This window comes from Triticum aestivum, chromosome 4D, assembly GCF_018294505.1.
Source record: "Triticum aestivum cultivar Chinese Spring chromosome 4D, IWGSC CS RefSeq v2.1, whole genome shotgun sequence".
Taxonomy (NCBI): domain Eukaryota; kingdom Viridiplantae; phylum Streptophyta; class Magnoliopsida; order Poales; family Poaceae; genus Triticum; species Triticum aestivum.
The window spans coordinates 94,055,414-94,127,502 of NC_057805.1; the positions used below are offsets into that span (position 1 = coordinate 94,055,414).

The 72,089-nt window shown below is 44.5% G+C and overlaps 1 protein-coding gene across 1 annotated transcript; it reads right to left on the minus strand.

Moving 5' to 3' along the window:
• Window positions 1-40,907: 40,907 nt before the first annotated feature.
• Window positions 40,908-43,269, minus strand: LOC123099712 (F-box/FBD/LRR-repeat protein At1g13570). Its single transcript, XM_044521819.1, has 3 exons — window positions 41,984-43,269; window positions 41,757-41,900; window positions 40,908-41,639 (listed from the first exon to the last, which is right to left on the minus strand). The coding sequence occupies exons 1-3, from the start codon at window positions 43,112-43,114 to the stop codon at window positions 41,232-41,234; spliced, it is 1,683 nt and encodes a 560-aa protein (XP_044377754.1). The 5' UTR covers window positions 43,115-43,269; the 3' UTR covers window positions 40,908-41,231.
• Window positions 43,270-72,089: the final 28,820 nt, after the last annotated feature.

The window sequence follows — 72,089 nt, forward strand, 5'->3', positions numbered from 1 at the left end:
CTTAAGAGGAAAGCATAAGGAATATTCTCTTACAAAGGAAGCAAGACTAGGACTCCAATTGTAATAGACTAGTCTTAATCCTAATAGGACTCCACATGTAACCCGCCCCTTCAACTTATATAAGGAGGGGCAGGGCACCCCAAAGAGGGACAAGCAAGAAGCAATAATCTCTAGGGCTAGACACAATTAGAGGAGAGCCGGCTTAGCGATGACTCCCTCATGAGCATAATGAGACCTAGCCACAAACAGCATGTAAGGCTATTACCGGATGATGTTTCCCGGGGCCCGAAGCTGTCTAAATCCTTGTCTTGTGTGTCGCGTCTCTCGTCCCAATCAACCCCTCTCAAGCTACTACGTAGATGCGTTGGCCTCACGACTAAGTCCTTATATTAGAACATCTGCCGTGACAATTCCACGACAGTTGGCGCCCACCGTGGGGCCCGCGCACGATGGTGTTGAGTTCTTGGAGGGAGCTCTTTAGGGATCAAGGGACGCATGATTGGTTAGATGGAGAAGCCGACGCGAAACAATCGTGCAGCATAACACGGCATGGGACAGCCTCTGACAAAGCCGACAAACTCATTGTTTTGCGATCAAAATTAAAATCAAGAGAATTTGAGGTTTCGCGTGTGCACCACCGCACGTGTCTATGGGGATCCATCAGTCAGAGGACGGATCAGTGTCTGCTATAGTCGAGACTGTCAGGTTAATCTCGACGGTCGCTGGAATTTTTCCCTTCACTGTGCCTGGTGTTTCAAGTCCCAAAAAGATTCCGCCTGTACCTACGCATCGATCTACTGCCACAAGCTGTTGCTGCTGATTTTCTATGGTCATGGTCGACTGCTACTCCCAGGCTACAATAACACACCCAGGCGGAGACGTGCTCGAGATTTGTGCCAGCTAGCCCCGTTCGGTGCATGTACGGGCAGGAGCAATTTTTCCTAAACCAAAAACTGAAAAAGAAAAGAGAACAAGGAAAGTACTAGTGGTGTACATCTCACGGGAGGAACTACAGAGTGCAACGCATCGAAGCTGTGAGATCGATTGAGTAAGCATGGTTCTCAACTCCTCGAGCCGTCACCCTGCTGAGTAACCGTAGCCTATCCTTGCCCCTAGGCGGGTCCGTCCCGTCGCCACCAAGTCTGAGGTGTAAACCACCACGCGTCCGTTGCAAGCCGCCGCGCGCTTAAACCGCTGCTTTCGCTGTGGCCGCTATGATATTACGCCGAGCCACCCCTGATTGGCGTTTGTTCATGATCACCACGCGTCCATAGCAAGCCGCCGCCGCTGCCCGGTGGAGTTTTCTGCTACAATCAGGTTATATCTATCTAAAGTTTATTTTATTAGCGCATATATTGTTTTTTCCAAGAACAATTATTATGGTCCGCAATATATTTTGTGCAGGACAATGATCCATTATCAAGGTGGTGCCATGCTGTGCCTATGGAGTGTACATCATGCATTGGCGTCCGCGCCCGTTTGCTGTTAAACGGGTGTGCGCAAGCCGCCTCCGTGCAACTCGATCTACATCAACTCGCTGGAACCACGCCCACGATTGACTCGGCATCCGCGCAGTTTACCTGCTCCTGCGATTGATTCGCCCGTCCGTACCACCTTATGACGCCACGGACGACTCGCCCGTCCGCCCTCGCGGCCGGTTCATGCGTCCGCGCCGGCTTACAATGCCGCTGCCAACTCCCCCCGTCCACGCCGGTTTACATACATTTGCCGGGACCGCGCCCGCGATTGACTCGCCGTCCGCGCGGTTTACCGCGCCCACAATTAACTCGCCCGACCATATGGAGCATTACTATCATCTATCGTTCACAAACATCAGCTTCACGGACGAGTGTGTTGCGGTCCGGTCTACATCAACGTGCCAGCCGACTCGCCCATCCGCGCCGCCTTACAATGCCACGGACGACTTGCCGTCCACCCTTGCGGCCGGCTCACACGTTTGCGCCGGCTTACAATGTGACAGACAACTTACCCGTCCGCCCCCGCGGCCGACTCGGCCTCCGCGTGGCTTACTGCTCCTGCGATTGACTTGCTCGTCCACACCGGCTCATCTGTCTGCTCCCGTGGCCGACTCGGCCGTGATTGGTTTAAGCTTTACCATGATGATCATCAACTCCGCGGTGGATAATTTCTGGCCTGACATATCAGGTGAAATCAATCCAGTAAATTTTGATATATTATATATTTTTTTCTTTAAAAAAGAGCAATTACTCTGGCTTGCGATGTTTTTGATGTAGGACAATTGTTCACTACATCAACATGACGTGGTTGATTCACCCATCCGCGCGGCTTACCGCGCCGGCGATTGACTCGCCCGATCACACCGGTTTACAACATCGTGACCAACTCATCTGTCTGTACTACCTCTGATGCTACGGTTGTTTTTACCATCCGTCTCTCGCGGCCTGGTCTACATCAACATACCGGGCCGCACCTGTCTGCATGAGCTGTTTATTGAGTATGAGCAAGTCACAGCTTGGGTAGCCCGGTTTTCTTTCAACAAATTGGAGTCAAGTTATCATGTCTTATCAGCCGCCGTCTGCACTGGATGGCTCAATGGGTAGGTGCACAAGTCACCGCCACTACGGTTTGGTTAACTTCAAACAACCAGTTGGAAGGAACCATTGGCCGAGTTGCTGACACGGCTCATACGGGATCATTTATAACCCGCCGCAGTCACCTCAACCTTCTGTGGATTCACATCGCGCTATCAACGCCAATGATACACCTTCTGCTATGGTCAAATATGGAGAATCTCGAGCCAACTCCTCGAGTCGTCCCGAGACTCGGGGGCTACAATGGTATGACTCGGCAAAGTTAGCCGATTTCAATGAATTCAAGAAGTCCGGGTCATTGAAGGGAAAAATAACCCGACCCCGGGGATTACTGCTTGATCGATGAAGTCAGAAGATTTCCGGCTCAAAATAAGGATTCTGGTTCAAAATCCAGTTCAAGGACAATCTCTCTCCCACAAAGCACTGAAGCTCTTAATATCCGGTTTAAAAGCCGGTTCAAGGAAAATTTATTTACCACAAAGCTTTGAAGCTCTCAAATCCGGTTCAAAATCCGGCTCAAGGTAAATTTACCTCTCTTTCAAATCCGGTTTAAGGTTCCGGTTTAAAAATAATTAATCTCTCGCAAGTTCGAGTTCTCAGAAAGATTAAAGGGTGCCAAAAAGGGCTTGCTGCCATGATGCACGGTTCAAACATGCGTATCCCGCTTTACGGCTTATCTTATTATGGTCACTTGGGGGCTTCCTGTTCAAACATAGGTCGTATTCGAACCAAAGAGAACATAGCTGTCGGTACCCTCTTGATTGGCACACTGCCGAGCTCACTAGGGGCCTTCTTGATCGTATTCGAATCATAGCTCAACCCCTTTTGGGAACCGACGTGGATCGTATTCGAATCAGCGTCGTTAAACAATTCTCAAGGTCATTTGGGGGCTTCCTGTTCAAACATAGGTCGTATTCGAACCAAAGAGAACATAGCTGTCGGTACCCTCTTGATCGGCAACGCCAAAGCCACTGGGGGCTATATGATCGTATTCGAATCTTAGCTTAACCCCTTTGGGACGGTTTTCTGATCGTATTCGAATCAGAAGCCTCAAATTTTTTAAGTCTCTTTTTGCAAACAATTTTTGGATTTTATTTGAAGCTCTTTTGATCATATCTAAAGTGTATATGAGTGGTTGTTATTTAACCCGATTTGACTTTGGATGATAAGTCGCCATCATATGACAATCATAAACATTTGGAAGTCTTGATTTCTAAAGATTGGGTCATCACCCTTACTGCACAGGTCACATAAACCGGCAGTGAAAATTCAATATCATAGGTATAATATTATTATTATAGTTATGTTTCAAAGTTATGATTCATAACAGGCTTATCTGTGACTCCTTGTTACACATCAATGGTTATATGTGAGATATTATGACCCGCCCTGCGGTAAACCGCCAAGGGATCTTGTGATCTAATTATGTGCAGGATAAGACTACATTTGGGTGGTTACCCGCCCTGGTTTTGATGTTAAGTCGCCAGGGCATATGTTGTTTAAACTCTGCAGGATTTACAGAGCTATGACTTACATAAATGATTAAATTCAAGCCCATCATCATCATAGATTGAAATTGGTGTCTCAAAAGGGTTATCAATTCTTGGCTTTCTCAAAGGCTATAAGCCGTCGGGTTGTACAAATTCCGGCTTACAATGGAGGCGTATTAAATCGCCATCGGCCAAGAGCCGCCGGGTATTTAAACTCCGGATTGACTTATCAGCAGATGAGGTATTCAAAGTCGCTCTAGCGCAATGGCTATTATTTTATCAATGGATATGATTTATTCTACAATGGAAAGAATAGTCCCGAGTCGCTGCAGGCTTACGACCCGGCACTTGGGGGCTATATTATTCAAGTTGAGGTTACATCAAATAGACAAGTCCCATGTCACTACCAACATGCACCATGGCACTTGGGGGCTAATGCAAAGTCATTTTTTGCTCAACTTATTTGAAGACCCGACTCATCACATTGTAATGAGCCGGCCCTTGGGGGCTACCAATTGCTCCTATCAAAAATTCAAGGTACACAAGCCTTAATCCATTATGTTGAAAGATCCACTACTCAGTTGGTAGAGAACAAAGCTCTTAACCTTATGGACGTGGGTTCAAGCCCCATGGTGGAGATTACATCATATGATGTTATTATCAATGAATTATATACAAAGTCCCAGCTCAGTATTATATTACTGACCCGGCCCTTGGGGGCTACACTGGTTGTAGTTTTTTATGAGCATAAGGCAATTACAAGTCCCAGGTTGCTGCAAGCATGAGAACCCGACACTTGGGGGCTACAGGTGATATGCATATAAGGGAGAAAAATCTTCAACAATCATGACCCGGTGTCTGCAACAATCATGACCCGGCGTCGGCAACAATTATGACTCGGCATCATTTGTTTATAACCCGGCAATTTTGGTAATCGTAAATTGGCAAGTGTCTACATCTTCAAGCCGGCTAAAAATCAGATGAGTATTTCAAGACCAATATTTTTGTCAAGTTAGAGCATTGAAGGCCGACTCAAATGGATTCTTTATTCACAATATTTCTTCTACAAGCAAATTGATTATAAAATTGGTCTATTGACCCGGACTTTCCAGAAGGAGGAAATGAAGGATGATCAGGTGCCGATTCAGGAAAATATTTAACCCGGAGCACAACCTATCAAGTTTGTTCTTGTGTTTATTTTACAGGATCAGTTTAACATGGATAAATCCAAATTAAACTGGGGGCTAATGTCGGGGATATACCCCGCGGTATGACCCGGCCGGAAGTATGACCCGGCTGAGCTTGGCGTTTCCATTGGTAACCTGCCGGAGTGGCGACTCACGAGCCTGGCGACTCACGGATGGCCCTAATGGCGGGTCAGATAGAAGAATAGGCCCAAGGCCCAGAAGGCCGGCTCGTGTTATGGTGGGCCGGCTTAAGAGGCAAGCATAAGGAATATTCTTGTACAAAGGAAGCAAGACTAGGACTCCAATTGTAATAGACTAGTCTTAATCCTAATAGGACTCCACATGTAACCCGCCCCTTCAACTTATATAAGGAGGGGCAGGGCACCCCAAAGAGGGACAAGCAAGAAGCAATAATCTCTAGGGCTAGACACAATTAGAGGAGAGCCGGCTTACCGGCGACTCCCTCATGAGCATAATGAGACCTAGCCACAAACAGCATGTAAGGCTATTACCAGATGATGTTTCCCGGGGCCCGAAGCTGTCTAAATCCTTGTCTTGTGTGTTGCGTCTCTCGTACCGATCAACCCCTCTCAAGCTACTACGTAGATGCGTTGGCCTCACGACTAAGTCCTCACATTAGGACATCTGCCGTGACAATTCCACGACATTACCAGTCTCATGGTGGTAGTTGGGAGACCGGGTTATAGGATCGGTAGCCGTACTATCAAGGGGGGCTCTCAAGTTAGTAGCTTGATCGTATCGTTCGTCGAGAGCTCAAACCATTGCATCCTTGCATCATGTTTCTTGGTTCTTGTTTGGTTCCCTTTGTGAGTCTTAGAGCTTATGGTCATCTTGTTGACAAGCTTGAGTTCATCGAAAACGGAGTTTGCATGCGTCTTCTATGATGTTTTCGATGTTGGAGGTTTTACCGGTCTTATCCGAGGAAGGGTTCTCACCATTTTCTTTTGGGCCTTTTCTCATTTGCTTCTTATTGGTATTTCTATAAAGATTGTGTTAGCCCTTGTCGCTAGCTTTCCAACAAACTTGGTTTCGTCGAATTCGGAGTCCGTTTGCAGAAGTTGTGTCAGTTTTGGTGTTCTGAAAAGGCTGCAGCGGTACTACCGCGGACAGGAGCGGATGTAATTTTTTACTACCACTCTTGGGAGCGGTACTACCGCTTGGAGCAGTACTACCGCGGCTACTTCCGTGGCTACTTCCGCTCGGGACCAAAAACTCGTCACAAGTCCAGCGGTGGTAGGCACGGATGTAATTTTTTAGTACCGCTCGCAAGCAGTAGTACCGCTACCCTTAGCAGTAGTACCGCTACCCCTAGCGGTAGTACCGTGAGGTCAAGCGGTACTACCGCTCCGACGGTTCTTCTGGCTTGTTTGCCTCCTCGCTGTTGTGTTTCAAAGGGCTACTACCGCCCTAGCGGTAGTACCGCTCCTTGGAGCGGTAGTACCGCTCGGTGCAGGCTGTGACCATAACGGTTGGATTTTTCCCCACCTATAAAAGGGGGTCTTCTTCCCCAATGAACCTTATCCTTTGAGCTCGTGTTCTTCCCCCATTGTTGACCTTCTTCGAGCTTGCTAACTCTCAATCCCTACATGGATTCTTGCTAGTTTTTGAGGGAAAAGAGAGAGGAGATCTAGATCCACATTTCCACCAATCACTTTCTCCTCTATGTGAGGGGAACCCCTTGGATCTAGATCTTGGAGTTCTTGGTGTTCTCCTTCTTGTTCTTCCTCTCATTTTCCTCCCTAGCATTAGTTGCTTCGGTGGGATTTGAGAGAGAATGACTTGGACACTCCGTGTGCCCTTGCCATTGCATTTGGTGCACCGGTTTGAGTTCTCCGCGGTGATACGTGGAAGTTACAAGTTGAGAATCTTATTACTCTTGGGTGCTTGGTACCCTTGAGCTTGTTCCTCTTGGGTGCTTTGGCGCCCTAGACGGTTGGTGGTGTTCGGAGCTCAATCATTGTGGTGTAAAGCTCCGGGCAAGCGTCGGGGTCTCCAATTAGGTTGTGGAGATCGCCCCGAGCAATTTGACGGGTTCCGGTGACCGCCCCCAAGGGTTGCCAAAGTGTACGGGTTCGGTGACCGCCCCCAAGGGTTGCCATTTGTACGGGTTCGGTGACCGTCCTCAAGGGTCCCTTAGTGGAATCACAGCATCTTGCATTGTGCGAGGGCGTGAGGAGATTACGGTGGCCCTAGTGGCTTCTTGGGGAGCATTGTGCCTCCACACCGCTCCAAACGGAGATTAGCATCCGCAAGGGTGTGAACTTCGGGATACATCGTCGTCTCCACGTGCCTCGGTTATCTCTTACCCGAGCCCTTTACTTATGCACTTTACTTTGTGATAGCCATATTGTTTCTTGTCATATATCTTGCTATCACCTAAGTAGTTTTTCTTGCTTAGCATAAGTTGTTGGTGCACATAGGTGAGCCTAGTTGTTGTAGGTTTTGTGCTTGACAAATTAACCGCTAGGTTTATTCCGCATTTGTTCAAGCCTCAACCGTAATTATTTTAAAGCGCCTATTCACCCCCCCCCTCTAGGCGACATCCACGATCTTTCAATTGGTATCAGAGCCTCGTCTCTTTTTATAGGGCTTAACCGCCTAGAGAGTAAGGATGTCGACTAGGGGTTTAGGATTCTCTGACACTCTTAGTTTCGATGGCACAAATTTTGATGTTTGGGTAATTCGCATGCTTAATCTCTTTAGGGTCATGGACCCAAATTTAGAGCGAATTGTAGATATGGGTTTTTCTCCTCCAAAGGATCCACAAAGATTATCTTTAGAGGATGAGAAAAACTCTTATCTCAATGCTCAAGCTTCTAATGTGCTTTTTGATGCTTTGAGCAATGTAGTTATATTTCAACTCATGCTTTCCGGGATGCTCATGAGTTGTGGACAAAGCTTCAAGATAAATATGGCGTGTCCAAGTTTTGTGGGGATGATTGTTCTCCCTCCACCTTCGGTCGTGTTGTGTTCTCAACTTCTTCTACTTCACCTACATGTGGTTTGCCACAAGGTAATGACATGGTGAGTAGTGGTGTTCATTGCAATGATGATAGTGGGCTTAGTTTTGATAATCCTTCATCACTTTCTTGTTGCGATGCTTCATCTTTGGACTCTAGCACTTCGAGCACTCCAAATGTTTCACGTGCTTGTGTTGATAGTCCTTGCATATCATGTACAAATTGCTTGACTAAATCTCATGATGATATGCTTGCTATGTCTTGTTGGCATGATAAAAAATGCATGTATTTCCTCGAGTTGTTGTGCTAACAATGTAGAGGAAACCCAACACTCCATGGAACAAGATGTGGTCTTGAATGGTGCTTCAAGGGATCCCACATCATCATCTATTGCTTTTTGCCTTATGGCCAAGGCTTCAAAGGTATCTCCCACTTTGAATCCCAATATATCTTGTGATAATATTGATGATGGCAAGAGTGATGATGATGTCGATTATGATGAAGAGAATGATGATGTTGCCTCCTTAAAAGTTAAGAGGGAAATAATTTTTAAAGCTCTTCTTAAGAATAAAATTGCTCGTTCCAACTTCATGGAAATCATGTCTATTGCTATTGAGGGCAAGAAATATATTGATGAGTTGGAATCTCGTCTTGAGGAGCATGAGGTCACCATTGATAAAATGGAAGGTCATGAGCGTGATTACGCTAATGAGATTGCAGACCTCTCTCAAGCTCTTGAACTTGAACAAACCACCAAGGAATCTCTTGAGGAGACTTTTGCTCTAGAGTTATCTAGAGTGAAGGAATCTCATGATAGAGCTCTTGAGGTGGCCAATGTTTTTGAAACTAAAAATGCTAAGCTTGAAGTTGCTCATGCTAGACTCCTTGAGGATTTTGAGCACCTCGAAAATGGCTCAAGGGTCATCAAGGGTGAGCTCATCAAACTCACCGAGTCTCATGCTCAACTTGAAGCTTCTTATTTAAAAGAGCTTGCCAAGTTGCCTTCTCCTCTTGTTGTTAATGATGATGCTTGTGCTACTAACTCTATTTCTTGTGAAGCATCCATTTTAAAGGAGAAAGTTGAGCTACGGGCTCAACTTGAATTGCTATCTAGCAATTATGGGAAATTGGAAGAAAGACATGAAAAGCTCTCAAGCTCTCATGATGATCTTCTAGTATCCCATAATGTGCTAAAGATAGCTCATGAGGCCATGATTGCTAAGGTAACATCTAGTGAGCCACATGTGGACACTAGCACTACTTTTAGTCAAAATGCTATATTGCCTTGTGCTAGTCCTCGCGATTCATCCATGCATAACGTTGGTGTATCTTGTGATGAATTGCTTTCCTTGCCTTGTTGCTCTAACGATGAAGCTTATACTTCCTCTAGTGCTTGTGTTGAGACTAACCATGTAGAGGAAATCAAAGAGCTCAAGGCCCAAGTCACTTCTTTGAAGAAAGACTTGGAAAAGAGTCATGAAGGGAAATTTACACTCAACAACATCTTGAGAGTGCAAAAATCCCCCAATGACAAAGGTGGACTTGGATTCAACTCCAACAAGAAGAAGAAGTCCAATATGAACAAAAAGAAGGGCCAAGAACAAGTCAAGAATTCGGCCAAGATTGTTTGCTTCAAGTGCAAAGTAGAAGGGCATCATGTTAGATCTTGCCCATTGAAGAAGAAGGCCATTAGTGACAAGCAACAAGGGAAGCAGCCACAAGTTCGATCTCATGCTCAACCACAAGTTGAATAAAGTCCTCTTCCCAAGAATCCTCAAGCTAATGCTTCTCAAGTTGAGAAATCAAGTGAGAAGAAAGTGAAGAGTAGACGTTGCTACTTATGTCGTGAGAAAGGTCACCTTGCCTCTTCATGCACTAGTGGTAACTTATCCAACCCAATTATTATTGATGATATCTATTCTCTTGGGAAGGATAATGTTGGCCATGTGTTTGCCAAATATGTTGGTGCTCAAAGTGGTGTCAAGAAAAGAACCATTTGGGTAGCCAAGCCTATTGTGACTAACCTCTTAGGACCCAACTTGGTTGGGGACCAACTAGCTCAAACTTGATCAATAGGTATTGTTGGAGGGCATTGGAGACTTGGCTACATTATGAAGATTTAAGGGGACTTCATCATTCTTATTGTCTCAAGCCAAGTCAATTGGGTTATCAAGTTTCTATTCTAGATCCAATGTGCCTCCTTCCGGTAACTTGTACTTAAATTGTTTACATCGAAAGTTACTTGCCCCTTTGCATGTTTTTGTTTTGTTCCTTGCATGTGGTTGTATATGTTGTGCCTCCAATTTGCTTATCTTGAGTAATCAAGTATGTGTGTGTTGGTTTGCACATCATTTACGTGTGTGTAGTGCGTTGAGCCTTTGCGCATCTTGTTTGTATGTTAGTTGGCTCTTGTGAGAGATTAATGGAACATCCCATTTTGGGGGAGTGATGTGCTTTGTGCACCTCACGGTCCCATAAATGTGTTTACATGAGGAATACCACCTAGTATTGATATTGCAAGCTTATCTAGTCACTATGTGGTATGTCTTCTCATGAGAAATTCAAATTCTAAATAGTCCATTAATTATCTCTTGTTGGACCCTCTTTTTGCCCCTTGTTAAGTTTTCTTTAATTGGTATCACATTATGGGGGAGTAATATGCTATGTATATTAGTAGCCTAGAAAATGTGTACATTTGAGATATTGTCACCTAGAATTGATATTGTAAATTATCTTGTTCCTACGTGGCATATTAGCTCTACAAGTTTCAATTTGCTTGTGTTTGGTGTGAAGATGATGTCGGATATCCTTGCTATCTACTACCAGGAATTATTTCCAAATACTTCTTGTCTTTTGACAATTGGTACTCACTTATGTGTGGTAAAAATTATTGATCATCTTCACGTTGGCGTTTGCTTTTTATTTGCCATATCTCTTGCCAAGTTTGTGTCAACTCCCATTGCCTTCCGTGCCACTTGAGGATCTTGTTGTTTTCTTGATCTTGTCTAGTGTTTTCCTTGATATAGTGAACGTGGTGATCCTACCTTGTGCATTTTGTATTCAAATGCAAATTCTCTATAATGCACAACTCGTGGGGGAGCTGTCCTATTTTCTATAAAACACTAAACTTGTGATTCATTTTAAGTGTGTGTTGGTGGACGGCAAGCCGTTTCTTTTTGGTACTTGTGCCATCATGAAACTTTGTAGAGATCTTGGTTTGTTTGGAACCATCCTCTCTTTTGGGAGTTTGATATCATTTTGTGGGTTCCAATGGATATCTCATTCCTTGATGTATCTTTTAATGATATCTTCCAAGTGATGATTTCTCCATTTGGTATTCTTTTCACTTGGTATTTCCTTGTATTTTGGTATCGTTTCTTGAAAGTCTTGAGCATGCATATTAACTTCATGTAGTTTTCGTGGCATGCTTTCTCTCTTTGAGCCAATATATAGGGGAAACTCCACCAAGTCTCAAATTGGATGAGATGTGCATGAATTTCATTTCCATATCTATATGCACATATTTATGTGGAGTTTGTCCTATGTATTATTGGTGTTTCTAACTCTTTGGTCTCAATGAGTTTGGGTACCATTTTGTTTGTGTTGTTGTTCTAGGAACAATTGGAGATGCATTGGATGCTCGGCTCACTCACAAGGAAGGTGTTGTCACCATGTGCTTTTTGGAGTCAAGCTAGGATGATCAATGAACTACTTTGTACCTTCAATTGGTATCTACTACATCCTTCCAATGTTAACTCGGTAACAAGTATCTTCATATACTTCATGCACACATTTCTTGCATCAACCTTGTGTAGGTTGTATCATGGCATGTTATTCATTCTCTCTTGTGATACTTGTTTCCTTTCTCAAAGCATCCCAACAATGATCTCTTGTTGCTAGTTGTGATGTCTTTGATGGTTGTGTGGTAGGAATTCATTTATGTACAATAAGACCATATTTAGCCATGTGATATGCTTCCAAGCAAATATCTTATTGGTATATCTATGACTTCCTTTTGGATATCTTATTCCTTCGTGTTGTAACTATTTCGGGTGTACATCCTTCTTTGTAGATATATATCATCATGATCTCGTCTACCTAGAACCTTATACACTTGAGAGAAATTACATCTCTAGATGATATCCTTTCTTTCACGTCCACCTTGTCTTTCTTGTTATTTCTTTGGTGGCTCCGTGAAAGCTTTTGCCTTGAGTGCATGTCTTATCTTGTTGCATCTTGATGCACTCCTGTGTGGTGAAGATTATTTTCCTCATGCTTATCTCTACGAGGCTTTTGCCATCTTAATTGGCATCCCTCGTCTTGATGAGGCTTTCATCTTCTATCTTCACCATGGGTTGTCACAAGTGTTGGTTATTCATTTTGCATTTTTAGTGTGCTTGTGAACCCTTTTGCTTGGTGTGTGTGGGGAGGACATGTCATGCACCTTGTATCTCCACTATCCAAGACTATGTTGATGCTTAATGCTCATTCGTACATTAGTCTTCTCAAGTGCTTTGCCATGACTCACACACATCATTTTGGTTGAGCCTACTCTTAAGTTGCCTCTTTTATATGTTGCTCAACCATTTCTTTGTTGCAAGTGCTAGGCTTTGTTTCCTATATGCTCACTTGCACTTGTTGTGAGTTTCTATTGATTTTCGGGGAGTGATGATCCTATTTTGTGCACTCGGTATCCTAATGCAAATATTGTAAGAAGTGCACAAATCATGGAGAGCTTCACTAGTGTCTTTAGAACACTCTGTTGCTCTCTTGCACTTGTCGTGAGGTTCTATTGATCTTGGGGGAGTGACGATCCTATTTTGTGCTCGTTGTATCCAGTTACAAAACTAAATTGTGCACAAATCATGGGGAGCTTCTCTAGTTTCTCTAGAACACTCCTTTGCTCATATCATAATTTATTTCATTCAGGTGGCACGTAGGATCATTGGTCTAGTTGGCTCAATTGATATCCGTTGATTGCTTGTTTGCTTGTTTCTCTCTTTCTTATGTCTTTGTGGCATATCTTTCTTTTGTAAACTTTGGGCCTAAATATAGTTTGTTTTCCTCCTAGTATTTACCGTCAAACTTGTGTATTGCATTCCACTCTCTTGTTGAGAAATACACAAATTATGGAGGAACACAATTTATATTGGCCTTCTAAGCTTTTCTCCCATTTTGGCAATCGATGCCAATGGGGGAGAAGTTTCAGAGAGTTTTGTGGAGAAGTTTAGAGAATTCTCTCCTCTTGCTTTGGTTTTGTTCCTAAGCATTTGCATCTCTTACTCATGCATCATTGGTTGTCGCATTGCATGGTGATGCATAATTCCTTATATAAACTCTCTTGAAAGTGATTGTCATCAATTACCAAAATGGGGGAGATTGAAAGAACATGTGGTGCCCCCATGTTTGGTTTTGGTAATTGACGACAATCTCTATGGACTAATGGTTGCCTTGAGTTATATTTGAAGGTTTTGTCCATAGGCTTTTCTTGGAGTACATGTGTTGGTTTCAAGGAGAGTTTGTGTTGACCAAGGTGCTATTAAGGAATTATCCAAAGATTGGTCATGTGAGAGTTGAGCTTATTGCAAGCATGTCTTGAAGAAGAAGATTGTGTGATCATTCATGTTTACCTTCAAGACATCATCCAAAATGAAGAGAGTTGGAAAGATTCTAGGTTGATCAAGACTAAGTCAAGAGTGAATCAAGTTGATCAACTCACAAAGTGTAGAAGATGTACCGAGAGGGATCAAGTGATCCCATGGTATGGTAAGCATTGTCCATTGTGCTTTGTGTACTAACCTATGGTCTATGTGAGAGTTCTATGTGGGGTTAGGTACGTGTTCATGGGCTTGCGTCAAGAGGAAGATATCACTCAACCCATGGAGAGGATGACATCAAGTGGTGATCGTCATCAAGATTGTCATGTGCAAGTTCAAGTGGAGCATCACGGAGAGATCAAGTGCTTGAAGCTTGCCGTCCATTGTGGTGACAATGGACTTGTGAAGATGTGCCGAAGAGTGACTCACCCATAGTGGACTATGGGGGAGTAATCATCTAGTCTTCGTCGATCCAACGCAATCAAGAAAGGTGGTCCAACTTGAGGGAGTCAAGATCGTCATCATCTAGCTCAAGTGGACCATGTGCAAGGCAAAGGTTTGCCCTTGATAGGTTTTCTATTTTACCGGTCTCATGGTGGTAGTTGGGAGACCGGGTTATAGGATCGATAGTCGTACTATCAAGGGGGGATCTCAAGTTATTAGCTTGATCGTATCGTTCGTCGAGAGCTCAAACCATTGCATCCTTGCATCATGTTTCTTGGTTCTTGTTTGGTTCTCTTTGTGAGTCTTAGAGCTTATGGTCATCCTGATGACAAGCTTGAGTTCATCGAAAACGAAGTTTGCATGCGTCTTCTATGATGTTTTCGATGTTGGAGGTTTTACCGGTCTTATCCGAGGAAGGGTTCTCACCATTTTCTTTTGGGTCTTTTCTCATTTGCTTCTTATTGGTATTTCTATCAATATTGTGTTAGTCCTTGTCGCTAGCTTTCCAACAAACTTGGTTTCGTCGAATTCGGAGTCCGTTTGCAGAAGTTGTGTCAGTTTTGGTGTTCTGAAAAGGCTGCAACGGTACTACCGCGGACATGAGCGGATGTAATTTTTTACTACCGCTCTTGGGAGCGGTACTAATGCTTGGAGCAGTACTACCGCAGCTACTTCCGCTCGGGACCAAAAACTCGTCACAAGTCCAGCGGTGGTAGGCACGGATGTAATTTTTTAGTACCGCTCGCAAGCAGTAGTACCGCTACCCCTAGCGGTAGTACCGTGAGGTCAAGCGGTACTACCGCTCCGACGGTTCTTCTGGCTTTTTTGCCTCCTCGATGTTGTGTTTCAAAGGGCTACTACCGCCCTAGCGGTAGTACCGCTCCTTGGAGCGGTACTACCGCTCGGTGCGGGCTGTGACCATAACGGTTGGATTTTTCCCCACCTATAAAAGGGGGTCTTCTTCCCCAATGAACCTTATCCTTTGAGCTCATGTTCTTCCCCCATTGTTGACCTTCTTCGAGCTTGCTAACTCTCAATCCCTCCATGGATTCTTGCTAGGTTTTGAGGGAAAAGAGAGAGGAGATCTAGATCCACATTTCCACCAATCACTTTCTCCTCTATGTGAGGGGAACCCCTTGGATCTAGATCTTGGAGTTCTTGGTGTTCTCCTTCTTGTTCTTCCTCTCATTTTCCTCCCTAGCATTAGTTGCTTCGGTGGGATTTGAGAGAGAAGGACTTGGGCACTCCGTGTGCCCTTGCCATTGCATTTGGTGCATCAGTTTGAGTTCTCCACGGTGATACGTGGAAGTTACAAGTTGAGAAGCTTATTACTCTTGGGTGCTTGGTACCCTTGAGCTTGTTCCTCTTGGGTGCTTGGGCGCCCTAGACGGTTGGTGGTGTTCGGAGCTCAATCATTGTGGTGTCAAGCTCCGGGCAAGCGTCGGGGTCTCCAATTAGGTTATGGAGATCGCCCCGAGCAATTTGACGGGTTCCGGTGACCGCCCCCAAGGGTTGCCAAAGTGTACGAGTTCGGTGACCGCCCCCAAGGGTTGCCATTTGTACAGGTTCGGTGACCGCCCTCAAGGGTCCCTTAGTGGAATCACGGCATCTTGCATTGTGCGAGGGCGTGAGGAGATTACGGTGGCCCTAGTGGCTTCTTGGGGAGCATTGTGCCTCCACACCGCTCCAAACGGAGATTAGCATCCGCAAGGGTGTGAACTTCGGGATACATCGTCGTCTCCGCGTGCCTCGGTTATCTCTTACCCGAGCCCTTTACTTATGCACTTTACTTTGTGATAGCCATATTGTTTCTTGTCATATATCTTGCTATCACCTAAGTAATTTTTCTTGCTTAGCGTAAGTTGTTGGTGCACATAGGTGAGCCTAGTTGTTGTAGGTTTTGTGCTTGACAAATTAACCGCTAGGTTTATTCCGCGTTTGTTCAAGCCTCAACCGTAATTATTTTAAAGCGCCTATTCACCCCCCTCTAGGCGACATCGATGATCTTTCAGTCCAGAACTCCTCATTCACCAAATCAGAAAATTTCTGAAAGATAAACGGTACTACAGCTAGTGCTTGCATAATTTTCTAGAAAAAAATAATATCACACATTGGTTAGTTGGTTGTTGGTTCGTGCGTAGTATCAAGATGCACTTACTAATACGGGAGACAGTGATGCCTCGTGTCTCATGTGGGTCAGTCCGTGTCCCATGTCCTACTCCTCCATGCTGGTGACCGCACCTTCACTTTGCGGTGTTCACGGCCGTCTGACATGGACTTGGAAGGGAACAACAAGGACATGGAGGATGGGTGCCGACCAAGATTTAGACTAGGCTAGGGTCCTGAGCTTTTGTTTAATGGAGATGCTGAAAATGTAAAGAATGTTGTTCGGTTTAAATGAAAATCAACCGGTTTGCATGAAATTTGTCTGATTTGTTTAAATCCAGTTTGAAATGTATGTGAGCATTGTCAGATGGCCGGCTTCCGCATCACTGTTCGCGGACCAGACTGGAGACAAAATACTGTGTCCATTTTAGGGACCGGCGATGGAGATGCCCTAATGCCGGATTCATCATGCATATGATGCAAATGATGTGCCGTGCACATCTACGAATGGAATCTCTACACATCCATCATTCTCTAAATGTTTTCTTCTACTGAGCTTATCATACATTCTTAAGAAGTTGATTCCCACTACTAGCAATTATCTCTACATGCACACTATCCACATCATCAACATGCCATGTCAGCGTTCACTCAACATATAGCCTCCACCTTAGAAAAAATAATCAACGAATCGTTAGGTTCCGATCTGAGTGTGATGGATCTCTGATAAATGCCGCTCTTTTTGTATACCGTGGAGGCTCACTACGTCCCCTTAGTGATTCTGGAATAAACACCCATCATCGTTACATCCCCTTCCTCTTTTCCACGATCTCTGCGATCCGCCCGTCTTCCTGTAACAATGTCTTCTTCCCTTCCCTCCCCTTTATATTCCCCAGTGGGCAGCAGCCGCCAGATCGCCTGGAACTTCCCTCCATATCATCTTATTATTCCCGTTGTCACCAGCACAGCTAGGTGTGCCTGCTCCAGATTTGTCAATTTCTTGTGCGTGTCCCCCTAATCACGGCAAGATTGCTCGATGTCGCGCAACCACACCGGTCCTGGACGGTGGCGCCGGCACCCGTAGTGGTACCTCAATGCGCCACCCGGCTTCCCCCGGCCGCAATGCCGCGCTTGGACAGCGCCTCTGCATGCCCGCAGCACCTATGTCAACAATGGCTTTGCCCGACCGGCCACTCCGACCGTCCGCATCGGCTTCACCAGGCTCCGGCTGCGTCCACACTCACCCTATGTCACCGCAGCAGTGACAACAATCTTGCTGCTGCTTATTGTGCATCCCCTCGGTCCCTCCTCCCTTTGCTCTTGGGTCGATCTCGGCGAAGCGGTCGGCATGGCGTCTAGTGGACCATGAAGAAGAGGGGCTCCTTCTTGTGTTCTTCCTTTTGGCCAGACCTTCACCGTGACACTAGCATCACTCCTGGAGATGCGATCCTATGTGTTGTCGGACACTTGCTCTTCTCTGTTTTCCCTTAAGTGTGCTATGGCATTCCTTTCATTTAAAAATGTTCTAAACCTCTTTGCATGTTCAGGTTCGGTTTAGGAATTTAGAGGCAGGTTCTTACAGTGTCATGCAGTACAAGGAAAAGGGCGTTCATCTGGGTTGTTGCCTGTTGTTCTAGTCCTTCCTTTTCCTATGGAGTATTTTTGTGCTAAAGTATATGTCATCACTCATCTGTACATCGCTTTCGCATAGATTTATCAAAATTCCAGTTTTTAATCTGCGGGAAATAATTTGCTATACAGGAAGCCATGTGAGAACATTGTTTTTTTTTGCAGCGGATCATTGGTAATCAACCGCACCACCATTTATTTCTATTTTCTTTGACCGTCATGGGAACTATATAGGGGAGTTCAAGATAAGCATAAGGTTTCGCGGATCATCCATCAACGGGATAGTCTCAAGATCTCCAACTAAGAAAACAGATGGCTTGGGTGGTTTATCCTTATATTGAGGATCAAATTGCTTTTTTCTTTTTATATTCCTCCATTTGTAACCTATTAGTATTCCCCGCAAAAAAATATTAGTATTAACCACTTCAGTAATATAATCAGGGAATTTGGAATTCCCCCTTTTACTTCTCTTCTTCTATTTGGTCTTCCAGAATCCTATAATAAACCTGAAATAGTATCTTCCAGAATGCACTTATCTACTCCCTATGTTCCTCAATATAAGACGTTTAATTTAGGAACAGAGGGAGTAGTAGAGATAGAACCTCTACATCTGGAATGACAACACTATAATCAAGTTTTCGCGGTCCGGGAAAGTGTTTCGCTCTTACAAGGATTATGCAATGTGCAAAGCAGTTTGCCCATCCATTCCACTGTGCGATGATACCACTTGAAGACGTTGCTAAGAAGTTGTATCAAAAGTTATGTATACTCAATGATAATTACAAGTCAAATCATATTTACGCTTTGGGACATATAAATGAAAATTGCACGGTTTTGTTAACATGCATGATTGATGTGTTGACTTAACCGTATTCTGATTGTTGTAGCCTGGTGTTGGGAACGCAGTATTTCAAAAAATTCCTACGATCACGCAAGATCTATCTAGGAGATGCATAGCAACGAGCGGGAAGAGTGTGTCTATGTACCCTCGTAGACCGCTAGCGGAGGCGTTTAGTAACGCAGTTGATGTAGTCGAACGTCTTCGTGATCCAACTGATCCAAGCACCGAACGTACGGCACCTCCGCGTTCAGCACACGTTCAGCTCGATGACGTCCCTCGATCTCTTGATCCAGTTGAGGACGAGGGAGAGTTCCATCAGCACGATGGCGTGGCGACGGTGATGATGAAGGTACCGGCGCAGGGCTTCACCTAAGCACTATGACGATATGACCGAGGTGTGTAACTGCGGAGGGGGGCACCGCACACGGCTAAGAGAAGACTTGGTGTGCCTTTGGGGTGCCCCCTCCCACGTATATAAAGGGGGGAGGAGAGGAGGCCGGCCATAGGGGGGAGCGCGCCATAGGGGAGTCCATCTAGGATTCCCAATCCTAGTTGGAGTCCCCTTCCGTTCCAAGAGAGGGAGAGAGAGGGAAGGAGGAAGAGGGGAGAAGGAAAATGGGGGCGCCGCCCCCCTCCCTAGTCCAATTCGGACTGGCCATGGGCGGGCGGCCTCCCTTGTGGCCCTCCTCTCCTTTCCACTAAGGCCCATGAACTTCCGGGGGGGTGGGGTTCCGATAACCCCCGGTACTCCGAAACTCATCCGAAACAACCCGAACCATTCCGGTGTCCGAATGCAACCTTCCAATATATGAATCTTTACCTCTCGACCATTTCGAGACTCCTCGTCATGTCCATGATCTCATCCGGGACTCCAAACAAACTTCGGTCATCAAATCACATAACTCGTAATACAAATCGTCATCAAACGTTAAGCGTGCGGACCCTACGGGTTCGACAACTATGTAGACATGGCCGAGGCACATCTCCGGTCAACAACCAATAGCGGAACCTGGATGCTCATATTGGCTCCTACATATTCTATGAAGATCTTTATCGGTCAAACCGCATAACAACATACGTTGTTCCCTTTGTCATCGGTATGTTACTTGCCCGAGATTCGATCGTCGATATTATCTTACCTAGTTCAATCTCGTTACCGTCAAGTCTCTTTACTCGTTCTGTAATGCATCATCCCGTAACTAACTCATTAGTCACATTGCTTGCAATGCTTATAGTGACGATCATTACCGAGAGGGCTGAGAGATACCTCTCCGATACACGGAGTGACAAATCCTAATCTCAATCTATGCCAACTCAACAAACACCATCGGCGACACCTGTATAACATCTTTATAATCACCCAGTTACGTTGTGATGTTTGATAGCACACAAGGTGTTCCTCAGTATTCGGGAGTTGCATAATCTCATACTCAGAGGAACATGTATAAGTCATGAAGAAAGCAATAGCAATAAAAACTAAAAGATCATTAATGCTAAGCTAACGGATGGGTCTTGTCCATCACATCATTCTCTAATGATGTGATCCCGTTCATCAAATGACAACACATGTCTATGGTTAGGAAACTTAACCATCTTTGTTTAATTAGCTAGTCTAGTAGAGGCATACTAGGGACACTCTGTTTGTCTATGTATCGACACATGTACTAAGTTTCCGGTTAATACAATTCTAGCATGAATAATAAGAAATTATCATGATATAAGGAAATATAAATAACAACTCTATTATTGCCTCTAGGGCATATTTCCTTCAGTCTCCCACTTGCACTAGAGTCAATAATCTAGATTACATAGTAATGATTGTAAAACCCATGGAGTCTTGGTGCTGATCATGTTTTGCTCGTGAGAGAGGCTTATTCAATGGGTCTGCAACATTCAGATCCGTATGTATCTTGCAAATCTCTATGTCTCCCTCCTTGAATTGATCACGGATGGAATTGAAGCGTCTCTTGATGTGTTTGGTTCTCTTGTGAAATCTGGATTCCTTCGCCAAGGCAATTGCTCCAGTATTGTCACAAATGATCTTCATTGGACCCAATGCACTAGGTATTACACCTAGATCGGATATGAACTCCTTCATGCAGACTCCTTCATTTGCTGCTTCCGAAGCAGCTATGTACTCCGCTTCACACGTAGATCCCGCCACGACACTTTGCTTAGAACTGCACCAACTGACAGCTCCACCATTCAATATAAATACTTATCCGGTTTGTGACTTAGAGTCATCCGGATCAGTGTCAAAGCTTGCATCGACGTAACCATTTACGACGAGGTCTTTGTCACCTCCATAAACGAGAAACATATCCTTAGTCCTTTTCAGATATTTCAGGATGTTCTTGACTGCTGTCCAGTGATCCACTCCTGGATTACTTTGGTACCTCCCTGCTAAACTAATAGCAAGGCACACATCAGGTCAGGTACACAACATTGCATACATGATAGCACCTATGGCTGAGGAATAGGGAATGACTTTCATTTTCTCTCTATCTTCTGCAGTGGTCGGGCATTGAGTCTGACTCAACTTCACTCCTTGTAACACAGGCAAAAACCCTTTCTTTGCCTAATCCATTTTGAACTTCTTCAAAACTTTATCAAGGTATGTGCTTTGTTAAAGTCCAATTAAGCGTCTTGATCTATCTCTATAGATCTTGATGCCTAATATATAAGCAGCTTCACCGGGGTCTTTCATTGAAAAACTCTTATTCAAGTATCCTTTTATGCTATTCAGAAATTCAGTATCATTTCCGATCAACAATATGTCATCCACATATAATATCATAAATGTTACAGAGCTCCCACTCACTTTCTTGTAAATACACGCTTCTCCAAAAGTCTGTATAAAACCATATGCTTTGATCACACTATCAAAGCGTATATCCCAACTCCGAGAGGCTTGCACCAGTCCATAAATGGATTGCTGGAGCTTGCACACTTTGTTAGCACCTTTTGGATCGACAAAACCTTCTGGTTGCATCATATACAACTCTTCTTTAATATATCCATTAAGGAATGCAGTTTTGACATCCATTTGCCAAATTTCATAATCATAAAATGCGGCAATTGCTAACATGATTCGGACAGACTTAAGCATCGCTACGGGTGAGAAGGTCTCATCGTAGTCAACTCCTTGAACTTGTCGAAAACATTTCGCAACAAGTCGAGCTTTGTAGACAGTAACATTACCGTCAGCGCCAGTCTTCTTGAAGATCCATTTATTCTCTATGGCTTGCCGATCATCGGGCAAGTCAACCAAAGTCCATACTTTGTTCTCATACATGGATCCCATCTCAGATATCATGGCCTCAAGCCATTTCTCGGAATATGGGTTCATCATCGCTTCCTCATAGTTCGTAGGTTCGTCATGATCAAGTAACATGACTTCCAGAACATACCACTCTGGTGCGGATCTTACTCTGGTTGACCTACGAGGTTCAGTAGTAACTTGATCTGAAGTTTCATGATCATCATCATTAACTTCCTCACTAATTGGTGTAGGAATCACTGGAACTAATTTCTGTGATGTGCTAGTTTCCAACTCGGGAGAAGGTACAATTACCTCATCAAGTTCTACTTTCCTCCCACTCACTTCTTTTGAGAGAAAATACTTCTCTACAAAGGATCCATTCTTAGCAACGAATATCTTGCCTTCAGATCTGTGATAGAAGGTGTACCCAACAGTCTCCTTTGGGTATCCTATGAAGACACATTTCTCCGATTTGGGTTCGAGCTTATCAGGTTGAAGCTTTTTCACATAAGCATCGCAACCCCAAACTTTAAGAAAGGACAACTTGGGTTTCTTGCCAAACCATAGTTCATATGGTGTCATCTCAATGGATTTAGATGGTGCCCTATTTAACGTGAATGCAACCGTCTCTAAAGCATAACCCCAAAACGATAGCGGTAAATCAGTAAGAGACATCATAGATCGCATCATATCTAATAAAGTACGGTTACGACGTTTGGACACACTATGACGTTGTGGTGTTCCATGTGGCTTGAGTTGCGAAACTATTCCACATTGTTTCAAATGAAGACCAAACTCATAACTCAAATATACACCTCCATGATCAGATCGTAGGAACTTTATTTTCTTGTTACGATGATTTTCCACTTCACTCTGAAATTCTTCGAACTTTTCAAATGTTTCAGACTTATGTTTCATCAAGTATATATACCCATATCTGCTGAAATCATCTGTGAAGGTCAGAAACTAAAGATACCCGCTGCGAGCCTCAACACTCATGGGACCGCATACATCAGTATGTATTATTTCCAATAAGTCAGTTGCTCGCTCCATTGTTCCGGAGAACGGAGTCTTAGTCATCTTGCCCATGAGGCATGGTTCGCAAGCATCAAGTGATTCATAATCAAGTGATTCCAAAAGCCCATCAGCATGGAGTTTCTTCATGCGCTTTACACCAATATGACCTAAACGGCAGTGCCACAAATAAGTTGCACTATCATTATTAACCTTGCATCTTTTGGCTTCAATATTATGAATATGTGTATCACTATAATCAAGATTCAACAAAAATAGACCACTCATCAAGGGTGCATGACCATAAAAGATATTACTCATATAAATAGAACAACCGTTATTCTTTGATTTAAATGAATAACCGTCTCGCATCAAACAAGATCCAGATATAATGTTCATGCTTAACGCTGGCACCAAAAAATTATTCAGGTCTAAAACTAATCCCTACGGTGGATGTAGAGGTAGCGTGCCGACGGCGATCACATCGACTTTGGAACCATTTCCCACGCGCATCGTCACCTCGTCCTTAGCCAATCTTTGCTTAATTCGTAGCCCCTGTTTCGAGTTGCAAATATGAGCAACAGAACCAGTATCAAATACCCAAGCACTACTATGACCATTAGTAAGGTACACATCAATAACATGTATATCAAATATACCTTTCACTTTGTCATCCTTCTTATCCGCCAAATACTTGGGGCAGTTCCGCTTCCAGTGACCAATCGCACTCACTCTCAGGCTTAGGTCCAGACTTGGGCTTCTTCACTTGAGCAGCAACTTGATTGTCGTTCTTCTTGAAGTTCCCCTTCTTCCCTTTGCCCTTTTTCTTGAAACTAGTGGTCTTGTTAACCATCAACACTTGATGCTCCTTCTTGATTTCTACCTCCGCAGCTTTTAGCATTGTGAAGAGCTCGGAAATTGTCTTATCCATCCCTTGCATATTATAGTTCATCACGAAGCTTTTGTAGCTTGGTGGCAGTGATTGAAGAACTCTGTCAATGACACTATCATCAGGAAGATTAACTCCCAGTTGAGTCAAGTGGTTGTGGTACCCAGACATTCTGAGTATATGTTCACTGACAGAACTATTCTCCTCCATCTTGCAGCTATAGAACTTATTGGACACTTCATATCTCTCAATTCGGGCATTTGCTTGAAATATTAACTTCAACTCCTGAAACATCTCATATCCTCCATGACGTTCAAAACGTCGTTAAAGTCCCGATTCTAAGCCGTAAAGCATGGCACACTGAACTATCGAGTAGTCATCAGCTTTGCTCTGCCAGACGTTCATAACATCTATAGTTGCTCTTGCAGCGGGTCTTGCACCTAGCGGTGCTTCCAGGACGTAATTCTTCTGTGGAGCAATGAGGATAATACTCAAGTTACGGACCCAGTCCGTGTAGTTGCTACCATCATCTTTCAACTTAGCTTTCTCTAGGAACGCATTAAAAGTCAAGAGAACGGAAGCACGGGCCATTGAACTACAACAACATAGACATGCAAAATACTATCAGGTACTAAGTTCATGATAAATTAAAGTTCAATTAATCATATTACTTAAGAACTCCCACTCAGATAGACATCCCTCTAGTCATCTAAATGATCACGTGATCCATATGAACTAAACCATGTCCGATCATCACGTGAGATGGACTAGTTTTCAATGGTGAACATCACTATGTTGATCATATCTACTATATGATTCACGTTCGACCTTTCGGTCTCAGTGTTCCGAGCCCATATCTGCATATGCTAGGCTCGTCAAGTTTAGCCCGAGTATTCTGCATGTGCAAAACTGGCTTCCACCCGTTGTATGTGAACGTAGAGCTTATCTCACCCGATCATCACGTGGTGTCTCGGCACAACAAACTGTAGCAAAGGTGCATACTCAGGGAGAACACTTATACCTTGAAATTTAGTGAGGGATCATCTTATAATGCTACCGCCATACAAAGAAAAATAAGATGCATAAAGGATAAACATCACATGCAATCAAAATAAGTGATATGATATGGCCATCATCATCTTGTGCCTTTGATCTCCATCTCCAAAGCACCGTCATGATCACCGTCATCACCGGCTTGACACCTTGATCTCCATCGAAGCATCATTGTCATCTCGCCAACTATTGCTTCTACGACTATCGCTACCACTTAGTGATAAAGTAAAGCAATTACATGGCGATTGCATTTCATACAATAAAGCGACAACCATATGGCTCCTACCAGTTGCCGATAACTGTTACAAAACATGATCATCTCATACAACAATTTATATCTCATCACGTCTTGACCATATCAGATCACAGCAAGCCCTGCAAAAACAGGTTAGACGTCCTCTACTTTGTTGTTGCAAGTTTTACGTGGCTGCTACGGGCTTCTACCATGAACCGTTCTTACCTACGCATCAAACCACAACAATTTTTTGTCAAGTGTGCCGTTTTAACCTTCAACCAGGACCGGGCGTAGTCAAACTCGATTCAAGTAAAGTTGGAGAAACAGACACCCGCTAGCCACCTATGTGCTAAGCACGTCGGTAGAACCAGTCTCATGAACGTGGTCATGTAATGTCGGTCCGGGCCGCTTCATCCAACAATACCACCGAATCAAAGTTAAACGTTGCTGGTAAGCAGTATGTGACGCCCCCGATTCAATCGTACACTAATCATACACGCGAATGTGTACGATCAAGATCGAGGACTCACGGGAAGATATCACAACACAACTCTAGACACAAATTAAAATAAAACAAGCTTTATATTACAAGCCAGGGGCCTCGAAGGCTCGAATACATAAGCTCGAAAACACAAGAGTCAGCGGAAGCCATAATATCTGAGTACAGACATAAGTTAAACAAGATTGCCTTAAGAAGGCTAGCACAAAAGTAGCAACGATCGAAAAGGCAAGGCCGCCTGCCTGGGACCTCCTAACTACTCCTCGAAGCCGAACTCCACGTAGAATCATCCTCGGGATCAATAGCTCCTGACTCCAGCATCTGATTGCGACAACCAGGTAGAAAGGAAAGGGGGAAAAGAGGGAGAAAAGCAACCGTGAGTATTCATCCAAAGTACTCGCAAGCAAGGAGCTACACTACATATGCATGGGTATATGTGTAAAGGGCCATAACGGTGGACTAAACTGCAGAATGCCAGAATAAGAGGGGGATAGCTAATCCTGTCGAAGACTACGCTTCTGGCCACCTCCATCTTGCAGCATGTAGAAGAGAGTAGATGGTAAGTTCACCAAGTAGCATCGCATAGCATAATCCTACCCGGCAATCCCCTCCTCGTCGCCCTGTTAGAGAGCGATCACCGGGTTGTATCTGGCACTTGGAAGGGTGTGTTTTATTAAGTATCCGGTTCTAGTTGTCATAAGGTCAAGGTACAACTCCGGGTCGTCCTGTTACCGAAGATCACGGCTATTCGAATAGATAAACTTCCCTGCAGGGGTACCCCACATAACCCAACACGCTTGATCCCATTTGGTCGGACACACTTTCCTGGGTCATGCCCGGCCTCGGAAGATCAACACGTTGCAGCCCCACCTAGGCTCAACAGAGAGGTCAGCACGCCGGTCTAAATCCTATGCGCGCAGGGGTCTGGGCCCATCGCCCATTGCACACCTGCACGTTGCGAGGGCGACCAGAAGCAGAACTAGCCCCCTTAATACAAGATCAGGCTTACGTTCCAATCCGGCGCGCGCCGCTCAGTCGCTGACGTCACGAAGGCTTCGGCTGATACCACGACGTCGAGTGCCCATAACTGTTCCCGCGTAGTTGGTTAGTGCGTATAGACCAAATGGCCAGACTCAGATCAAATACCAAGAACTCGTTAAGCGTGTTATTTTTAAGTATCCGCGGACGCCGACCAGGGCCAGGCCCACCTCTCTCCTAGGTGGTCTCAACCTGCCCTGTCGCTCCGCCACAAAGTAACAGTCGGGGGCCGTCAGGAACCCAGGCCCACCTCTACCGGGATGGAGCCACCTGTCCTTTCAGCCCCCTCATCAGAATCACTTGTGGGTACTCAACGAGCTGACCCGACTTTAGTCACCACATGTGTCATGTATATAAAGTATATAGTATATACCCGTGATCACCTCCCAAAGTGATCACGGCCCAGTAGTATAGCATGGCAGACGGACAAGAGTGTAGGGCGACTGATGGAACACTAGGATCCTATACTAAGCAGTAGGATAGCAGGTAAGGGTAACAACTGTAGCAACAATGACAGGCTATGCAACAGAATAGGATTAACCAAAATCAGTAACATGCTACACTACTCTAATGCAAGCAGTATAGAGAAGAATAGGCGATATCTGGTGATCAAGGGGGGGCTTGCCTGGTTGCTCTGGCAAGAAGGAAGGGTCATCATCACCGTAGTCGAACTGGGGGTCGCCGGCAGTCTCGGGGTCTACCGGAAAGAAGTAACGGAGGGGAAACACAATAAATAACAGGGCAATCAAGCATCATAAAGTGTAACATGGCACTACGAGGTGCTAGAGGTGACCTAACGTAGTAGTAGGTGCTACTGGCGAAGGGGGGAAACATCCGGGAAAGTATCCCCGGTGTTTCGCGTTTTTGGACAGATGAACCTGAGGGGGGCGATTGCATGTTTGCTATGCTAGGGACGTGTGGCGGATGAACGGGCTGTGTATCCGGATTCGTCTCGTCGTTCTGAGCAACTTTCATGTACAAAGTTTCTTCATCCGAGGTACGGTTTATTTTATATTAATTTTTAAAGGTTTATTCAATTTATGGATTTATTTATATTCCAAAATAAATCAGTAAATACTTTTGCCACATAATGCAGTGCTAGCCACAGTGTATGACTGGTGGGGTCAGGGTCAAAGTCAATAGTCCAGTCAGCAGTTGACTAGGTCAACGTTGACTGGTCAAACTGGCTGGTGGGACTCAGTTGTCATAGAGATAGGGTAAATTAACAATTTAATTAAGTTAATTAATAGATTAAGTGGGGGGGGCACATGTCATTGACTTAGATATCTTTAAACAGGCTTTTAAATGAAATGGGTCCACATGTCATTTTCAGTTATTCAACTAAACAGTTTTATTAGGTTCTAATTAGGTGGTTGAGGGAATGGTTAAACCGGGCAGGCCCACACGTCAGTGGGTCAACCCACTGTCAGAACGTGTGTGCGCTGGTGCGTACCCGACGGTGAGTTCAGAGAACAGCGGCGGCGCGCGGAGCCAGTGGCTCTGGCGACCAAAAGGGGCAGCCCCGGGTGCCAAACGGATAAGCGCGAGGCGTCGCGTCGAGAGGTGCCTTCGTCTGAAGCTAGGGGCGGCCGAAACAGCGCCGGGGCGATGGAAGGCGGCGACTACGGCGGAGCTAGCGGCAACCGGCACTGGAGGGCACGGGGAGGAGAGGGGAGAGGCCAGGGGGAGCCGGATGCTCACATCGTTGCAGAGGAGGGCTCGGGGAGGCCGGATGGACCCTACCGGTGAGGTCCGGCGGCCGCACGGGCCGGCAGACGCGAGGTAGAGTAGAGACTTGGGGAGGCGTGGCGCGGGGACGACGGAGAAGCTGCGGGGCGGAGGCGGCAGCCCTCGGGCGCGGGCGTGCTCGCCGGGGCCACGGGGAGCCGCGGCGGACGCGACCAAGACGGCGAAGCGCCGCCACGGCAGTGGTTGCGGAGGTGGGCGCCGGTCGAGGCCGGACGGGGAGGTGAGGGTCGACGACGGGCAGAGCAGGGGAGAATGGAGGGAGGAGAGGCTGCGAGGGAGGGTCGGGCATGAGGCTTCTCACCTCTGGGCGTGCGGCAGCGCGAGGGAGCGGCCTCGATCCCCTTCCCCGATCCAGATCGGATCGGGAGGTGGGGGCTGACGAGGGGGAGTGGGGGAAGTGGGGGTAGTGGGTTAGAGCGGGGGGGAGTGGATAAGAGGGAGTGGGGGAGTGGTCGGCTGGGCCTGGTGGGTTGGCCAGTTGGGCCTGTGGTCAGCTGGGCCGAAGCCCGGGGGGTTTCTCTTATATATATTTTTTGGTCTTTTGTTTTTCTCTTTTGTATTTTCTTTCTTTTATTTATTTTCCCTTCTGTTTTAATTCAATTTAAAATATTTATGCATTTTATAAAACTGTGTCTTCTACACCATAATTATCTATGTAATATTTAGTACAAACCGAACATTTTTATTTTAATGTTTGAAAACTTTTATTATTTACCAAATTTTGAATTTGAATTTTGGACCGGTTTTGATCTAACGATAGATTAGCAACAGTAACGGAGGTAACGTGGCACCATTAGCGTGGGATTACTGTAGCTTAATTACCCGGGCGTCACACAGTATGACTATTATCGCCCACAACTCGTTGTGTTCTACTCATGCATATAACTTCTACGCATAGACCTGGCTCTGATACCAGTGTTGGGAACGCAGTATTTCAAAAAAATTCCTACGATCACGCAGGATCTATCTAGGAGATGCATAGCAATGAGCGGGGAGAGTGTGTCCACGTACCCTCGTAGACCGATAGCGGAGGCATTTTGTAACGCAGTTGATGTAGTCGAACGTCTTCGCGATCCAACCTATCCAAGCATCGAACGTACGACACCTCCTCGTTTAGCACACGTTCAGCTCGATGACGTCCCTCGATCTCTTGATCCAGTTGAGGATGAGGGAGAGTTCCGTCAGCACGACGGCGTGGTGACGGTGATGATGAAGTTACCGGCGCACGGCTTCGCCTAAGCACTACGACGATATGACCGAGGTGTGTAAATGTGGAGGGGGGCACCGCACACGGCTAAGAGAAGACTTGGTGTGCCTTTGGGGTGCCCCCTCCCACGTATATAAAGGGGGGAGGAGAGGAGGCCGGCCATAGGGGAGCGCGCGCCATAGGGGAGTCCAACTAGGATTCCCAATCCTAGTTGGAGTCCCCTTCCTTTCCAAGAGAGGGAGAGAGAGGGAAGGAGGAAGAGGGGAGAAGGAAAGAGGGGGCGCCGCCCCCCTCCCTAGTCCAGTTCGGACTGGCCATGGGGGGCACGCGGCCTCCCTTGTGGGCCTCCTCTCCTTTCCACTAATGCCCATGAAGGTGTTGGGGAACGTAGTATTTCAAAAAAAAAATCCTACGATCACGCAAGATCTATCTAGGAGATGCATAGCAACGAGCGGGGAGAGTGTGTCCACGTACCCTCGTAGACCGAAAGCGGAAGCGTTTAGTAACGCGGTTGATGTAGTCGAACGTCTTCGCGATCCAACCGATCCAAGTACCGAACGTATGGCACCTCCGCGATCAGCACACGTTCAGCTCGATGACGTCCCTCGAACTCTTGATCCAGCTGAGGCCGAGGGAGAGTTCCGTTAGCACAACAGCGTGGCGACGATGATGATGAAGTTACCGATGCAGGGCTTCGCCTACGCACTACGACAATATGACCGAGGTGTGTAACTGTGGAGGGTGGCACCGCACACGGTTAAGAGAACATGTGTGTACTAGGGTGCCCCCTGCCCCCGTATATAAAGGAGGCGAGGGGAGGCCAGCCGGCCCTCCTAGGGCGCGCCAGGAGAGGGAAATCCTACTAGGACTCCAAGTCCTAGTAGGTTTCCACCTAAGGAAGAGGGGGAAGAAGAAGGAGGAGGGGGAAGGCAAGGAAAGGGGGGCGCTGCCCCTTCCCCTAGTCCAATTAGGACCCATAGGGGGGCGCGGACAGCCCTCTTGGCCCTTCCTCTCTTCCCACTAAGGCCCATCGAGGCCCATTAGCTCCCCCGGGGGGTTCTGATAACCCTCCGGCACTCCGATAATTATCCGGTACCTCTCGGAACTCATCCGGTGTCTGAATAACATCGTCCAATATATCAATCTTTATGTCTCGACCATTTCGAGACTCCTCGTCATGTCCGTGACCTCATCCGGGACTCCGAAAAATCTTCGGTCATCAAATCACATAACTCATAAAACAAATCATCATCGAACGTTAAGCGTGGGGACCCTACGGGTTTGAGAACTATGTAGACATGACCGAGACACATCTCTGGTCAATAACCAATAGCGGAACCTGGATGCTCATATTGGCTCCTACATATTCTACGAAGATCTTTATCGGTCAAACCGCATAACAACATACGCTGTTCCCTTTGTCATCGGTATGTTACTTGCCCAAGATTTGATCGTCGGTATCATCATACCTAGTTCAATCTCATTACCGACAAGTCTCTTTACTCGTTCCGTAATGCATCATCCCGCAACTAACTCATTAGTCACATTGCTTGCAAGGCTTATAGTAATGTGCATTACCGAGAGGGCCCAGAGATACCTCTTTGATTCACGGAGTGACAAATCCTAATCTCGATCTATGCCAACTCAACAAACACCATCGGAAACACCTGTAGAGCATCTTTATAATCATCCAGTTACGTTGTGACGTTTGATAGCACACTAAGTGTTCTTCTGGTATTCGGGAGTTGCATAATCTCATAGTCATAGGAACATGTATAAGTCATGAAGAAAAGAATAGCAATAAACTAAACGATCATAGTGCTAAGATAACAGATGGGTCTTGTCCATCACATCATTATCTAATGATGTGATCCCGTTCATCAAATGACAACATATGTCTATGGCTAGGAAACTTAACCATCTTTGATTAACGAGCTAGTCAAGTAGAGGCATACTAGGGACACTCTGTTTGTCTATGTATTCACACATGTACTAAGTTTCCGGTTAATACAATTCTAGCATGAATAATAAACATTTATCATGATATAAGGAAATATAAATAACAACTTTATTATTGCCTCTAGGGCATATTTCCTTCAGCCTTCCACTTGCACTAGAGTCAATGATCTAGATTACATAGTAATGATTCTAACACCCATGGAGTCTTGTTGCTGATCATGTTTTGCTCGTGAGAGAGGCTTAGTCAACGGGTCTGCAATATTCAGATCCGTATGTATTTTGCAAATCTCTATGTCTCCCTCCTTGACTTGATTGCGGATGGAATTGAAGCATCTCTTGATGTGTTTGGTTCTCTTGTGAATTCTGGATTCCTTCGCCAAGGCAATTGCTCCAGTATTGTCACAAAAGATTTTCATTGGACCCGATGCACTAGGTATGACACCTAGATCGGATGTGAACTCCTTCATCCAGACTCCTTCATTTGCTGCTTTCGAAGCAGTTATGTACTCCGCTTCACACGTAGATCCCGCCACGACACTTTGCTTAGAACTGCGCCAACTGACAGCTCCACCATTCAATATAAATACTTATCCGGTTTGTGACTTAGAGTCATCTGGATCCGTGTCAAAGCTTGCATCAACGTAACCATTTACGACGAGCTCTTTGTCACCTCCATAAACGAGAAACATATCCTTAGTCCTTTTCAGGTATTTCAGGGTGTTCTTGACTGCTGTCCAGTGATCCACTCCTGAATTACTTTGGTACCTCCCAGCTAAACTAATAGCAAGGCACACATCAGGTCTGGTACACAGCATTGCATACATGATAGAACCTATGGCTGAGGCATAGGGAATGACTTTCATTTTCTCTCTATCTTCTGCAGTGGTCGGGCATTGAGTCTGACTCAACTTCACACCTTGTAACACAGGAAAAAAACCTTTCTTTGCCTGATCAATTTTGAACTTCTTCAAAACTTTATCAAGCTATGTGCTTTGTGAAAGTCCAATTAAGCGTCTTGATCTATCTCTATAGATCTTGATGCCCAATATATAAGCAGCTTCACCGAGGTCTTTCATTGAAAAGTTCTTATTCAAGTATCCTTTTATGCTATCCAGAAATTCCGTATCATTTTCGATCAACAACATGTCATCCACATATAATATCAGAAATGCTATAGAGCTCCCACTCATTTTATTGTAAATACAGGCTTCTCCAAAAGTCTGTATAAAACCATATGCTTTGATCACACTATCAAAGCGTATATTCCAACTCCGAGAGGCTTGCACCAGCCCATAAATGGATCGCTGGAGCTTGCACACTTTGTTAGCACCTTTTGGATCGACAAAACCTTCTGGTTGCATCATGTACAACTCTTCTTTAAGATATCCATTAAGGAATGCAGTTTTGACATCCATTTGCCAAATTTCATAATCATAAAATGCGGCAATTGCTAACGTGCTTCGGACAGACTTAAGCATCGCTACGGGTGAGAAGGTCTCATCGTAGTCAACTCCTTGAACTTGTCGAAAACCTTTCGCAACAAGTCAAGCTTTGTAGACAGTAACATTACCGTCAGCGTCAGTCTTCTTCTTGAATATCCATTTATTCTCTATGGCTTGACGATCATCAGCAAGTCAACCAAAGTCCATACTTTGTTCTCATACATGGATTCCATCTCAGATTTCATGGTCTCAAGCCATTTCGCGGAATCTGGGCTCATCATCGCTTCTTCATAGTTCGTAGGTTCGTCATGGTCAAGTAACATGACCTCCAGAATAGGATTACCGTACCACTCTGGTGCGGATCTTACTCTGATTGACCTACGAGGTTCGGTAGTAACTTGATCTGAAGTTTCATGATCATTATCATTAGCTTCCTCACTAATTGGTGTAGGAATCACTGGAACTGATTTCTGTGATGACCTACTTTCCAATAAGGGAGCAGGTACAATTACCTAATCAAGTTCTACTTTCCTCCCACTCACTTCTTTCGAGAGAAACTCCTTCTCTAGAAAGGATCCATTCTTGGCAACGAATATCTTGCCTTCGGATCTGTGATAGAAGGTGTACCCAACAGTTTCCTTTGGGTATCCTATGAAGACACATTTCTCCGATTTGGGTTCGAGCTTATCAGGTTGAAGCTTTTTCACATAAGCATCGCAACCCCAAACTTTAAGAAACGACAACTTGGGTTTCTTGCTAAACCACAGTTCATATGGTGTCATCTCAACAGATTTAGATGGTGCCCTATTTAATGTGAATGCAGCCGTCTCTAGAGCATAACCCCAAAACGATAGCGGTAAATCGGTAAGAGACATCATAGATTGCACCATATCTAATAAAGTGCGGTTACGATGTTCGGACACACCATTACGTTGTGGTGTTCCAGGTGGCGTAAGTTGTGAAACTATTCCACACTGTTTCAAATGAAGACCAAACTCGTAACTCAAATATTCACCTCCACGATCAGATCGTAGAAACTTTATTTTCTTGTTACGATGATTTCAACTTCACTCTGAAATTCTTTGAACTTTCCAAATGTTTCAGACTTATGTTTCATCAAGTAGATATACCCATATATGCTCAAATCATCTGTGAAGGTCTGAAAATAATGATACCCGCCGCGAGCCTCAACACTCACCGGACCGCATACATCAGTATGTATTATTTCTAGCAAGTTTGTTGCTCGCTCCATTGTTTCGGAGAACGGATTCTTAGTCATCTTGCCCATGAGGCATGGTTCGCAAGCATCAAGTGATTCCAAAAGCCCATCAGCATGGAGTTTCTTCATGCGCTTTACACCAATATGACCTAAACGGAACTGCCACAAATAAGTTGCACTATCATTATTAACCTTGCATCTTTTGGCTTCAATATTATGAATATGTGTATCACTATAATCAAGATTCAACAAAAATAGACCACTCATCAAGGGTGCATGACCATAAAAGATATTACTCATATAAATAGAACAACCATTATTATCTGATTTAAATGAATAACCGTCTCGCATCAAACAAGATCCAGGTATAATGTTCATGCTTAACGCTGGCACCAAATAATTATTCGTATGTAAAACAAAGCCCGACGGTAGATGTAGAGGTAGCGTGCCGACGGTGATCACATCGAATTTGGAACCATTTCCCACGCGCATCGTCACCTCGCCCTTAGCCAATCTTTGCTTAATCCGTCGCCCATGTTTCGAGTTGCAAATATGAGCAACAGAACCAGTATCAAATACCCAGGCTCTACTACGAGCATTAGTAAGGTACACATCAATAACATGTATATCAAATATACCTTTCACTTTGCCATCCTTCTTATCCGCCAAATACTTGGGGCAGTTCCGCTTCCAGTGACCAGTCGCACTCACTCTCAGGCTTAGGTCCAGACTTGGGCTTCTTCGCTTGAGCAGCAACTTGATTGTCGTTCTTCTTGAAGTTCCCCTTCTTCCCTTTGCCCTTTTTCTTGAAACTAGTGGTCTTGTTAACCATCAACACTTGATGCTCCTTCTTGATTTCTACCTCCGCAGCTTTTAGCATTGCGGAGAGCTCGGAAATTGTCTTATCCATCCCTTGCATATTATAGTTCATCACGAAGCTTTTGTAGCTTGGTGGCAGTGATTGAAGAACTCTGTCAATGACACTATCATCAGGAAGATTAACTCCCAGTTGAGTCAAGTGGTTGTGGTACCCAGACATTCTGAGTATATGTTCACTGACAGAACTATTCTCCTCCATCTTGCAGCTATAGAACTTATTGGACACTTCATATCTCTCAATTCGGGCATTTGCTTGAAATATTAACTTCAACTCCTAAAACATCTCATATCCTCCATGACGTTCAAAACGTCGTTAAAGTCCCGATTCTAAGCCGTAAAGCATGGCACACTGAACTATCGAGTAGTCATCAGCTTTGCTCTGCCAGACGTTCATAACATCTGGAGTTGCTCCTGCAGTGGGTCTTGCACCTAGCGGTGCTTTCAGGACGTAATTCTTCTATGCAGCAATGAGGATAATCCTCAAGTTATGGACCCAGTCAGTGTAGTTGCTACCATCATCTTTCAACTTAGCTTTCTCTAGGAACGCATTAAAATTCAAGGGAACGGAAGCACGGGCCATTGAACTACAACAACATGGACATGCAAAATACTATCAGGTACTAAGTTCATGATAAATAAGAACTCCCACTTATATAGACATCCCTCTAGTCATCTAAATGATCACGTGATCCATATCAACTAAACCATGTCCGATCATCATGTGAGATGGAGTAGTTTTCAATGGTGGACATCACTATGTTGATCATATCGACTATATGATTCACGTTCGACCTTTCGGTCTTAGTGTTTCGAGGCCATATCTGCATATGCTAGGCTCGTCAAGTTTAACCCGAGTATTCCGCGTGTGCAAAACTGGCTTCCACCCGTTGTATGTGGACGTAGAGCTTATCACACCCGATCATAACGTGGTGTCTCGGCACGACGAACTGTAGCAACGGTGCATACTCAGGGAGAACACTTATACCTTGAAATTTAGTGAGGGGTCATCTTATAATGCTACCGCCATACTAAGCAAAATAAGATGCATAAAGGATAAACATCACATGCAATCAAAATAAGTGATATGATATGGCCATCATCATCTTGTGCCTTTGATCTCCATCTCCAAAGCACCGTTATGATCACCATCGTCACCGGCTTTACACCTTGATCTCCATCGAAGCATCGTTGTCATCTCGCCAACTATTGCTTCTACGACTATCGCTACCTCTTAGTGATAAAGTAAAGCAATTACATGGCGATTGCATTTCATACAATAAAGCGACAACCATATGGCTCCTGCCAGTTGCCGATAACTGTTACAAAATATGATCATCTCATACAACAATTTATATCTCATCACGTCTTGACCATATCACATCACAGCAAGCCCTGCAAAAACAAGTTAGACGTCCTCTACTTTGTTGTTGCAAGTTTTACGTGGCTGCTAGGGGCTTCTAGCAAGAACCGTTCTTACCTACGCATCAAAACCACAACAATTTTTTGTCAAGTGTGTTGTTTTAACCTTCAACAAGGACCGGACGTAGTCAAACTCGATTCAACTAAAGTTGGAGAAACAAACACCCGCTAGCCACCTGTGTGCGAAGCACGTCGGTAGAACCAGTCTCATGAATGCGGTCATGTAATGTCGGTCCGGGCCGCTTCATCCAACAATGCAGCCGAATCAAAGTTAGACGTTGCTGCTAAGCAGTATGACTATTATCGCCCACAACTCAATGTGTTCTACTCATGCTTATAACATCTACGCATAGACCTGGCTCGCATGCCACTGTTGGGGAACGCAATATTTCAAAAAATTTCCTACGATCACGCAAGATCTATCTAGGAGATGCATAGCAACGAGCGGGGAGAGTGTGTCCACGTACCCTCGTAGACCGAAAGCGGAAGGATTTAGTAACGCGGTTAATGTAGTCGAACGTCTTCGCGATCCAACCTATCCAAGTACCGAACATACGGCACCTCCGCGATCAGCACACGTTCAGCTCGATGACGTCCCTCGAACTCTTGATCCAGTTGAGGCCGAGGGAGAGTTCCGTCAGCACGACGGCGTGGCGACGGTGATGATAAAGTTACCGGCGCAGGGCTTCGCCTAAGCACTACGGCGATATGACTGAGGTGTGTAACTGTGGAGGGGAGCACCGCACACGGTTAAGAGAACTCGTGTGTTCTAGGGTGCCCCCCTTGCCCCCGTATATGAAGGAGGGGAGGGGAGGTCAGCCGGCCCTCCTAGGGCGCGCCAGGAGAGGGGAATCCTACTAGGACTCCAAGTCTTAGTAGGTTTCCACGTAAGGAAGAGGGGGAAGAAGGAAGGAAGAGGGGGAAGGGAAGGAAAGGGGGGCGCTGCCCCCTTCCACTAGTCCAATTCGGACCCAAGGGGGGCAGCCCTCCTGGCCCTTCCTCTCTTCCCACTAAGGCCCAGCGAGGCCCATTAGCTCCCCCGAGGGGTTCCGATAACGCTCCGGCACTGCGATAATTATCCGGTACCTCTCGGAACTTATCCGGTGTCCGAATAACATCGTCCAATATATCAATCTTTATGTCTTGACCATTTCGAGACTCCTCATCATGTCCGTGATCTCATCCGGGACTCCGAACAATCTTCGGTCATCAAATCACATGACTCATAATACAAATCATCATCGAACGTTAAGCGTGCGGACCCTACGGGTTCGAGAACTATGTAGACATGACCGAGACACATCTCCGGTCAATAACCAATAGCGGAAGCTAGATGCTCATATTGGCTCCTACATATTCTACGAAGATCTTTATCGGTCAAACCGCATAACAACATACGTTGTTCCCTTTGTCATCGGTATGTTACTTGCCCGAGATTCGATCGTCGGTTTCATCATACCTAGTTCAATCTCGTTACCGGCAAGTCTCTTTACTCGTTCCGTAATGCATCATCCCGCAACTAACTCATTAGTCACATTGCTTGCAAGGCTTATAGTGATGTGCATTACCGAGAGGGCCCAGAGATACCTCTTCGATTCACGGAGTGACAAATCCTAATCTCGATCTATGCCAACTCAGCAAACACCATCGAAAACACCTGTAGAGCATCTTTATAATCACCCAGATACGTTGTGACGTTTGATAGCACACTAAGTGTTCTTCCGGTATTCGGGAGTTGCATAATCTCATAGTCATAGGAACATGTATAAGTCATGAAGAAAGCAATAGCAATAAACTAAACGATCATAGTGCTAAGCTAACGGATGGGTCTTGTCCATCACATCATTCTCTAATGATGTGATCCCGTTCATCAAATGACAACACATGTCTATGGCTAGGAAACTTAACCATCTTTGATTAACGAGCTAGTCAAGTAGAGGCATACTACGGACACTCTGTTTGTCTATGTATTCACACATGTACTAAGTTTCCGGTTAATACAATTCTAGCATGAATAATAAACATTTATCATGATATAAGAAAATATAAATAACAACTTTATTATTGCCTCTAGGGCATATTTCCTTCAGAAGTCCCATGAACTTCCCGGGAGGGGGGGGGGGGTCGGTAACCCCCGGTACTCCGAAACAACCCGAACCATTCCGGTGTCCGAATGTAACCTTCCAATATATGAATCTTTACCTCTCGACCATTTGGAGACTCCTCGTCATGTCCGTGATCTCATCCGGGACTCCAAACAAACTTCGGTCATCAAATCACATAACTCGTAATACAAATCGTCATCAAATCACATAACCAATAGTGGAACCTGGATGCTCATATTGGCTCCTAGATATTCTACGAAGATCTTTATCGGTCAAACCGCATAACAACATACGTTGTTCCCTTTGTCATCGGTATTTTACTTGCCTGAGATTCGATCGTCGGTATCATCATACCTAGTTCAATCTCGTTACTGGCAAGTCTCTTTACTCGTTCCGTAATGCATCATCCCGTAACTAATTCATTAGTCACATTGCTTGCAAGGCTTATAGTGATGATCATTACCGAGAGGGCCCAGAGATACCTCTCCGATACACGGAGTGACAAATCCTAATCTCGATCTATGCCAACTCAACAAACACCATCGGAGACACCTGTAGAGCATCTTTATAATCACCCAGTTACGTTGTGACGTTTGATAGCACACAAGGTGTTCCTCCGGTATTCGGGAGTTGCATAATCTCATAGTCAGAGGAACATGTATAAGTCATGAAGAAAGCAATAGCAATAAAAACTGAACGATCATTAATGCTAAGCTAACGGATGGGTCTTGTCCATCACATCATTCTCTAATGATGTGATCCCGTTCATCAAATGACAACACATGTCTATGGTTAGGAAACTTAACCATCTTTGATTAACGAGCTAGTCTAGTAGAGGCATACTAGGGACACTCTGTTTGTCTATGTATCCACACATGTACTAAGTTTCCGGTTAATACAATTCTAGCATGAATAATAAACATTTATCATGATATAAGGAAATATAAATAACAACTTTATTATTGCCTCTAGGGCATATTTCCTTCACCTGGTAGGCCTGCTATGTAAAAGTTTCATCTATCACACAACATTCGCTATTTATATCCATAATTTTGTTTCATAGCTCTCATCATGTCATAGATTCATAGTAATAAACACATGAAATTCAAACTGGCTTTACCAATAGCTATCTACTGATTGATGCTTACAGGACGCATCTTATTCTTGAAATGTGAGGAGCCAAATATCCATGCTCAAGGTTGGCTTTGTGAAACTGATTTATCTGGTGTTGAGCAAGGTTGTGAATTAAGGCTTCTAAGTTGCATTTTCTCAGAGTTTTGCGGTGACATCACGAAACTCGAAGGGCAAACAACTAGAGTGCATCTTTCTTAGTGTTTAGCTTTATAAATTTCATGTGCTAATATCTACTTGCGACATGCAACACTGCAAATATGATGAAGGACTATTCCTGATCAACCCCCTTTTTCCTACTATATCCTATTTCTACAATGCAATGTCACATAACACAATTGACGGTAACCCAATAGGATCATAGGCTAATATATATACTTTTTCTATATTTTTATAAAGCCTACTCTACAACCAGTGGCTAGCACATTATTATTCTTGCAATTTTTATTCAATTTAGCATTACATTATATTTTTACTACAAAACCCTTAATGTTAGCTTAAAGTTCCGCGGCACCGCGCGGGGTGTCATCTAGTTTTCACAATACTCCTGCTCGAGTGGAGTTCCAACAGCCACTTCCTGTCTGAACCGCTGTTCGTGACAAACATCAACTTATTTTGGATATGCTACTGTGGTATGGACACGACCTTCAGAAGTTAAGATAGACAGGAATTCGACTACAAATCCCACTCGTCCGTGAATCCCTACTCATCAAGACCACATAAGATAGCTGACTTCGTATGGTAAATTGGCATTCCAGACGAGCAGAATCAACCAGGGCACATCAGACGGAGCACACTTTTCATAGAATAATATGCTAAAGAAAATTAGTAAAAGCATGAAATGGCCCACGAATATATCTCTGTCTGCCAGCATTCAGCAACACAATCAGCAGAAATTGTACGTTTCAGCAACCCAAGCTAAGAATCAGAACAGTGCCTTGAAGGTAGATACCGCAACAGAGCACAAACCATGTTTTTTTGGTTCATATATAAATTAAGCTTCAAAAGGGCCCTGGTACAAAAATCAAAACCTCTTTCCAAGTTTCAGTTAACACCTCAGATGATGCAGCCCTGAAGAGCAGCAGAAATTGCAGGTTTCAACAACCCAAGCTTGAGAATCAAAACAGTGCTTTGCAGGTAGACACCGCAACAGAGCACAAACCATGTTTTTTGTTCATGTAATAGGAGTATAAATTAAGCATTGTCTGATGATGAACTCAAAAAGGCCCCTGGTACAAAAGCCAAAACCTCTCTCCAAGTCTCAGTTAACACCGGCCTTCTTCTCAGACGGTGCAGCCCTGAAGAGCAGCAGTGCACGCGAACGGGTCCGTCGTGGAGAAATCAGATCCTCTCTCGAAGTTCAGCACCCACTTGTCATCTCCCGTTTCGAGTGGACTCTCAAAGAGCACCAGCGAACAGCCTCGGCTGGCCCATCTTGCGTCGAACAGAGGTTTCACTTTGGAGTTGGCCTCGTCCATGGAAGCGAAGCTCCCTTTGCAGAACACAATCACCAGCTTCGTCAGCATCCGAGCGCTCTCCAGGACGAACTTGAGGAAGGAGAGCTCGCCCCTCTCCCCTCGGAAGGCGTAGAAGACCATCAGCTTAAGGTGTGACTGGATGCACTCGATGTCGCCGGCCTCGTGCCAGAACTTGTTGTTGACCTTGCCTGTGGGCTCGTCGGTCTCATTGGACTGTAAAACGGTGAAACCAGTAAATACTTATTCAGCTCCACAATGATGCATCGACAACACATACAGAATTACAGATACAGGGGTGATGCTAGATAAGTGAGGGGGTCTCACTCTCACCTCGAGATGTAGCCTCTCGACGTTGGGGAAGCATCTGAGGAAGCTCGGCAGCATCTTAGCATCGTTGCGGACACCAAAGCACACTCTTAAGCTGAGGATCTTAACGCTCGGGACCGTGGTGCTTGGGCTTGGCTTCGTCCCAGCCTGCAATGCACCAATTTTGTGAGGAAAGTTCACCCATTGACATAGATATCGAACAAATGGAAACTTGTGAGAGCCATTTGCACCTTGATGATGGTGTTGCCGATCTCTAGCAGGTGTCGTGCCGGCTCCAAGTAGCCAAGTAAGCTCAGCGCAGGGGCATGGCCAATCTTGACAATCCTGTGCAAGCCATCGCGGGCTGATGATGTCCAGATGATGACCCTCTCAAGGTTAGGGGCGTTCTTGACGACGATATTCAGATCGATGCCTTCTATGATCTGCACGCACCGGAGGCTGCGGCTGACGAGGCTGAGCCACTTGAGCAGAACGTTGGCTTGGATGCAGAGGATCTCCAGCACAGGGCTCCTGGCGAGGACGAAGTCCATGTCCCGGTTCACAATGGCCATGCCCAAGAGGCCCAGCTCGCGGAGGTGTGGGAATGACACTCCGCGCGGGAGGTCGGCCGTGTTAGGGAAGGCAAGGGTGCCAAGGTAGAGGCGGGTGAGGGTGGCCATGCCGAAGAAGGTGGCGGGGAGGGCCATGTCGAGCGGCCACGGGCGGTTGACGAGCATGAGCTCCCGGACGCCCTTGACGGCGAGGAGCTGGAGCCAGCGCGCGAGCCGGCCGGGGGTCTCCTGCATGTGGCATGAGATGAGGTGGACGAAGCGGAAGGGCCCCGGGTGCGCGTCGAGGATGTGGGTGATGGCGGACTCGACGCGCTGCGCGTGGGCGCGCTCGACCCGCAGGCTGGAGCCGCATCCGGCGGGGAGGAGGTCGGCGTCGACGAGGACGAGCGGGGTGGAGAGCCAGACCCGGCGCCAGCGGCAGGAGAGCGCGGCGGTGCGCGCGCCGTCCTTGGCGGGGAGGCGGGAGACGATGTTGCGGAGGAGCTCCTCGGGGAGGCCGCTGATGCGGTCGACGCCGCCGCCGTCGTCCTGGGGCGGGAGAAAGGCGGCGGAGAGGGCGGCGCGGCTGGAGACGAAGGGCGGGCTGGGGAGGACATAGTGGAGGAAGGTCATGGCGGTGGTCACGTCGGACTCGAGGGTGACCGGGTCCATGCCGTGCTCCCGGTACATGGCCTGCGTCGCGGCGTCCATGGGGAAGGCCCGCACACGGGGGTCCAGGGCCGCCGCCGCGAGGCCTCCATGGCGCGGTCCGCGGGTGCACCGGGGTCCATGGGGACACCTGCACCGGTGCTCAGGGTTACCGGCGTCCATGGAGGCAGGTGGCCGCCGCTGACGGTATCGGCTGCGAGGGTTTGGGGATTTGGGGTTTTGAAATGCGATGGCGGAAGAAATTTGCTGGCTTTGGGCGGAGAAGACGGTGGATGACTGGATACGATTCGCGCAGCGTGCTTCTTTCTGGAGTAGTTTGCTTCTTCTTCTTTTTTTGAGGGAATCTGGAGTAGTTTGCTGGCTTTTCCTATTTGACGCATTCTGCGTCAAGTAGTAGTCGATCCTTCGCACAGACCAGATCAAAGCTAGCGATAGAACTGGGCCGGCCCATCCGAGAAGCTAACGAGTACAGGCATCCGGTTTTGTGTACATTCTGGAAGCTTCCAGCCTGGTTTTTCTGGTTTTGTGAAGATTCTAGAATGTTCCTGAACCATTATTTTCTGGTTTTTCGCTTTCTTATGTTTTTTTACTAAAACAAATTTATGTTCCTGTTCCTGTTTCTTTTCTTTTTTCTTTTTTGTTCAGTTTCTTTTCTTTATGTTTCTGTTCAAAATTTTCAAAACGTCTTCAGAAAAATTTGGGGATTTCAATTAATAATTCCATTTCAAAACTTGTTCGCTAATTTCAAAGAATATGTTCATGTTTCCAAATTTTGTTCGGAAGATTCAAAAAATGTTCTCGTTTCGAAAAATTGTTCACAAATTCCAAAATTTGTTCACAAATTCCAAAATTTGTTCACAAATTTCGAAATTTGTTCATGTATTAAATTGTGTTCTGGAGTTTAAAAAAATGTTCTGTTTCAAATATTATGTGAATTTTCCAAAAAATGTTCATGTTTTGAAAATTTGTTCTGAAGTTTAAAATACTCGGTTTTCAAAAAATGTTCACTTTCCAAATTTAGTTTTGGAACTAAATTTTTTTTCTGTTATGATAAAAATGTTTGTGTTTTCAAATTTTGTTCCAGAGTTTCATAAAATGTTCGTGTTTTCCAAAATTTAAGAATTTCGAAAAATGTTCCAGTTTTGAAAAAATGTTCACGTATTCTTTTTATCCCAGAGTTTCAAAAAATTGTTCGGTATTTTCAAAAAATGTGCCTTTTTTGAAAATGTTTGAGTTTTTTTAAATTTTGTTCACAAATTCATAAACATTTCCTTTTTAAAAACTAATGTTTGGGGTTTGAAATTTCGGAAATACTCGGATCTGCGATGGTTTTGGTTCTTAATTTATTCGCATAGCCGTTAGTCAGATATGGTCGTCAGGTGAAGTGGTAATAGCATGTCTTGGCGAAGTGGAGCTCCTGAGTTCGATGCCTACTCAACGCCACTTTTTTTAGACCTCAGACTCGCTCTACAGTACTGGTTCGCTGCTGCTCGCTAGCTTGGGCCGGCCCAGTCAGATATCTGCATGTGTGTTCGGCTGGCAACTTGCCGCAAAGAGCGGCAGATATGAGCTCCCTAGTTTGCTTGCAGTCAAACCTGGCTACCTGGACCGACACGGCACAGCTCGTTAAGCGCCTCCAGTACCAGGCACGGCCCCTTTAGAGTAAACGGGCCAGCCCGTGGCACGTTTGGCCCGCGTGCTTTTCGGCCTAATGGGCTATTTTTTAGGCTATTTGGACTGTTTTTGCCCAATGTATGAAAATAACATAAAACTGCCGCACGGTGCCGGCTTGCGGGATCAATCCTATTTGATGTCGGCACGCGGCAAATAGCCGACGCGATGCATGATGGTGGGGCGCGGTGGGCCAACCCAATTCTGGGTTTCTCTCTGCGGGGGTCGCTGATATTTCTAGTACTACTAAGCTTGTTATTGCCTATGATTACAAGGTTGTAATTGATGATATCGAGGAAGGAAGAGGAGGCACCTATGCGGTCATTGTAAAAGAGTTCAAAATCAGGGCTAGTTCTTGTCTAGTTACTTCTGATGGGAGAGCTTTGAATAGTGAAGCTCGTAATCTTGCCAAACATCTGTTATGCTTGATCAAGGTCGTCATTTGTGGCTTATTCATTCTTCTGACCCATCTTGTATTTCTTTGAACATCCACATGGATCAACAATGTGTTCGCAAATCAAGAAAAATGTTGTTTCTAGTGCTGATTTTTCTTTTGGTCTTTTCTGTTCGCCACTTTTTTTAGACCTCAGACTCGCTCTACAGTACTGGTTCGCTGCTGCTCGCTAGCTTGGGCCGGCCCAGTCAGATATCTGCCTGTGTGTTCGGCTGGCAACTTGCCGCAAAGAGCGGCAGATATGAGCTCCCTAGTTTGCTTGCAGTCAAACCTGGCTACCTGGACCGACACGGCACAGCTCGTTAAGCGCCTCCAGTACCAGGCACGGCCCCTTTAGAGTAAACGGGCCAGCCCGTGGCACGTTTGGCCCGCGTGCTTTTCGGCCTAATGGGCTATTTTTTAGGCTATTTGGACTGTTTTTTGCCCAATGTATGAAAATAACATAAAACTGCCGCACGGTGCCGGCTTGCGGGATCAATCCTATTTGATGTCGGCACGCGGCAAATAGCCGACGCGATGCATGATGGTGGGGCGCGGTGGGCCAACCCAATTCTGGGTTTCTCTCTGCGGGGGTCGCTGATATTTCTAGTACTACTAAGCTTGTTATTGCCTATGATTACAAGGTTGTAATTGATGATATCGAGGAAGGAAGAGGAGGCACCTATGCGGTCATTGTAAAAGAGTTCAAAATCAGGGCTAGTTCTTGTCTAGTTACTTCTGATGGGAGAGCTTTGAATAGTGAAGCTCGTAATCTTGCCAAACATCTGTTATGCTTGATCAAGGTCGTCATTTGTGGCTTATTCATTCTTCTGACCCATCTTGTATTTCTTTGAACATCCACATGGATCAACAATGTGTTCGCAAATCAAGAAAAATGTTGTTTCTAGTGCTGATTTTTCTTTTGGTCTTTTCTGTTCTTCACTAGAAGTAGGTTTTCTTTTGGGGGGTTTCTGTGTGTGGTTTTTTGAGCCGCTTTTTTCTTGCTCTTTTAAATAAATGTTTTGTTTTGAATAGTTCAAAACCAAAAAAATGATTGTATTTTGAAAACGGCGATTTTAGCAATTGTCAAAAATTTCAAAAAAAATGTTTGGAATTTAAAAAACTAAATTCCAGATTTTGTGTTTTAAATCTCCGAAACTAAAAAAATCCAAATTTCCTAAATTAATAAAAGAACCTTTTTATTAATACCATTGTGCACATATCTCGCATGTCTATTTATGTCGTTGATGCCCTATAGATAAAAAAGTGTAAATGTTTATATGGGCTCTACCAATAAATTTATTGGTATTTGCATCCGTGTTGAGTTGTAGATCACCAACAAACTCATCCCAAAATACTTCCGCATGTCGGGCCGACATGTCGGTTATCCAACTTTTTTCCCTCTCTCTCTCTCTCTCTTCTTCCCAATCTCTCTCACAGCGTGAGGAAGAGACGTGTGTGCCGACCGTGGGGGAAGCAACAACAGCAGCAGAGGGAGGTGAGTGTCGACGATGGGGGTGGCTGAAGGAAATATGCCCTAGAGGCAATAATAAAGTTGTTATTTATATTTCCTTATATCATGATAAATGTTTATTATTCATGCTAGAATTGTATTAACTGGAAACTTAGTACATGTGTGAATACATAGACAAACAGAGTGTTCCTAGTATGCCTCTACTTGACTAGCTCGTTAATCAAAGATGGTTAAGTTTCCTAACCATAGACATGTGTTGTCATTTGATGAACGGGATCACATCATTAGGGAATGATGTGATGGACAAGACCCATCTGTTAGCTTAGCATAATGACCGTTTAGTTTTATTCCTATTGCTTTCTTATGACTTATACATATTCCTCCGACTATGAGATTATGCAACTCCCGAATACCGGAAGAACACTTTGTGTGCTATCAAACGTCACAACGTAACTGGGTGATTATAAAGATGCTCAACAGGTGTCTCTGAAGGTGTTTGTTGATTTGGCATAGATCAAGATTAGGATTTTTCACTCCGTGTATCAGAGAGGTATCTCTGGGCCCTGTCGGTAATGCACATCACTATAAGCCTTGCAAGCAATGTGATTAATGAGTTAGTTACGGGATGATGCATTACGGAACGAGTAAAGAGACTTGCCGGTAACGAGATTGAACTAGGTATGAGGATACCGACGATCGAATCTCAAGCAAGTAACATACCGATGACAAAGGGAATGACGTATGTTGTTATGCGGTTTGATCGATAAAGATCTTCGTAGAATTTGTAGGAGCCAATATGAGCATCCAGGTTCCGCTATTGGTTATTGACCGGAGACGTGTCTCGGTCATGTCTACATGGTTCTCAAACCCGTAGGGTCCACACGCTTAACGTTCGACGATGATTTGTATTATGAGTTATGTGATTTGATGACCGAAGTTTGTTCGGAGTCCCGGATGAGATCACGGATATGACGAGGAGTCTCAAAATGGTTGAGAGGTAAAGATTCATATATTGTAAGGTTATATTCGGACATCGGAATGGTTCCGAGTGATCCGGGTATTTTTTCGGAGTACTGAGGGGTTACCGGAACCCCCGGTGAAGTGTTGGGCCAACATGGGCCTAAGGGAGAGAGAAGGAAGCCCACGGGAGGTGGCCGCGCCCTCCCCCCTCCTTGGGAGTCCGAATAGGACAAGGAAGAGGGGGCGGCGCCCCCCTTCCCTTTCCCTCTCCCTCTCCTTCCTATTCCCTCCGGTAGAAGAAAGGAAAAGGGGGCCGAATCCTACTTGGACTAGGAGTCCAAGTAGGACTCCCCCCATGGCGCGCCCCTCCTGGCCGCCTGCCTCTCTCCCCCCTCCTTTATATACGTGGCCAGGGGGCACCCCAAAGCACAACAGACAATCTCTTAGCCGTGTGCGGTGCCCCCCTCCACAGTTTAACACCTCGGTCATATCGTCGTAGTGCTTAGGCGAAGCCCTGCGCCGGTAACTTCATCATCACCGTCGCCACGTCGTCGTGCTGACGAAACTCTCCCACGACCCTCTACTGGATCAAGAGTTCGAGGGACGTCATCGTGTTGAACGTGTGCTGAACACAGAGGTGCCGTACGTTTGGTACTTGGATCGGTTGGATCGTGAAGACGTTCAACTACATCAACCGCGTTACTAAATGCTTCCGCTTTCGGTCTACAAGGGTATGTGGACACACTATCCTGTCTCTTTGCGATGCATCTCCTAGATAGATCTTGCGTGATCGTAGGAATTTTTTTGAATTACTACGTTCCCCAAAAGTGGCATCCAAGCCAGGTCTATGCGTAGATGATATATGCACGAGTAGAACACAAAGAGTTGTGGGCAATAATAGTCATACTGCTTACCACCAACGTCTTACTTTGATTCGGCGGTATTGTTGGATGAAGTGGCCCGGACCGACATTACATGACCGCGTTCATGAGACTGGTTCTACCGACGTGCTTCGCACACAGGTGGCTGGCGGGTGTCTGTTTCTCCAACTTTAGTTGAATCGAATTTGACTATGGCTGGTCCTTGTTGAAGGTTAAAACAACACACTTGACGAAAAATCGTTGTGGTTTTGATGCGTAGGTAAGAACGGTTCTTGCTAGAAGCCCGTAGCAACCACGTAAAACTTGCAACAGCAAAGTAGAGGACTAAGCGGTAGTGATAGTCGTAGAAGCAATAGTTGGCGAGACGAAAATGATGCTACGATGGAGATCAAGGTGTCAAGCCGGTGACGATGGAGATCATGATGGTGCTTTGGAGATGGAGATCAGAGGCACAAGACGATGATGGCCATATCATGTCACATATTTTGATTGCATGTGATGTTTTTCCTTTATGCATCTTATTTTGCTTAGTACGGCGGTAGCATTATAAGATGCTCTCTCACTAAATTTCAAGGTATAAGTGTTCTCCCTGAGTATGCACCGTTGTTATAGTTCGTCGTGCCGAGACACCACGTGATGATCGGGTGTGATAAGTTCTACATTCACATACAGCGGGTGAAAGCCAGTTTTGCACGTGCAGAATACTCGGGTTAAACTTGACGAGCCTAGCATATGCATATATGGCCTCGGAACACTGAGACCGAAAGATCGAACATGAATCATATAGTAGATATGATCAACATAGTGATGTTCACCATTGAAAACTACTCCATCTCACGTGATGATCGGACATGGTTTAGTTGATATGGATCACGTGATCATTTAGATGACTAGAGGGATGTCTATCTAAGCGGGAGTTCTTAAATAATATGATTAATTGAACTTTAATTTATCATGAACTTAGTACCTGATAGTTTTTGCTTGTCTATGTTGTTGTAGATCAATGGCCCGTGCTACCGTTCCTTTGAATTTTAATGCGTTCATAGAGAAATCTAAGTTGAAAGATGATGGTAGCAACTACACGGACTGGGTCCGTAACTTGAGGATTATCCTCATTGCTGCACAGAAGAATTACGTCCTGGAAGCACCGCTAGGTGCAAGACCCGCTGCAGGAGCAACTCTGGACGTTATGAACGTCTGGCAGAGCAAAGCTAATGACTACTCGATAGTTCAGTGTGCCATGCTTTACGTCTTAGAATTGGGACTTCACTACTGCAGGATGCTGCTAACGCGACACTACAATCAGAGACCTTTCGAGAAACTGTGTGCGATGCCATAACCGCAAACAGTGTTGTATGAAAACCGTCAGAAATGTATAAAACATTTGCGATGACGGATGCATCAAACACGGTTCAAGTTTTAGTTGCGTGTGCGATGAAGGGCATACGGTTCGGTTCAATTAACTGTTTGCGATGAGGAGGAACAAAAGTAACGGGCAGCCAGATGAAGGCGTGTGCGATACACAGCATACGGTTCACTCGGATGAACTGTTTGTGATTAGGCAACACAAAAGAAATGGGCAGCCAGATGAAGGTGTGTGCGATATACAGCATACGGTTCACTCGGATGAACTGTTTGTGATTAGGCAACACAAAAGAAACGGTCAGCCGGATCAAGGTGTGTGGGATATACGGCATGCGGTTCACTCGGATGAACTGTTTGCGTTGACACAAGAGTACATAAACGGTTCAACTTAACAAGACGTGTGTGTTGTGCGATGGGATTGCATGCGGTTCACTTGGCCCTTGTCGTCGGTGTGTGACCTCTGTGGCAACCGTTCGCTCCCCAGGTGCCTCTTCGTGTACCGTGGCAACCGTCCACCGACTCTTCGCCTTTTCCTCTCGATTTGGAACTGCTGTCGCACGCTAGCTCTTCCTCCCTCCTCCATTTGCCTTCACCCTTCCTTCTGCCATTGTTTGATCGTCTTCTCCATGGAGGGAACAAGCCGGAAACGACCCCGTTATTCTTGCCCCGATCTGAATGATGACGCGGTGGAGGAACTCATTGATTGGTGTGACGTCATCACCTCGGCTAGCATGGCAGGTTCGTTCAAGACCATTCTTGACTCAACTAATAACATCATTACAAGGAACCCAAGGGTTCAGGAGCAGTTTGATCTCCCCTATCTTCTTCGCCGTGACCCCGCTGACTGGCGCGGGGACGAGGGAAGGCTCGCCTTGTGTAAGTTGATGTCGCTTGATAATGATATGTATGATGTTAAGATGCCATCGCTTGAGGGCAAGGCTTGGGCAGGCGCAAATGGAGATTGGGTTGTTTATATTGGGTACAACTGCGAGTGGGAACTTGTGAATGTGTACACTCGTCACCGGGTTCCACTTCGAAAAATCTCAGACGACTGCCCAGAGGTTGAGTACACCGGTATTCTATGTGAGTTCAAATACGATCATGCTGACTGTCGTCTACGGAAGATAGCAATTTGTCGAGTTCCCAACCGCTCTTGGGGTTATAGGAATGCTTATGTTGTCGCTATCTTCGACAAGCTTGTTGCCGTCCTTCATGGTTCGACTTGATGGATATTGCTCAAAAATCAGTTTCTATACACGGATGAGTACTGAGATGCAATTCAATACGAGGGTCTTGTGTTTGCTGCCACCACTCGTGGCACTGTTTTTGCATGGAATCCTCATGATTTCGGTACGTTTGTCTTCCACCGTAATTATAATTGTTTCATCCACATGCATGCGGGTTAGCTAGTTTCCCTTTACTAATTAACCTTCTTATGTTTCCAAGGTCCTGTGAACATTCCACCACCTATACTTGAAAATTTTATTCATGAGCATGATGACGAGCAGGACCCATATACTCAGTGGCGCCTGGCAACTTATTCCGATGGATCACCTCTTCTTGTCTGTATACGGGGCACTGCTGATGTTACTAAGGAAGCAGGTGTTGTCTCCTATGGTCGCACTCTGCGGACCTATTCCAACATCAGTTGCAGGGTATTCGGGATGGATACTAGTGTACTAGCGCCAACAGCTTCTCCCTGGTTCAGTATTGAAAGTCTTGGAGGAAACTCGCTCTTCCTTGGACAAAACTATCCAATGATGGTGGAAGGCGATCCAGCTGCTGTTGACACAACGTCACTACCATTTATGAGAAGCAGTTGTATCTATATCTCGGACATTACTATGCTTCCCTACTGTCCCAATATGGGTATTGAAATAGGCCGCTTCAGCCTGGATGATCAGTCCTGCGTTGGTCTCGAGATTGACAGTAGCTGGCCCTTCCCAGAGAATCACTTCTGGTTCAAAGCAAGCGTTTCCAACGCTGACGAGTGGCTGAGCTGAAGTTCATTTCATCGCTTTGTTATTTGTTGTGTGAGAAAAACTTTACTAGAATGTTTTGTTGGAAATGATCTATAATCCAACGTCTATCCTCGTTGTCGTGGTGGGTTGATGACTTGTTGTATGTAATCAATGGTACATTTGCATATGCGTCCATGAACTCACGCCTGCTAGTGGTGTCCATATGAACAGTGCTAGTGATTTTAGTTGCAAAAGTTAGATAGTGCTAGTGATTTGTAGCTGCATATTTTGACAAATCGCAGTGTTACAAGGTTGACAAATGGAAATGTTACTAGATAAACAAATGTCAGTCTTTCCAGTTTGAGAAATGGCAACATACTCAAAATGGCAGATATGCAAATCTTACCCAATTGTTTGTACGTGGTTGCACACGGGTCATGCAAAACAACCGTTTGCGTTGAAGGGATGTAGAAATCCTGCTCGACACATTTTCCCTTGGCTTCCTGGGGAAGCTGTCGGTTTGCATACAGGTGTTCTAACTAAAACGTTTGCGATGAGTGTTTTATATTTAAAAACCGTTGACTTTTTTTCAAAAGAGAATCGTTTGATAAGTCTGTACATTAAGAGAGAAAAACGCAAGTTCGTTCAAACCATATCTTTCATTCAGTCACACCGCGAATTTATATTCATATGATCGAGAATTTGAGATACAGTATTAAACCTCAAAAAAACTATTTCCGGGACGCCATTGTTGAAGTCTTCAAGGCAGCACAAAATGTTCGTCACCTGTAAATCAAACATCATGTCGTCGCGCGATCGACGGGCGGGGTGCGGGAGGACGACAACTGGCGCCGCTGAGTGGTAGCGGTCGACGGCAGCGTCCCATGCCGCTGAGGGGGGCGCATGGGCACGGGCACGGGCATGGCAGATGCATCCAAACGCACGGGGACCGGTGCCGCGGTGGGTGGAGGGGCGCGCACGGGCGCGGCGGATGCAGCCAAACGCACGGGGGCCGGCGGCACGGTGGGTGGAGGGGCACGCACGGGCACGGGCACGGGAGCTGGCGCTGGCATGTACACGAGCTTGCGCGGGTCCGCGGAGACCTCGCTGATACCCGCGGCTTCCAGCTCTGCGATAGTGCCCGGCGACCAGCCCGTCAATGCTACGGGGATGGTTGATACGTCTCCAACGTATCCATAATTTATGAAGTATTCATGCTATTATATTATCCATCTTAGATGATTTATATGCATTTATATGCTATTTTATATGATTTTTGGGACTAACCTATTAACCAAGAGCCCAGTGCCAGTTTCTGTTTTTTCCTTGTTTTTGAGTTTTACAGAAAAGGAATACCAAACGGAGTTCAATTGACGTGCCAATTTTTTTTGACTTTTTATGGACCAAAAGAAGCCCCTGGAGCAAAAGAGTTGGGCCAGAAGAGTCCCGGGCTGTCCACGAGGGTGGGGGCGCCCCCCTGGGCGTGGGCCCCTGCCTCGTGGACGACTCGGAGACCCCCCTGACGTGAAACCAACGCCAAAATTCCTATAAATACAGAAACCTCCAGAAAATAACCAAGATCGGAATTTCCGCCGCCGCAAGCCTCTGTAGCCACGAGAAATCAATCTAGGCCCTCTCTGGCACCCTGCCGGAGGGGGCCATCATCACCGGAGGCCATGGAGGAGGATCCCGGAGGGGCCATCATCGCCATGAAGGCCAAGGACCAGAGGGAGAACGTCTCTCCATCTAGGGGGAGGCCATGGAGGAGGAAGCACAAGGGGGAGAACCTCTCCTCCTCTCTCTCGGTGGCGCCGGAGTGCCATCGGGAGGGGAATCATCGCCGCGGTGATCATCTTCATCAACATCACCATCATCATCACCATCCTCATCTATTTTACGCGGTCCACTCTCCCGCACCCCACTGTAATCCATACTTGAACATGGTGCTTTATGCCACATATTATGATCCAATGATGTGTTGCCATCCTATGATGTTTTGAGTAGATATCCTTTGTCTTTGGGTTGATTGATGATCTAGATTGGTACGAGTTGTATGTTTTATTTTGGTGCTGTCCTATTGTGCCCTCCGTGTCGCGCAAGCGTGAGGGATTCCCGCTGTAGGGTGTTGCAATACGTTCATGATTCGCTTATAGTGGGTTGGTGAGTGACTGAAACACAAACCCGAGTAAGGGGGTTGTTGCGTATGGGAATAAAGAGGACTTGATGCTTTAATGCTGTGGTTGGGTTTTACCTTAATGATCTTTAGTAGTTGCGGATGCTTGCTAGAGTTCCAATCATAAGTGCATATGATCCAAGAAGAGAAAGTATGTTAGCTTATGCCTCTCCCTCATATGAAATTGCAATGACGACTACCGGTCTTGTTAACGATTGCCTAGGATAATTCCGCACGCCGACCCGTCATTATTCCACACTCGCTATTTATAATATTTAGTAATATATTCTAACTTTATGATAACAGCACCTACTTTTATATTTTAGCTCTCCGATATCATGCAAAGTTATCCTCTTCATACCCACAACGTAGTTTTATTTCTCGTTTCTAGTTGGAAGCAAACGTTCGGTGTACGTAGAGTCGTATCAGTGGCAGATAGGGCTTGAGAGAATATTGATCTTACCTTTAGCTCCTTGTGGGTTCGACACTCCATACTTATCACTTCCACCTTTGGAAATTGCTACGATGATTCCCTGCACTTGGGGATTATCAAGCTCTTTTCTGGCGCCGTTGCCGGGGAGCAATAGCGTGGGGTTGATATTCTCGTGTGTGCTTGTTTGCTTTCTTCACTAAGTAGATTTTGTTTTTCCTTTTTGTTTCTGTTTAGTTGTGGGTGAAACATACAAAAAAATTAAAAGAATGAAAATACAAAAAAAATTACTTGCCTCTCATGCCTAAAAGGTTTTTCAAAAAGAGAAGTGATTGGAAAGTTATGCATTGAAGAAGTGAAGGTCGACCTTGAGCACTTGTGTTCATGCTCACGGAAACAATGTAGAATTTTTCATGCAAGTTTCTCTGTAAATAATTATCCCCTTGTATATATCCATTGTATTATAAAAATAATGTGCCAAGCTTTGGTTTTAGGATGATTAGATTGCTTGTTTACTATGTGCAGAACAAAAACAGAAACTTTGGCTGTAGCGCGTGATTTTACATTTTTTACTGGAAGGTCAGATGGGTCTGAAACTTTTTTCACATTACTTCTGTACAAATTTTCAAATTTTCAAATTTATTTCATAATTTTTGGAGTTACAGAAGTTTACTAAACTTCCAGATTACTACAGACTGTCCTGTTTTTGACAGATTCTGTTTTCGCGTGTTGTTTGCTTATTTTGATGAATCTATGGCTAGTATCGGGGGGTATGAACCATAGAGAAGTTGGAATACAGTAGGTTTAACACCAATATAAATAAAGAATGAGTTCATTACAGTACCTTAAAGTGGTAGTTTGCTTTATTACACTAACGGATCTCACAAGTTTTTGTTAAAGTTTTGTGTGGATGAAGTGTTCGAAGATCGAGGAGCTATCAATATGAGAAGAATAAAGAGAGGCAAGAGTTCAAGCTTGGGGATGCCCAAGGCACCCCAAGTAAATATTTCAAAGGATACTCAAGCATCTAAGCTTGGGGATGCCCCGGTTGGCATCCCATCTTTCTTCTTCAACAATTATCGGTATACCTCGGTTTTTGTTTTGTTCACATGATTTGTGTCCTTTGTGTTTTTCTTTTTCTTTAAGAACCATGCTAGTATGATATGCCCTTCATCATTTATAGAATGATTCATGTGCTTCACTTATATCTTTTGAGTATGACTTATAGAATGCTCTTTGTGCTTCACTTAAATCTTTTGAGTATGGTTTTATAGAATGCTTCGTGTGCTTCACTTATATATTTTGAGCTTGGATATTGGTTAGTCTATATTAATTGTAGAATGCTCCATGAACTTCACTTATATCTTTTGGAGTATGAATAATACTATCATCTAAAGCGGGTTTGGAAGAGTGTCAACTTTAGGAATTAGTGATCCCACTATTCCGAATGAGAAGAATTTTGCTTATGTGGAGAGTAGAAAAATTTCTATGCTTGTAGATCATGAAAAGAATGCTTTATGTGATGGTTATATTGTTGAATTCATTCATGATGCTACTGAAAATTATTATGAGGGAGGAATATATGCTTGTAGGAGTTGCAATAATATCAAGTTTCCTCTCTATGTGCTTAAAGTTTTGAAGTTATACTTGTTTTGCCTTCCTATGCTAGTTGATTCTTGTTCCTATAAATTATGTGTTCACAAAATCCCTAGGCATAGGAAGTGGGTTAGATTCAAATGTGCTAGTCATATTCTTCATGATGCTCTCTTTATGTTTCAATTCTTTCTTTTATGTGAGCATCATTGAAATCATCATGCCTAGCTAAAAGGCATTAAAGAAAAGCGCTTGTTGGGAGACAACCCAATATTTACCCTTACTGTTTTTGTGTGTTTACATGATTAAGCTACTGTAGTAATCATGTTTTATAGCTTTTGTTTCAATAAAGTGCCAAGTAAGACCTTTGGGAAGACTTGGGTGAAAGTTAATGTGATCTTGCTGTAAAAAACAGAAACTTTGCGCTCACGAGATTAGCTGTCATTTTTTACAGAAGAGTGATTTTGAGTTGATTCTTTTTTCAGAAGATTAATAGACAAATTACTCACGTCCAACAATTTATTTCATAATTTTTGGAGTAGCAGAAGTATGGTTGCTGTTCAGATCATTACAGACTGTTCTGTTTCTGACAGATTCTGTTTTCATTGCATAGTTTGCTTGTTTTCTAGTTTCTATGGCTTATATTTCTCAATATAAATTGTAGAAATGATATGGTACAGTAGGCATTGTGTGAGAACAATTATGAACCTTGTCTTTGACAGTACCAAAGTGAATGGTTTACTCTTTATCATACTAACCTATCTCACGAAGTTCCGTTAAGTTTTGTGTGATTGAAGTTTTCAAGCTTTGGGTGAGATATCGATATGAGGAGAATAAGGAGTGGAAAGACCCTAAGCTTGGGGATGCCCAAGGCACCCCAAGGTAATATTTAAGGAAGACTCAAGTGTCTAAGCTTGGGGATGCCCCGGAAGGCATCCCCACTTTCGTCTTCAAAACTATCAGTATACCTTACTCGGAGCTATATTTTTATTCATCACATGATATGTGTTTTGCTTGGAGCGTATTTTCAATTTTACTTGCTGTTTGAATAAAATCATTGGATCTGAAATATTGAATGAAAAAGAATCCTCCCATGGCTAGTTAATTATTTGACTACTCAGTGTTCTTCACTTATATCTTTTGGAGTAGTTTGTCATTTGCTCATGTGCTTCACGTATATCCTATGAGTAAATGGTTGAATGAATTGAATATCATAAATCTGAATTTATATATGTTTCATATGCTTATAACATGGGGAGTAATGACTTCACACATAATAAGTATAGGTAGTAAACTTATTGAAAGTTAGCAAACGTAGAATTGGTCACTTGAACAATTCATGAAAGAATATTGAAGGAAGAGAGATTTCACATATAAATATACTATCTTGGACATCTTTTGTAATTGTGAGCACTCATTAAAATATGACATGCTAAAAGGTTGATGTTGGACAAGGAAGACAACTTAATGGGTTATGTTTTCTTATATCCGAAATAAAGTATATTGTCATGGATCATCCAACATGCTGAGCTTGCCTTTCCCCTCTCATGCTAGCCAAATTCTTTGCACCAAGTAGAGATACTACTTGTGCTTCCAAATATCCCTTAAACTAGTTTTGCCATGAGAGTCCACCATACCTACCTATGGATTGAGTAAGATCCTTCAAGTAAGTTGTCATCGGTGCATGCAATAAAAATTGCTCTCTAAATATGTATGATCTATTAGTGCGAAGAAAATAAGCTTTATACGAACTTGTGATAGGGAAGAAATAAAAGCGACGGACTGCATAATAAAGGTCTCTATCACAAGAGGCAATATAAAGTGACGTTCTTTTGCATTAAGATTTTGTGCATCCAACCTTAAAAGCACATGACAACCTCTGCTTCCCTCTGCGAAGGGCCTATCTTTTACTTTTATCTTCTACCTTATGCAAGAGTCATGGTGATCTTCACCTTTCCTTTTTACATTTTATCCTTTGGCAAGCACATTGTGTTGGAAAGATCCTGATATATATATCCAATTGGATGTAAGTTATCATGAACTATTATTGTTGACATTACCCTTGAGGTAAAAGGTTGGGAGGCGAATCTATAAGCCCCTATCTTTCTCTGTGTCCGATTAAAACTTTGAACCCATAAATATCACGTGAGTGTTAGCAATTGCGAAAGATTAAATGATAGTTGAGTATGTGGAGTTTGCTAAATCAAAGCTCTGACATAGACCCTTCCTGAAAATAAGATGAATTGCAATTGTTTGATGACTAAGAGCACTGTTTGTTAGTTTTCAAGAAAGTTTATGATCTATACTTTAACATGTGAATAGCTTGTTACTTGATCATGAAAAGTTTTATGAGATGAGCTACTGTTATGACATATAATGATGCTAGAAAAGGTGATTGAAATTATCATTGATCAAACTTGTGCACCTGCTAGCATTCACACTTCATAAATTATTTCTTTTATCATTTACCTACTCGAGGACGAGCAGGAATTAAGCTTGGGGATGCTGATACGTCTCCAACGTATCTATAATTTATGAAGTATTCATGCTATTATATTATCCATCTTAGATGTTTTATATGCATTTATATGCTATTTTATATGATTTTTGGGACTAACCTATTAACCTAGAGCCCAGTGCCAGTTTCTGTTTTTTCCTTGTTTTTGAGTTTTACAGAAAAGGAATACCAAACGGAGTCCAATTGACGTGCCAATTTTTGTTGATTTTTTATGGACCAAAAGAAGCCCCTGGAGCAAAAGAGTTGGGCCAGAAGAGTCCCGGGCTGTCCACGAGGGTGGGGGCGCGCCCACCCCCCTGGGTGTGGGCCCCTGCCTCGTGGACGACTCGGAGACCCCCCTGACGTGAAACCAACGCCAAAAATTCCTATAAATACAGAAACCCCCAGAAAATAACCTAGATCGGAAGTTCCGCCGCCGCAAGCCTCTGTAGCCACGAGAAATCAATCTAGGCCCTCTCTGGCACCCTGCCGGAGGGGGCCATCATCACCGGAGGCCATGGAGGAGGATCCCGGAGGGGCCATCATCGCCATGAAGGCCAAGGACCAGAGGGAGAACCTCTCCCCATCTAGGGGGAGGCCATGGAGGAGGAAGCACAAGGGGGAGAACCTCTCCTCCTCTCTCTCGGTGGCGCCGGAGTGCCATCGGGAGGGGAATCATCGCCGCGGTGATCGTCTTCATCAACATCACCATCATCATCACCATCCTCATCTCTTTTACGCGGTCCACTCTCCCGCACCCCGCTGTAATCCCTACTTGAACATGGTGCTTTATGCCACATATTATGATCCAATGATGTGTTGCCATCCTATGATGTTTTGAGTAGATATCCTTTGTCTTTGGGTTGATTGATGATCTAGATTGGTACGAGTTGTATGTTTTATTTTGGTGCTGTCCTATGGTGCCCTCCGTGTCGCGCAAGCGTGAGGGATTCCCGCTGTAGGGTTTTGCAATACGTTCATGATTCGCTTATAGTGGGTTGGTGAGTGACTGAGACACAAACCCGAGTAAGGGGGTTGTTGCGTATGGGAATAAAGAGGACTTGATGCTTTAATGCTATGGTTGGGTTTTACCTTAATGATCTTTAGTAGTTGCGGATGCTTGCTAGAGTTCCAATCATAAGTGCATATGATCCAAGAAGAGAAAGTATGTTAGCTTATGCCTCTCCCTCATATGAAATTGCAATGACGACTACCGGTCTTGTTAACAATTGCCTAGGACAATTCCGCACACCGATCCATCATTATTCCACACTCGCTATTTATAATATTTAGTAATATATTCTAACTTTATGATAACAGCACCTACTTTATATTTTAGCTCTCCGATACCATACAAAGTTATCCTCTTCATACCCACAACGTAGTTTTATTTCCCATTTCTAGTTGGAAGCAAACGTTTGGTGTACGTAGAGTCGTATCAGTGGCAGATAGGGCTTGAGAGAATATTGATCTTACCTTTAGCTCCTTGTGGGTTCGACACTCCATACTTATCACTTCCACCTTTGGAAATTGCTACGATGATTCCCTGCACTTGGGGATTATCAATGGTCGCTGGCGCGGGCGCGTGGATGGGAGCTGGGACGGGAGCGGGGGCAGCAACCTCCGCGGCCAGCTCATTCTGGGCCTTGTCCATGAGGCCCCATTCCTCCTTATTTTCTATCTCCTCTGGCTTGGAGTCGACTTCACCAAACTTGAAGACTAGTGGCAGATGATCATTCTGCGCCATGGCGGTGGAGGTCTGTGGGGGGAGGGGAATGGGAGGCGACCAGTAAGGCCGCCCGTATTAAACAGCGGCTCGGGCACCATTAATGGAGAGGAAGGTGGGCGGCCATGGAAGTCAAAGGGCTCGCTTCCCAGCTAGCCTGCGCAGCGTAAAGCTCGCATGCTTCCCGGTGAGCCTCGCATTGGAGGACAGCTTGCACGCCTCTCGGTCAGCCTGCGCACCGGACTGCGCTCGCACGCCTCCCGTTCAGTCAAGGTCAAGCAACTGTCCGCACGGCACCTCCTACAGCCATTAAATCCAAGACACGTGGCGTCACGTGAATGGTTAACAGAACGCACACGTTTTGAATTATACAGACTTTTGAGATATTAAGTGGGAGCTATTTTTTCAAAATGCCTTTGTTGGTTGTCATTATTCGAGTGCGCCTTCTCTCAAAATGGACACGAAAAATACCACATCATGTCGGGCGCCATTCCATGATAGCATGCCAAGTTTCATGAATTTTAGACGAGTTTTGGATTTACTAGAATTTAAAAACCAGGCATCTCAATGTTTTGTCGGCAATCAATGGTGCCATAGTGTTTGAATTTCATTCCCATCTCTTGTATGGGACCTAGAAATTCACCCAAGGACACACATGTGATTTTTCAACCAACTTTGGTGCATTGGAGCATGTGCTTGTAGTTCAAATTTGAATTATGCACATAAAATGCCTAGAAAACCCAGTTAATGTATAAAAAAGGCCAAATGAACCCCGGAAAATTCCAAGATTGAACACAACACTCCTGTTGTTCTATGTTGATACTAGAAAATTTTTGAAAGCAATAAGAGGCAACGGATATCGTCTCGTCCCCAAAGGTGGTACGTTCCCCATCGAAATCATCATGCTTGTTGTGAGAAGCTCTGATTTGTGAGAAGTTATACCCAAACCTGCCCCAAATGGGACAAAATTTTCACCACGGCATGTTGATGCCGCTTCATGATAGCATGCCAAGTTTCATGAATTTCAAATGAGTTTTGGATTTACTAGAATTTAAAAACCAGGCATCTCAACGTTTTGCCGGCAATCAACAGTGGCCTGATGTTTGAAATTCATTCCCATCTCTTGCATGGGACCTAGAAATTCTCCCAAGGGCACACATGTGATTTTTCAACCAACTTTGGTGCATTGGAGCATGTGCTTGTAGTTCAAATTTGAATTATGCACACAAAATGCCTAGAAAACCCAGTTAATGTATAAAAAAGGCCAAACGAACCCTGAAAATTCCAAGATTGAACACAAGACTCCTGTTGTTCTATGTTGACACTAGAAAAATTTTGAAAGCAATAAGAGGCAACGGATATCGTCTCGTCCCCAAAGGTGGTACGTTCCCTATCGAAACCATCATGCTTGCTGTGAGAAGCTCTGATTTGTGAGAAGCTTATACCCAAACCTGCCCCAAATGGGACAAAATTTTCACCACGGCATGTTGATGCCGCTCCATGATAGCATGCCAAGTTTCATGAATTTCAAATGAGTTTTGGATTTAATAGAATTTAAAAACCAGGCATCTCAACATTTTGCCGGCAATCAACAGTGGCCTGGTATTTGAAATTCATTCCCATCTCTTGCATGGGACCTAGAAATTCACCCAAGGACACACATGTGATTTTTCAACCAACTTTGGTGCATTGGAGCATGTGCCTGTAGTTCAAATTTGAATTATGCACATAAAATGCCTAGAAAACCCAGTTAATGTATAAAAAAGGCCAAGCGAACCCCGAAAATTCCAAGATTGAACACAACACTCCTGTTGTTCTTTGTTGACACTAGAAATTTTTTGAAAGCAATAAGAGGCAACGGATATCGTCTCGTCCCCAAAGGTGGTACGTTCCCTATCGAAACCATCATGCTTGTTGTGAGAAGCTCTGGTTTGTGAGAAGCTCATACCCAAACCTGCCTCAAATGGAACAAAATTTTCACCATGGCATGTTGATGCCGCTCCATGATAGCATGCCATGTTTCATGAATTTCAGACGAGTTTTGGATTTACTAGAATTTAAAAACCAGGTATCTCAATGTTTTGCCGGCAATCAACAGTGCTGTGGTGTTTAAAATTCATTCCCATCTCTTGCATGGGACCTAGAAATTCACCCAAGGACACACATGTGATTTTTCAACCAACTTTAGTGCATTGGAGCATGTGCTTATAGTTCAAATTTGAATTGTGCACATAAAATGCCTAGAAAACCCAGTTAATGTATAAAAAGGCCAAACAAACCCCGAAAAATTCACTTCCATTTCTTCCATGGGACCTAAGCATGCACTGAAGGACACAGATTTGATTTTTCAACCAATTTGTATGCACCGGAGCATGTGCATGTAGTTTAATTTTGAATTGTGCACCTGAAATGGCTAGAAAACCAGTTTAATGTATGAAATGTCCAAATGAACCCTGAATGATTCCAATTCTTTTACGACACACATACAGTTGCATGTTCACTGCAGATAAAAGGTCTAGCAATTCAAACATCGTCCATTGCCGCTGTGACCCCATTTTGTAATTCAAATCAAGTAGATCCCACACAGTTTATTCTCACCAACCGTGTGAGATGTAGTACAAAATATCATGGAGCACCATCGGTGTATAGTACGCCTATGGCTTACGCGAGAAGGTGCGTCGGCTACAGTCCACAGCCGGCGTGTCAAGCACACTAGCTCGCTCCCCCAAAACTCCCGCCTCTGCATCCCTCTCTACTTCTGTCCCTTGATTCAAATTTTGAGTAGCCCCGGCATTTTACTCCCGCCTCTGCATCCCTCGCAATCTCAAAAATATCTGCTCGCCCTTGATCCAAATTTTTAGTAGCCCTGCCTTGTTACTCCCGCCTAGTAAAATTTTCAGTTGCCGCAGTATTTCCTCAAACACAACCTCCGCTCACACAGACACACGCAACCCTCGAAACCATTGGTAGGTCGCCGCCATCACCGGCGCCTCCATCCTCAACCTCTGCCTGTGTGCCGGGCTCGAGTAGCCAATGGCCAAAAACAGGTTTTTTGCGGCCTTTTCGCCCGACGCCAGCGAGGTGGCCGCTGAGGTGTCCCCGTCGTCCTCCGCGTGCCCGATCCGCCATCGCCGGTCCCCCGATCCGCCCGCCGCCGCGCCCCTACGCCGGTTCGAGGACTTCCCCGTCCTCCCCGGACCCGGCAGTCGACGAAGTCCTACCTCGGGGTCCGGCAGCGGCGGTGGCGGACATGGGTCGCCGAGATTACAGATCGAGAGACCCACACCCGCCGGTGGCTCGGTAGCTTCCACACGGCCGAGCTCGCGGCCATGGAGTACGACCACTGGCAGGTCCGCTACCACGGGGCAGCGGCTAGGCTCAATTTCCCCTTCGGCACACGTCCGGTCCACCTCGTTCTGCTGGAGCCAGGGGTGGTGAGCTCGGCTATGGCGCGGGAGGACCGCGAGGCGTGGGAGCGTCTCGAGGCCGAGGCCGCCGACGAGGCCTACATGCAAGAGCTCCGCCGGCAGCACCTGGAGCTCGTGGAGGCGGAGCGGGCGATCTTTGCCGGCGCGGAGGGTGCCGAGGTTATCGCGCTCTCCTCCGATGACGAGGTCGAAGGCGGCGAGGACGATGGCGCGGAGGGCGGCGAGGTTATCGCGCTCTCCTCTGATGACGAGGTCAAAGGCGGCGGCGACGGTGGCGCGGAGGGTGTCGAGGTGGGCCCCCAGGACAAGGAGATCGACGTCGACGAGTGGAGGAGTGCCTTCCCCAATGACCCCGACGACGGTACTGGCCCGGACCCCGCTCGCGGCACACCGTACATGACGAGGAAGGATTGACTCGACCTCTACTTCGACCGAAAGTAGTTTAGCTTAGTTTAAATTTATGTTTTATGTTCAGTTATGCAAAACTATCTATGTTTATGTTTGAATGCATGCTACTTTCGGTTGAACCTGCTTTGAACTTGATCAAATTGAAGTTTACGACCTTAAGTTTAGGGGATCGACTGGAAAAGGCCAAAATTTGCTGGAGTATATATATATCCACTAAGGGTTTTAGTCCTTCAACTTTTTAAGGATCGCCTAGAGGTGTCCTTATGACTTGTTTATTTCAGTTCTTCACAATGTGATGCTCTATATGTGCAACTATTTGCTATGCAGTTCAATTTCATCAATAACAGTTTCAACAATACCACTATGAATTACGATATTTGGTTGCTGTTAAGGATATTGCAGTTAACATGCCTTTTCGTTTTTCAACTGTTGTTTAGCAACATGCATTGTACTGAATGACTAAATATGCAATCCCAGGATACATAGCAACAAGGAAGAGTGTTACCTTAATGTTCTGATGATGTCTAGATATACATGTAATAAAATCTTATATAATGGGATGGATGGAATGTTTTACTACATCATTTTTCAATTGTTGCTTAGCTTCTAATATTAACTTGGTGCTTTTAGGTAGATCATTGCCAAAGATCCACACTTCGACCCTTTCTGCGCATGGGGCAATGAGATATTCATGAACCAGCATCAAGTGAGGAAACTGATAAAGATTGTTACTAAAATGGGTCAAAAGATGTCAATCGAACTATTTGTTTACACTTTATGCAAGACAACAGTGAACTGCAGGATGGTAAGTAAGAACCCTGTAGCCTTGTTTTTACTGCCCATAATGAGTTGTGTTAGATGACAATATCTGAATCTTTTTTCTTTTGCAGTGGATCCTGAAGCAGTTTACTCAGGATTACCTCTCAAACTACATGATTGGCGGCCGGCCATCACAAGGGGTTGGACTAGAGTCCTGCATGCCTTCTGCATCCAGGAGAGCACAATAGGGCCATTCCGCTTCACCTTGTTCAGCAACTGGAATGTCTGTCGCCTCTTTCTTTACCATATGTAATAGTACAAGTATAGAACCCTAGTACATCATTCTTTATTTGGTGCTTCTGTAATTCTTAAACATATGTACCTGTGAATCGAATAATGCATTGGTTGTTTGAACCTGATGGATATGAATAAAGCTATAGACTACTTTCAAGTTTAAATTAGGTACAATTTTAAATAGCAGCAATTAAATTAGGGCGAAATTACGTTGTGCAGGTCATTACGGCACACACGATTGGTAAAACACAAACGTTTGCGATATACACCATAATCCGAGACGGTTCACAGAGAGGAAACATGTGCAAGCATGCACACAGTTGCCGTTCGCAAAGCGTGTGTGATGTCAGACACTATCACATACGGTGCGGGAAAACTAAATATGTGTGATTGTCTACCTATCGTACACGGTTTATAATCATGAACTGTTTGTGATGTGCCAGGCATCGTAAATCTCCCGTGCTTGGAATCTACCTAGAATCTGCCTGGAAAGCTCCCGTGCCTAGAATCTGCCTGGTTTTAGGCAGAACCACAAAACTCCGACTGCGATGGCAATGCGAGCATAAACGAGTAGCAAGGATGAAGCGTTTGGGATATTTGAGATATCGAAAACGGTTATATAGGGACAACTGTATGCATCAAGGCTCCCTATCCCCGACGGTTTCTGGGTCGTGCGGGAAGGACCCCCTATCGCCCACACTCACTTGGCGACGGTTCCAAATGCCATCGCGGAAAGGGTAAAGAACCGTTTGTTTAGGACCGACGCGCACCAGTGCTTCAAAGACGTTTTGAACGTCATGGAGCATATGAGATGTTCCAGGAGTTGAAGTTAATATTTCAAGCAAATGCCCGAATTGGGAGATATGAAGTCTCCAATAAGTTCTATAGCTGCAAAATGGAGGAGAATAGTTTTGTCAGTGAACATATACTCAGAATGTCTGGGTACCACAACCACTTGACTCAACTGGGAGTTAATCTTCCTGATGATAGTGTCATTGACAGAGTTCTTCAATCACTGCCACCAAGCTATAAAAGCTTCATGATGAGCTATAATATGCAAGGGATGGATAAGACAATTCCCGAGCTCTTCGCAATGCTAAAGGCTCCGGAGGTAGAAATCAAGAAGGAGCATCAAGTGTTGATGGTTAACAAGACCACTAGTTTCAAGAAAAAGGGCAAAGGGAAGAAGGGGAACTTCAAGAAGAACGGCAAGCAAGTTGCTGCTCAAGTGAAGAAGCCCAAGTCTGGACCTAAGCCTAAGACTGAGTGCTTCTACTGCAAAGGGACTGGTCACTGGAAGCGGAACTGCCCCAAGTATTTGGCGGGTAAGAAGGATGGCAAAATGAAAGGTATATTTGATATACATGTTATTGATGTGTACCTTACTAATGCTCGTAGTAGCACCTGGGTATTCGATACTGGTTTTGTTGCTCATATTTGCAACTCGAAACAGGGGCTACGGATTAAACGAAGATTGGCTAAGGACAAGGTGACGATGCGTGTGGGAAATGGTTCCAAAGTCGATGTGATCACCGTTGGCACGCTAACTCTACATCTACCTTCGGGATTAGTTTTAGACCTGAATAATTGTTATTTGGTGCCAGCTGAGGGAGTCCTGGATTAAGGGGTCCTCGCACGTCCGGGCTATGTGACGTGGGCCGGACTAATGGGCCATGAAGATACAAGACAGAAGACTTCCTCCCGTGTCCAGGTGGGACTCTCCTTTGTGTGGATGGCAAGCTTGGCGTTCGGATATGAAGATTCTTTCCTCTGCAAACCGACTCTGTACAGCCTAGGCCCCTCCAGTGTCTATATAAACCGGAGGGTTTAGTCCGTAGAGCAGAATCACAATCATACAAGCTAGACATCTAGGGTTTAGCCATTACGATCTCGTGGTAGATCAACTCTTGTAATCCTCATATTCATCAAGATCAATCAAGCAGGAAGTAGGGTATTACCTCCATCAAGAGGGCCCGAACCTGGGTAAACATCGTGTCCCCCGTTGCTACCTCTTGATCATGCATTATTTTTCCCTTGAAGAGGAAAGGGTGATGCAGTAAAGTAGCGTAAGTATTTCCCTCAGTTTTTGAGAACCAAGGTATCAATCCAGTAGGAGACTACACGCAAATCGCCTAGTACCTACACAAACAATCAAGAACCTTGCAACCAACGTGATAAAGGGTTGTCAATCCCTTCACGACCACTTGCAAAAGTGAGATCTGATAAAGATAATAAGATAAATATTTTCGGTATTTTTGTTGTATAGATTGGAAAGTAAAGATTGCAAAATAAACGGCGATAGAAATAGCAAGTTGATGATAAACTAATATGATGTAAAATAGACCCGGGCGCCATAGGTTTCACTAGTGGCTTCTCTCAAGATAGCATATATTACGGTGGGTGAACAAATTACTGCCGAGCAATTGATAGAAAAGTGCATAGTGATGAGACTATCTAGGCATGATCATGAACATAGGCATCATGTCCGTGTCAAGTAGACCGAAAAGATTCTGCATCTACTACTATTACTCCACACATCGACCGCTATCCAACATGCATCTAGAGTATTAAGTTCATAAGAACAGAGTAACGCATTAGGGCAGATGACATGATGTAGAGGGATAAACTCAAGCAATATGATATAAACCCCATCTTTTTATCCTCGATGGCAACAATACAATACATGTCGGTTCCCTTTCTGTCACTGGGATCGAGCACCGCAAGATTGAACCCAAAGCTAAGCACTTCTCCCATTGCAAGAAAGATCAATCTAGTAGGCCAAACTAAACCGACAGATCGAAGAGACTTGCAAAGAAATTAAATCATGCATATAAGAATTCAGAGAAGAATCAAATATTGTTCATAGATAATCTTGATCATAAACCCACAATTCATCGGATCTCGACAAACACACCGCAAAAAGTATTACATTGAATAGATCTCCAAGAAAATCGAGGAGAACTTTGTATTGAGAACCAAAGAGAGAGAATAAGCCATCTAGCTAATAACTATGGACCCGAAGGTCTGTGGTAAACTACTCACACATCATCGGAGAGGCTACGGTGTTGATGTAGAAGCCCTCCATGATCGAATCTCCCTCCGGCAGATCGCCGAAAAAGGCCCCAAGATGGGATCTCACGGGTACAGAAGGTTGCGGCGGTGGAAAAGTGGCTCCGTGGCTCCCCCGGATGTTTCCAGGGTATAAGAGTATATATAGGCGAAAGAAGTAGGTCGGTGGAGCTACGAGGGGCCCACGAGGGTGGGGGCGTGCCCTCCTGCCTCGTGGCCGCCTCGTTGCTTCCTTGACTTCCACTCCAAGTCTCCTGGGTTGCGTTTGTTCCAAGAAAGATCCTCGCGAAGGTTTCGTTCCGTTTGATATTCCTTTTCTGCGAAACACTGAAATAGGCAAAAAAACAGCAATTTGCACTGGGCCTTCGGTTAATAGTTTAGTCCCAAAAATAATATAAAAGAGCATATTAAAGCCCATTAAACATCCAAAACAGATAATATAATAGCATGGAACAATAAAAAATTATAGATACGTTGGAGACGTATCAAGCATCCCCAAGCTTAATTCCTGCTCGTCCTCGAGTAGGTAAATGATAAAAACAGAATTTTTGATGTGGAATGCTACCTAACATAATTTTCAATGTCATTTTTTTATTGTGGCATGAATGTTCATATCCGAAAGATTCAAGTCAAAAGTTTAATATTGACATAAAAATAATAATACTTCAAGCATACTAACTAAGCAATTATGTCTTCTCAAAATAACATGGCCAAAGAAAGCTTATCCCTACAAAATCATATAGTTTGGCTATGCTTCATTTTCGTCACACAAAATACTCTCATCATGCACAACCCCGATGACAAGCCAAGCAATTGTTTCATACTTTAGTATTTTCAAACTTTTTCAACTTTCACGCAATACATGAGTATGAGCCAAGGACATAGCACTATGGGTGGAATAGAATATAATGATGGAGGTTGTGTGGAGAAGACAAAAAGGGAGAAAGTCTCACATCGACACGGCTAATCAACGGGCTATGGAGATGCCCATCAATTGATGTCAATCGAGGAGTAGGGATTGCCATGCAACGGATGCACTAGAGCTATAAATGTATGAAAGCTCAGCAAAAGAAACTAAGTGGGTGTGCATCCAACTTGCTTGCTCACGAAGACCTAGGGCATTTGAGGAAGCCCATTGTTAGAATATACAAGCCAAGTTCTATAATGAAAAATTCCCACTAGCATATGAAAGTGACAATATAAGAGACTCTCTATCATGAAGATCATGGTGCTACTTTGAAGCACAAGTGCGGAAAAAAAGGATAGTAGCATTGTCCCTTCTCTCTTTTTCTCTCATTTTTTTGGGCCTTTCCCTTTTTTTATTTGGCCTTTCTCTTTTTTTGGCATTTATCTTTTTTTCCTCACACGGGACAATGCTCTAATAATGATGATCATCACACTTCTATTTATTTACAACTCAAGGATTACAACTCGATACTAGAACAAAATATGACTCTATATGAGTGCCTCCGGCGGTGTAACGGGATAGGCAATGAATCAAGAGTGACATGTATGAAAAATTATGCATGGTGGCCTTGCCACAAATATAATGTCAACTACATAATCATGCAAGGCAATATGACAATGATGAAGCGTGTCATAATATACGGAACGGTGGAAAGTTGCATGGAAATATATCTCGGAATGGCTATGGAAATGCCATAATAGGTAGGTATGGTGGCTGTTTTGAGGAAGATATAAGGAGGTTTATGTGTGATAGAGCGTATCATATCACGGGGTTTGGATGTACCAGCGAAGTTTGCACCAACTCTCAAGGTGAGAAAGGGCAATGCACGGTACCGAAGAGGCTAGCAATGATGGAAGGGTGAGAGTGCGTATAATCCATGGACTCAACATTAGTCATAAAGAACTCATATACTTATTGCAAAAATCTACAAGTCATCAAAACCAAGCACTACGCGCATGCTCCTAGGGGGATAGATTGGTAGGAAAAGACCATCGCTCATCCCCGACCGCCACTCATAAGGAAGAAAATCAAAGAAACACCTCATGCTTCAAATTTGTCACACAACGGTTACCATACGTGCATGCTACGGGACTTGCAAACTCTAACACAAGTATTTCTCAAATTCACAATTACTCAGCTAGCATGAATCTAATATTACCATCTTCATATCTCAAAACAATCATCAAGTATCAAACTTCTCATAGTATTCAATGCACTCTTTATGAAAGTTTTTATTATACCCATCTTGGATGCCTATCATACTAGGACTAATTTTATAGTCAAAGCAAATTACCATGCTATTCTAAAAGACTCTCAAAATAATATAAGTGAAGCATGAGAGATCAATAATTTCTAGAAAATAAAACCACCACCGTGCTCTAAAAAGATATAAGTGAAGCACTAGAGCAAAATTATCTAGCTCAAAAGATATAAGTGAAGCACATAGAGTATTCTAATAAATTCCGATTCATGTGTGTCTCTCCAAAAGGTGTGTACAGCAAGGATGATTGTGGTAAACTAAAAAGCGAAGACTCAAATCATACAAGACGCTCCAAGCAAAACACATATCATGTGGTGAATAAAAATATAGCCTCAAGTAAAGTTACCGATGGACGAAGACGAAAGAGGGGATGCCTTCCGGGGCATCCCCAAGCTTAGGCTTTTGGTTGTCCTTGAATTTTAACTTGGGGTGCCTTGGGCATCCCCAAGCTTAGGCTCTTGCCACTCCTTGTTCCAAAATCCATCAAATCTTTACCCAAAAACTTGAAAACTTCACAACACAAAACTCAACAGAACATCTCATGAGCTCCGTTAGTGTAAGAAAACAAACCACCACTTTAGGGTACTGTAATGAACTCATTCTCTATTCATATTGGTGTTAAACTTACTGTATTACAACTTATCTATGGTTCATATCCCCCGATACTAGCCATAGATTCATCAAAATAAGCAAACAACACACGAAAAACAGAGTCTGTCAAAAACAGAACAGTCTGTAGTAATCTGTATCAAACGTATACTTCTGGAACTCCAACAATTCTGAAATAAATTGGTGGACGTGATAAATTTATATATTGATCATATGCAAAAAGAATCAACCTAAAATCACTCTCCAGTAAAAAATGGCAGCTAATCTCGTGAGCGCTAAAGTTTCTGTTTTTTACAGCAAGATCACAAAGACTTCACCCAAGTATTCCCAAAGGTTCTACTTGGCACAAACACTAATTAAAACATAAAAACACATCTAAACAGAGACTAGATGAATTATTTATTACTAAACAGGAACACAAAGCAAGGAACAAAAATAAAATTGGGTTGCCTCCCATCCAGCGCTATCGTTTAACGCCCTAGCTAGGCATAAAAACAAGAATAGATCTGGGTATTGTCATCTTTGGTATACAATCCATAAGTGGCTCTCATAATAGATTCATAAGGTAGTTTAATTTTCTTCCTAGGAAAGTGTTCCATGCCTTTCCTTAACGGAAATTGGAATCTAATATTTCCTTCTTTCATATCAATAATTGCACCAATCGTTCTAAGGAAAGGTCTACCAAGAATAATAGGACATGTAGGATTGCAATCTATATCAAGAACAATGAAATCTATGGGCACCTAATTCCTATTTGCAACAATAAGAACATCAGTAATCCTTCCCATAGGTTTCTTAATGGTGGAATCCGCAAGATGCAAATTTAAAGAACAATCATCAAATTCACGGAAACCTAGCACATCACACAAAGTTTTTTGAATCGCGGAAACACTAGAACCAAAATCACATAAAGCATAGCATTCATGATCTTTAATCTTAATTTTAATAGTAGGTTCCCACTCATCATAAAGTTTTCTATGGATAGAAACTTCTAATTCAAGTTTTTCTTCATAAGATTGCATTAAAGCATCAACGATGTGTTTGGTAAAAGCTTTATTTTGATCATAAGCATGAGGAGAGTTTAACACGGATTGCAACAAGGAAATACAATCTATCAAAGAACAATTATCATAATTAAATTCCTTGAAATCCAAAATAGTGGGTTCATTGCTATGTAA

Bases quoted from the DNA above. Each gene is read 5' to 3' on its own strand.
- LOC123099712 (XM_044521819.1), bottom strand. From the start codon at position 43,114: ATGGACGCCGGTAACCCTGAGCACCGGTGCAGGTGTCCCCATGGACCC. The intron at 41,901-41,983 runs GTGCAAATGGCT...GGTGCATTGCAG, and splicing joins TCGGCAACACCATCATCAAG to GCTGGGACGAAGCCAAGCCC. The intron at 41,640-41,756 runs GTGAGAGTGAGA...ACCGTTTTACAG, and splicing joins TCGAGAGGCTACATCTCGAG to TCCAATGAGACCGACGAGCC.